Consider the following 72,089-nt stretch of genomic DNA (forward strand, 5'->3'; position numbering starts at 1 on the left):
AGAAATAGATTTGCATATGTTGCAGTCCAGGTCGGATCTCTTCCAATCACGTAAAGGAGGCAACATATGACTGACAGATAAGAAGAGAAAGAAAACAATTTTCTACAGACCTAACTCATCGGAATTTACCAGTCGCCCCATCAATACCGGAATTAAGGACAGAATCCGCACATCGAGGAAAAGTTAAACCACAGTTCTAGATACGGGTACTTTTAATGTGACTGGTGGATTCTCATGTATATCTCCCTGCTCAACCTATCCGAGCGTCGTATTGTCAGGCTAAACGGAACTATCTAGGTTAAGATTTATCAAGTCTCTAGATTCCTTAAGTTCATCTGCACCTAGTCAGGTCCATTAAATTTTTGTGCCTACCAGCGCATCGAACACAGAGCCTAGACAATTCAGCTTTGGAGCTTTACGCAGACTCAGATTGTCTATTATCACAAGCTGATATCACTTCCCAGTCACAGACAGAACAAATTTCAACAATATTTTTGATTTTTCTGAAATTTTTATGTTTTTGGATTTTTGAAAGTTTTTCTCAAAAAAATAAAACAGAAATATTTTTGGATTTTTGAGATATTTAATGTTTTTGGATTTTTGTTTATTTCTCCCCCTAAATTTGTGCATGGAAGAGAATGAAATGACAAAAATGCGCAAATTTAAACCTAAGAAAATTCAAAAATTTAATCCTCAAAACGAATCATTTTCAGAAAATGAACCAGCACATCGAATCGAGCTTTGTTGAACGGCTTGGTGAACAGATCTGCCACATTATTATCAGTGTGAACCTGTTCTAGCCGAATGAGCGAACGCTCATAACAATCTCTTATAAAATGAATTTTGATGTCGATGTGCTTGGTTTTTGAGTGCTGGACCGGGTTTTTGGCAATTTGGATCGCAGCTTCATTATCACAAAAAATAGGGGTTTCTTGAAAATTCAAACCGTAATCCAACAGCTGATGTTGGATCCATATGACTTGAGAGCAACAAGCAGACGCAGCGACGTATTCTGCTTCTGCTGTTGAGGTAGAAACGGTATGCTGCTTCTTGCATTGCCATGAGACCAGTCTATCTCCCAGAAATTGGCATCCTCCTGAAGTCGATTTTTTGTCAAGCTCGCACCCGCCATAATTGTTGTCTGCAAAAGCATAAAAGTCAAATTCGGGATTTTTCGGATACCAAAGTCCCAGTTTTGGGCAGCCTTTGAGATACCGAAAAATCCTTTTAACGGCAGTAAGATGAGAGAGTTTAGGATTGGCCTGGTAGCGTGCGCATTGACAGACCGCAAACATCACGTCTGGGCGACTAGCAGTCAGATACATGAGCGATCCGATCATTGATCGATAGTATTTCTGATCTACGGATTCGCCTTCAAGATCAGGAGCCAGTAATGGTCTCTCCGCCATGGGTGTAAGAGCAGGTTTCGCGTCTCGGAACCCAAACTTCTCCAGCATATCATCCACATATTTTGCTTGATGAATAAGGATTCCGGTTGAAGATTGTTTGACCTGAAGTCCCAAAAACGTGGTCATCTCCCCAAGCGAACTCATCTCGAACCGCTTCTTCATCACTTCTTCGAACTCTTTGCAAAGTTGATGGCTCGTCGACCCGAAAATGATGTCGTCCACATAGATTTGAACAAGAATTTGATCCGGACCGACATGTTTGATAAATAGGGTTTGATCAATGGTGCCTCGGGAATAGCCGTGATTGAGTAAATGCTGAGTTAGGGTAGCATACCAGGCTCTAGGAGCTTGATGCAGCCTATACAAAGCTTTGTCAAACTTGTAGACATGGTTGGGAAGCTTTGAATTAACGAAACCGGGAGGTTGGTCAACATAAATCTCCTCCTTGACCTTGTCGTACATGAAAGCCGTCTTGACATCCATTTGGTATACGGTGAAGTTCATGTAGGAAGCATAAGCAAGGAAGATACGAATTGCCTCCAAGCGTGCCACCGGAGCATAAACCTCCGTATAATCAAGACCCTCAATTTGCCGAAACCCGCGAACCACTAATCTCGCCTTGTTGCGCACGATGACACCTGAATCGTCCTGTTTGTTCCGAAAGACCCATCTGGTGTCAAGAGATTTCTTTCCTTTTGGCAGCTCCACCAACTTCCAAACCCCTAGTTTCTCGAATTGGTTAAGTTCGTCATGCATGACATCAACCCAGCTGGGATCATTCAGAGCCATATCGACATTCTTGGGCTCTATCTGAGAAATGAAGCAAGAGTAGAGACATGTATTGACATCTCCACTCTGACTTCTCGTTTGAACACCGTCGCCCAGCTGGCCAATGACGTTCTCTATTGGATGGTCGCGCTGAATGCGTGCAGGGATCTCGAAGCTGACATCATTGACGTTGACTGGAAGAGTATGAATGTTAACCATTCCTTCATTTGCTGAATGATCCACGTTAGAAGAACCAGGTTCGTTTGTCGAATCTGCTACATACTCATCAGCAATATTTTCTGGAAAGAGAAGTTCCATCAGATTTGTAGTTACAGCGGAAGTCTCTTGGTTCATGAACTCTCTTTCCACTGGAGATAGAGGAGTAGCGTCAGCATCAGGAAAAAGTTGAAGAGGAGAGGACTTAGAAGAATCGGTTTGAACAGATGACACCGCCGGAGAATCAGAAGAAACCGATGGAGGTCTGTAAATAACTTCTTCATCTTCGTCTTCAGAGATAGTTTTTGAACTAGACGTAGACCCTGCTTGATTATCCAATGACACATTGAATGATTTGAAAAGAGATGTGTAATCAAATAGCCAATCTGGACCCACTCTAGCGTCTGTATCATTTTCTTCAAGCCAGCGAACATCGAAAGACTCCACAATCTGTTTTGTCTTCTTGTTGTAAACCCTGTATGCAGTACGAGCAGCGTATCCAACAAAGTAACAGTCATCAGCTTTTGCGTTGAATTTGGGGTTTGATTCCAAGTGAAGAAGGGTGCAAGGGCAGCCAAAAACTCTGAAGTGGCTGACAGATAGCTTGCGTCCGTATAGAATTTCGTACGGTGTTTTCATTTGGGCTTTGTTGATAAGCACGCGATTTTGAACATAGCACGCCGTGTTAATCGCCTCCGCCCAAAAGAACACAAGAAGTTTGGAATCACATAGCATCGTCCTTGCAGCGTCTTTAAGAGTTCGATTCCTGCGTTCGGCAACCCCGTTTTGTTGAGGTGTTCGAACAGAACTAAACTGACGCATAATCCCTTTCTCAGCGCAAAAATGGTCAAGAACAGCGTTCTTGAACTCTGCACCATTATCAGAACGCAGCGCTTTCACTCAGTGGTTGGTCTGATTTTCGATCATCATAATGAATCTTTTGATGAGGTCAGCGATTCCAGCTTTGTTGGACAGAAAGAAAACCCAAGTGAACCGAGAGTAATCGTCTATCACAACGAGACAGTATGAATTGCGATTGATGCTGAGAACGTTAACCGGACAAAATAAATCCATACGTAACAACTCGAGCACATGGCTAATGGAGTTAATCTGCTTTGGAAAGTGTGGCTTCCGATGATGTTTTCCCTGAGCACAGGAAACACATTTTTCAAAAGTAATGAAATCTCGGACAGGTAATCCTCGGACCAGTCTGTTCTTTGCAAGCTGATTCAGGTTCTTTGCATTAGCGTGACCGAGACGACGATGCCACAACATCGCATTTTGTTCAGAAGCTTTGGAGAAAAGACAAGTGACTTCGTCGGGAATATTGTTGTTCATGTCAATAATGTAGGCATTTCCATCCCGCTTAGATTTTACAAGAATCCAATCATCCGGAATGACAACGCCTGGCTTTAAGATCAGACACTCTTTATCTGTGAAGTGAGTAGAATAACCCTTGTCGCAAATCTGTGATACGCTCAGCAAGCTGTGTTTTAGTTCTGGAGCAAAGTTAACATTCTCAAAACTAAGCACCCCATTCGTCACTGTTCCCTTCTGTGTTATCTTTCCACCATCTCCGCCCGCGAAAGAGACATAGCCCCCATTAAAAGTTTGAATGTCATGCAGTTGGGAGATGTCTCCAGTCATGTGCCGGGAGCAGCCGCTGTCGACGTACCAAGGACGAGCGACATTCCTCCGCAACTGTCCCTGCACAATGAGCGGAATCATTTAGATTTAGGAACCCAGGTCATCACTGTCCTGGGTTTCCTTTTGACCTTTTCTGATTTAATTTTCAAGCTTTTTACATTAGGATCTTCATTCCTAATCACTTCAGAGGGTGGTAATGATGAAATAGAAATAGATTTTGGCTTCCATTGTAGTTTAGGATTTACAACATTCTCAGGTGGTTTTACAATGGGTTTCTTTGGAGTTTGCACAAAGCTTCTGGATGTTCTACCAGAATTGGTTGAATATCGAGAATTGCTTTTTGACGAAACCGACCTTGGCGGAGCCTTGTTCGGTTTTGGCACACTATTTTGAGCATTGTTAGTAAAAACCTTTTTGTTCTTTTGAAAAACAGCCCTCTTTCTGCTTTTATCATCTTTCCAATCATTATTTCGAGAACGAGCTCTTGAGGATTTTCTAATCAAAGACCTTCCTCGAGACTCATTCTCCCCTCTTGGTGATAGATAGTTTACAAAGATCCTATGTTGACAATTCCTAGCTATATGACCACCAACACCACAACTGAAACAAATATGTTTATTATTTGAACTTGTACTGCCTTTTTCAGATTTGTTTTCTTTATGGACACTCTTACTTTTCTCAGTAGGACATGGATGAGAAATAGGCTGTGAGAAAAGTGAGGGTGTCTCAGATGTTGTAGATTCCGAAGTTGATGGTTTATCATGAGAATTAGTAGCATCAGAATTACCAAACAATTCATCAAACATATCAAGAAATTAAATTCAACAGACATAGAAGTATCACACAAAACATCATCAGTTTTAACATTTAAATCACAAATAGAAACAGAAATATTAGAATTAGAAACAGAAACGGGAACGGAAACTCCAACTCCATGCTTTGCCTTATCTAATGGTTGATCTGCAGAGGAAGTAGAAGCGTCAGTACTTTCGACATTTATAAACCCTCCAGAGACAAAACCAGATGGTTTGCCGTAAACCATAGATGGTTCTTTGGCAATCTCATCTTTAGACAAGGGTTGATACTGATAAGTGTGATTATAAGGAGGAGGCACACTATCGTATCCCAAACCCTTTTGTTGGTTTCGTTAAAATCCATGCAGTGATCGAGCATGTTGGCAACTACCTCGCTTGATCCATCAAATTTTTGAAAAGCAAAGTTTGCAGAATCAAACTTTTTCTTCAATGTATCAAGCTCGGCAGTTAGCGCATCATTTTGTCGTTTAATATAATTGTACAGTTCACATTTTTCACTGTACTCTGCCTGGATTCTTCTAAAGTCGTTTATCTTAGCTTCTAATTGGGATTTAAGGGGCTTTTGTCCTTTTCTCAGTTGGTAACCCTCATATCTAAGGTCCTCTACTTCCCTTCGTAATAATTGGATTTCATCACGAAGGATTTTAACATATTCTTTACAAGCAAAAGAACAAGATGGTAGGGTTACCTAGCTTTTCTTTGGCTCTGAAGAGGTGGACACCATGAAAGCAAATTGCAGCTCCATCATTTCTGCTTCTGGATCAGCTGCATCGGTCTTCAGGGAAGCATCATCAATCTGAGCAAGGTGAGCATTTTCTGGCCCTGAGATGTTCAAAGCCTGAATTTGATCCTCCCAGTCAAAAGACTGAGCAACCATAGCTGTCTCACCACTAGCTGCAGCACCCGTACGATTGTTTCCCACTGCAACCATCGTCCTGTTGTTGTTGACCCTGCGATCCGGCTTAGGACATTCACGAGCAAAATGACCCGGCTCATGACAGTTGAAGCATCTCAGCATTCCCTTGTTGAATCCTACCTTCTTCTCACCATTCATTCCCCAGTTGCTTTTCCCAGTCTTCTTTGCAAATTGCTTGGCCCTGAAGAAAGCCATCACGATCTGCCAAGTGATATCCATTTCCTCCACATCTTCTGGGTGAATCTGATCCAGATCAGCAAATGACAGCTGAGGTGGAAGCTCTCCAGCTACAAAGGCATTATAGCAGTTAACAAGTCCAGTAGCTAGAGCCAGATTCTCATCAGTATCCTTTGAGTTTGAAGAGGAGGCTACAGTAGGCATATTTTGGGAAGGAGCCACTTGTGAAGTGACAAATGGCTGATTCTGAGAATGAGGCTTGGATGAAGCTGCAGCGAAGGTCTGAATCTGAGGTTGTTGAGTAGCAAAGGCTTGTCCTGAGGAAGTCATTATGGATGAGAGAGCATTGTTGGAAGAGACTCCAAGATTTGCAGTAGAGTATGAGCTCACATGATTGATCTCTCTTTGTTTGTCATCAATGTCACAGGCTTTGATGACTGCCATGGTCTCAACAAGAGTAAGGCGATTCAAATCCTTGGTTTTCTTAATCACAGCAACGTTCATATCCCATGATCTAGGAAGAGCATTTAGAAGCTTCTTGTTGATTTCTGACTTAGTCAAGTAAATCCCAGATATGTTCATGTCCGTTGTGAGAGTAGTGAACCTCTGCAATTGAGCCTCGAGAGTCTCTCCTGGAATGTAGTTGAACATGTTGAACTTTTGTCTCAGCATGTCCTGGCGACTCTCTTTCATGTCCTCATTTCCTTCATAAACTTCAATCAAGGCTTCCCACAGATCTTTGGCTGAAGTGTACTCACGAAAACCTTGAGCAATATCTGGAGATAATGCCATGGTTAAGGTGGCTAGGGCCCTTTCCTGTTCCTCAATTTTTTCAAATTCTTCATCAGTATAGTTCTCAATTTCCTTGTCAATCACCTGGCCTCCCACTGTAGTGGTGATTCTAACAGGGCCTCTAAGGATGCTTCTCCATACTTTAAAATCCTTCATTTTGATGTATTTTTCTATCCTATATTTCCATTCCGGGAAACCATCTGCAGACATTAACCTTGGAATTCGAGTGGTGGTGCCCATAACAGTGTCTAAATTCATGGAAATGATTTTGATTTTGAGAATCCATTTGAAAATGTTTGAGACAGCAAATAGTTTTCAACCACACACAGCAAATTCAACCGCACACAAGGCTTCAACTACACTCAGAACCGCACACAGAGTTATAACCGTACACACTTCTGAACCGCACACACTTCTGAACCGCACACACTTCACTTCACCAAACCGTACACGTTCACACTTCTGAACCGCACACAGAGTTAACCGCACACTCTAATGAACCGCACACACTGTTTCTTTAATGAACCGCACACACTGTTTCTTAACCGTACACACTGTTTCTTAACCGTACACGATCCTTCAACCGTACACGATAAAGAATACAACCGCAAACGTTCAACCGTAGACCTTCAATAGTGTCAACCGTACTCCTTCAAATCTTCAACAGTTCCAACCGTATTCCTTCAAATATTCAACAGTGCAGCCGCACACCTTCAACAGTGTCAACCGCACACACTGAATAGTTCCAGAAAAACGACGTCTTTTACTATTTTTGCTCAAAAACTGGATTAACAACTTGTTTTTAGGAAAAATTCAAAGAAGAAACCCTCTTTAATTTGCCCCGATCTATTCAAAAACGTGAAAATCCTTTCAAAACAATACCAATTAAGTTCTAGATCTGAAAAATTGATTGATGTAAACTTTGGATTGAAACTGAATTTGCTCTGATACCAATTGTTGATCCCTAAACTAGGATCCAAATCAGTAATCAATGAAAAGCAAACAATCAATCAGAGTGTAGAAGGAGTAGAAGAAGAATCAAGCCAAGCATGCACACATCTATTAACAATAAATGTCTGGTACACCTTGGGAAAAACACACACATGCACTTGTTCAGCAGTGTTATACCTACTGACATCATCACCCCTATATATAGCCCCTCAACAGCACACACAAGTGCAACCTCACACTCATGTGCAACCTCACACGCGTGTGCGGCCGCACACACTGTGTGCGGCCGCACACACGTGTGTGGCTGCACACACTTACAATGCATAAAATGTTACACTGCTCTACATACTCAACCACCCTAACAGATTCTATACAAAATTGATGCCAAGCTCAAACCACAATATTATAGACTTTCAAATATTACCATCATGGTGGTCAAAACAGTCCGTAATTAGACCAAAGCGTTTATGTTAAGAGCAGATTTTTGAGTTTAGGTTATAGATTTTTGAACACAACACTTGTTTTTGCTATTTTGAGTGTATAAATCTCAGATCTACAAGTTTACATGTACTATATAAGACAACACATACTTTTCTCATGGTTTTTATAAATATCTAAGTGATAAACTTCATATTTTTAACATATTTTCATATTTATGGAGTAAACAACACATAATCACCAAATAAATCATGAAAAACACACATAGTCATGCATATACACATAGATCTACACAAAACAACTTGTATCCCCCCCCAAACATAACAAAAACCGAAAATAGGGGGTATGAACTCACATTGGGGTTGATGGATCGGTTTTAGAAGAATATTGGAGGAGTTTTCGGCTCTAACAAGCTTCCTTGAAGAGATTTTCGAGTTCTAAGAAGTTCCAAGAGTGATGATCTTTGATGAAGAATTCTTGATCTTACACAAGGCACACATGAAATTTACGAGATAGGATATGAGAGCTTTCTTAAGATTTATGAGTGAACTTTAGAAGTGAGAGTGAGGTTTGGAATGGATGAATGTGGCTGAGAATAAGAAAGGGAGAAGAAAATAATAGAGAAGAGAGTGATTTGATGTTGCATGGAAATATGGGAATGCATGGTTGTATGGTGTATAATATGCTTAGATATCCATTAAATAAACATGAGGTGTCAAGCCTTAATCTTATCCCATCTTTTTTTTTTAAAACCGAGAATTAGAGATGGGAGGGAAAAGAAAGAAATTGTTTGGGCTATTATGAGTATATTCGAAATTCATAAGCCCAAAGTGAAGGTTTTTGGCCCATTGGGCCCTCCTATGGGTTTACGACCCAATAATGATAACGAAAAGGGAGTTTACGGCCCATTAAGGTTCAAGAAACCATTTAGGGCCCATTAAGGCCCATGCCAACAAAGTGAGACATTTTAGGCCCAATAAGGCCCATGAAAAGTCTTATGGCCCAAAAATGCTATTATTTAATGAATATGGGTCTATTTAAGGCCCAAATAGGGTTCCTTGACCCAAAATGACCAAATTGAGAGTTTACTGGCCCATTAGGCCCAACAAGAGGATCCTCGTCCATTATGAGTTTGAACCGGGATATTAGGGTTTCAAACCCATAGTTGAGTATAGGAGATGTATTGAATTGGGTTTTGAACTTCACGAGTGGGTTTCGATTCGACTAGTTGTTTTGAAATGAACATTTATACATAAGATAGATTTAGATCACAAGTTTCACAAGCGTTGATTACATGAAGACAGAATTTCCTAGCCAAAAATGCTAGTTGTGACAATCATAGACCCTCAGATCATGACCTTTGATTCTATTCCATCCGGTGGTCCAGATTTGTGCATTCTGGCACACATTAGTTAGTAAAAACAAAATAACCTAAGCCTATATATATATATATATATATATATATATATATATATATATATATATATATATATATGTGTGTGTGTGTGTGTGTGTGTATACATATATTGTTAGGCGTGTCAAACCCAACAAATAAAGGGTACAAATGACTCCTTAAACACTACTACTATGCACTAAAAACGTAGTACAAGGTAAGTAGGGTCGATCCACAGAGACACGGGACAAGTGTTTATACCTTTTTGCGTAAGGTACAAAAATGGTCACAGAATGGGGGGAATTTATAAGCAATGATTTAAACTATAGAATAAAGCAATAAGTAAATGATTGATGAAGTGAAATAAGTTCAAGATTTGTAAGTACTCCAACTCTATGCAAGACAAATTAGCAATGTGATTCCATGGATGACAAGATATTTGTTTAATTCTATCTAAGTTGGTACTTGAAAGTGTTAACAAACTCTAACACTTCCCATTCACCACAATAATTAACCAAAACAAGCTCTTTGATCAATCCTAACCTTACCAATCTAATCTAAACAAACTCTTAGAATTAGGTTGAAAGATTGCATTAAACTTTATGTGAATGTTCCCAACAACACTCAATACTCCTCATAAGCTCGGGACCATAAGAATGTGTGAATAAGATTTACACTAAATTCATTCAATAGAAATCAGTTTAGTGCTTGTTACCTAGTCCAATTTACAAAACAATTACGGATTTTGCAATTAGATAACTTGAATGATCTAACCCTAATTCAAATGGCCAATAAGAATCACAATTAGAATCAAACATTCGATTGAAACAAAATCAAATTCACTAGATAGAAAATTGAAAGAAAACATCAAGTCATATGATTGAAATCAGAACTAGAAGTCAAGACATAAAGTTGGAGAATCTAGGGTTCTAGCCACTCATGACTAGAACAAGATCACAAATCTAGAAAATGAAATTAAGGTTCTTACAAAATGAAATCAAATGTTCCCAAGTGTTAATCAACTTCAAAATCCTCAAGAAAATCGCCTTCTCTACTCCAAAAGTCGACCCCCCAAAGTAAAAAGTCGGTTCCCCCCTTTAAAAATGGTGAAAAACTGCTTTAAAACCCGCATTTACATTTACACGGCTCGCGTAAATTAACACTGTCATTTACACGGCCCGCGTAAACGCAAAAATATACTGTGCAGAAATCTACGTTTACACGGCCCGCGTAAACGCAAGGCTTGCATTTACACGGCCGTGTAAATCTCTGTAAAGCCAAAATCTTCATTTCTTTGATATCTTGCTCCTCGGTGCACCGCAAGTCCTGAAATTTTGTCCGCAACTTTTATTTACCTCCTCCAACAATATCCTACCTCCAAAAGTCCCTGAAATATCACAAAAGTATTTGAATGAAATTGCCTCATGAAAAATCCCGAAAATATGCAAAATGCATGAGTTTAAACCTAAATGCAATGTATTTTTATGGATTAAAACTACAAAATGAATGCATGAAATGCATGTAACATATATATATATATATATATATATATATATATATATATATATATATATATATATATATATATATATATATATATATATATGAAGTTGTTCAAATGAGAACCACAAAAGATTAAGAACCCTAAGAACCCCTATTAGTTAGTAAATATTTACATGATATTCTTATTAAACATGTGAAAATCCTTTTTTTTCGCTTTTCGATACAAAAAGGGCAAAATTGTAATTTTTGTAGTATAATATTTTCATTCTTATATGTTCTCATATTTGAACACAAAACTTATATAAATTACAAGTTTATACAGTCCATTTATAGTTTAATTCACAAAATTCACAACTTAATACAAACCATTTTATAATAATTCACAAACTCAAAGAAATCAAAATTTCAAACTCTACTACTATCACCACCACACGCTGCCACCAACCACTTGTACCAGCATCGCAACCATTATTTTCATCTAAATCAGATATGTAAACAAAGTCATGCATTAATAACTTAAATACTACATTCACAGTCTAATAAAACCATTTATTTCACTTATTTTAAATTTAATGCAAAATTATTATTAAAATGTCTTCTTACATACTTATACAACACAAAAAATAAATATATTCAGAAAAAAATTAACAAAAAAATTATGCATAAATCATTCATATTTTAAATTGTGAATTTAATATATTAAACTGTGAATAAAATTTACATTATTGCAAAAACAAACAAAAAAATTATAAAATAATCACAGCTTAATGTCAATTCATTTACAGCTTAATACACTCAACTCATAATTTAATACACAAAATTCACAGCTTAATATAGTCAATTCATAGTCTAAGAAGAAAATACACAGTTTAATGCAGTCAATTCATAGTTTTAAAACACAAAAATCACAGTTTAATACACAAAATTCAAAGTTTAATAAACAAAAAGTATGCATCCACAACCATATTTTCAACTTAACACTCTTTATATAGTCAATTCAAAGTTTATACACAAAATTTATAGCTTAATACAAGTAACTTCATAGTTTCATACACATAATTCACAGCTTAATCTAGTCAATTTACAGTTCAAACAAAAAATTCACTGCTTAATGCAATCAATTCGTAGTTTAAAAATTAAATTCAAAACTTAATGCAATCAATTCACAGTCTAAAACACAAAAATCACAGCTTAGTACACTAAATTCACATTTTAATATACAAAAAGTAGTATTCACATCCATATTATCAACTTAAAACACTTATTACAATTAATACATAATTTAATATAAAAAATTTAAAAACTAGTATAATAAATTCAAAGTTTAATTAAAAAAAATGATACATTCACAACTTAATAGCAGTTAAAAATAAGATTAACAAAATTATACGACAAATGAGAGATTAAAACATCAAATTCATACTTAAACAGAAAAAAAAAACAAACAAAAAAAACTATATCATATAGATCTACAACAAATGCAAGTAAAAACATATTATCAACTTAAAACTCTTAATACAGCTAATTCACAATTTAATACACAAAATTCACAGTTTAATACAATAAATTATTAGTTTAAAGCACAAAATTTATAGGTTAATATAATCAATTCATAGTTTAAACATGAAATTCACAGCTTAATATAGTCAATTTACAGTTTAAAACACAAAAATCGCAGCCTAAAACAATAAATTCATAGTTTAAAACATAAAATTCACAGATTGATATAGTCAGTTCATACTTTAAACATAAAATTCACAGCTTAGTTTAGTTAATTTACAGTTTAAAACATAAAACTCACAGCTTAATACACAAAATTCACAACTTAATATAATAAATTTACACTTTAGTACATAAAAAGTATGCATTCACAACCATATTATCAAATTAAAACTCTTAATGTGGTCAAATCACAATTTAATACACAAAATTCATAGTTTAAAACTTATAAAAACTCATGAATTTGTAGTTTATAACTTCAATTATTATTATTATTATTATTATTATTATTATTATTATTTTGAGAAAACACTAACATAATAACACATATTCTAAACTCAATCTACAACATAAATATAATAAAATAAAAATAACAATAACAATTTTCTAAAAATATTGCAGCAACTAAGAAAATTAACATATATTCACAACTGAACAACGTTAAAACTAAAATTAACAAAAAGAAACAGAAATGAGAGATTAAAACATTAAATTCACAGTTTAATAGAAGGAAAAACTAGAAAAATCGACATACCTTATGTGTTTCACCAATGGTCAGAGAGAAAGACATAAATGGAGGAGGTTCTGGTGGATCCTCGTTGGTGACTAAAGCTTGTAAATATGGCCTCTTCACTCGTCTGAGATAATAGATTTGTCTGTTCATTCCAGTAGCTACACTAAGGTTTCATATATAAGCAAATTCGGCGTGTATTGGTCATTTTTTGTCTGTTTCTCTTCATATCTAAGACATTCTGACGATTTGTATCAATATCTAACATTTTCCGGTCATTTAGTGAGAAAAACTGAAGCTGAAGCGGTGGTTTAACGTTCACGGTCTTGTAATAGATATGATGCGTCGGAGATTGATGGTGGCGATGGTGGAAAGTCGTCGAAAGTTGGTGGTAGACTAGATCTGGACCAGATCTGAACAGATCTAAACCATATCTAAACAGATCTGGTGGCGTTTCACATAGATTAGAGAGAAATACATAGAGGCAAACCACTATGGTGGCGGCGGTCGTCGACAGGTGGTGGTGTAATGTCATCCGTAAGATGCAACAAATCTCTTTACGAAATAGCACCAAATTCTTAGATCTATATCATATCTAAACAAATCCGGTATGAGATATGGTCGTGGTGGTCATCGGTGGGGGTGGTAGTTGTGGTTTACGATAGATTTGGAGGAGGTGAGCGGTGGAGATGGTTTAGGCTTTAAATCTGATGGTGGAGAGTGGTTGCGAACTAGATCTGAGTGATTCTAACAGGTTTTTATGTGCTTGTCGAAGCAGATCTAAAACAAAGAAGGTGATCTGGTTGGTGGTGTCTGATGGTAGTTTTTTACAGGAGAAGAAGAAGAAGAAGAAATGATAGTGGAGCAAATCCACCATGGAAGAAGGAGGTCATGACAACGTCGATGGTTGCTCTATCGATGACGACGGAGGTGAAGTCGCCGGAGAAAGGACGTATCATCGCCAGAGAAGAGAAGGTATCAGAGGTGTTGGGTTTTTTTTTTGCTTTGGAAGAGAGAGAGAGAGTATGAGCTAGTTATTAATGTAAGAGAGATGAGAAATTATAAAGTTTGGAATTTTTATATCTAAACATCAGATATAATATGATTGTAAAAAATGATTCTTAACCTTTTTTGGTTCTCATTTGATCCTCTCTCTCTCTCTCTCTCTCTCTCTCTCTTTATATATATATATATATATATATATATATATATATATATATATATATATAGAGAGAGAGAGAGAGAGAGTAAATTACATGGTTTGTCCCTGGTTCAAGTGACAAATTGCAAGTTTAGTCTTTATTTTCAAAAATTAATCCATACCGTCCCTTACATCATTAAAATTTTCATGCTTCATCCCTAAAATCATTTACCAGACATAAAATGTCTATTTTGCACTTATAAATTTATATATTATTTATTTTTGGCTGTTATTATTATAATTATAATTAAAAACAATTCATTAACTAATTGGGCCTACCCTCGTCTATTTCCCCTCTTCCTCACCTTTTTCCTTTCATGAGCCCTAAATCACCCATCCACACCCTCACAAGCTTCCAAGTATTATTATCACTCTCATTTTGCTCTTATCTATCTCCGACGAGATTAAATCGTCGTCACCACCGACCAATGTCGCCATCCACCACCATGATATCACTGGTGCTCTGCCGCTGCCATCACTAACCGGACCTCCAGAAGCGGGAAGCAAAGTGGTCATTCGCCTTCTCCACCATTACCATCTGTGAACTATTCATCTCTATACCTTTAGTTTCTTGTGCTTGTGTCTAATTTTAAATGTAAGAGTTTATTTTAGTTTTGATTATCTGAACAAACTATTAGCTTTATAAAATGCCTAAATGAGTTTTTAAGGCTTGGTGATGTAAACAAGGTGTTTCTTTTTCTGCCCGCCAAGTGTTTGATAAAGTGCCTAAATGAGTTTTTCAAGTGTTGTTGCCAATTTTGACTCAAGCTGATGTAGAGATTCTATCCGGTGTGGGTTCCATTGTGCACACTCCAGCCTTTCGTTGGAGTGTCACTTTTTCTTTTGGGTTAGTGCTTCTAATTTTGGGTCTCACCTAGAGGTTTAAATAATCTTTATTTGTTGGTTCATGGCGTCCTCTCATTCCTTTGAGAGCGGGGCTTGGCCGTGCCCTTTTCGGGGGTTTCACTGTTGCCCAAATGGTATTGTTGGAAGTAAAGGGATTTCCCGTATGATATCTAATCTCAAGAGCTTACACCTCCATACAGTTGAACGCAGAGCTATGTTGCGGGAGGCTATTACTTCTGACATTGGATTGTTTATGTCTGTGGCAGCAACTTTGAAGGAGTTTGGTCAATGGATATGTGGGGATTGCATGAAGCTTCATGCCCTGAGTCGTTCATGTCACCACCCGGGTGGCTTGATTAAGTTTATTGACGGGGCTGATGACATGAGCATGCATATTGTTGGCATTCCAAAGCCGATACCCAATGAACCGGAAGCCGACCTCAATGATGGGTTGGTGATGGATGCTCAACTACTTGATCGTGTTTTTAAGCTGCCTATCACCACTGTCAAAAGCATCCCTCATAACTGTCGTATGGCTTTCTCTCAGGCTTTGAAAGCAGCCATTTCCAAGGTGGTTGCTCATCCCAGATCCGTTGAAGCGTGGGTTGCTTTGTTAATTCTTCCTAGGTGTACTCTTCAGGTGTTCAGGCCCAAGAATAGGCAAGAAAGTAGGTCTGGCAACAGGAAGTCTTTGCAACATCGTAATATCTTGAGCGCTTTAGCTACTTGGGGGACTGAAGACGGTATCGCCAAGCTAGTTAAAAACTTAGTTGACAATGCAAGACTGGAGCAACAAGATAAAAAAGAAGAGTACATTCAGGAGAAAAGAACACCGGGCAGCACCAATGTCAGACAATGTCTTCGTAAGGTTGCCGAGGGACATTTTACAGCAGCAGTGAAAGTTTTATGTTCTTCGGGGGTTGCTTCATTTGGGGGTGATACCACGAAGGCATTGGAGGATAAGCATCCACACAAGCCACCGCCTTCCATGCCCAACACCATATTTTCAGAACCTCCCCTGGTAGTGGATGTTGACAATGTCCTTGGGGGAATTAAATCCTTCCCTAAAGGTACCTCGTGTGGGAGGGACGGGTTGAGAGCTCAACACATTTTAGATGCCCTTTGTGGAGAAGGTTCGGCTATAGCCAAAGACCTCCTACGTGCTATTACTTATGTGGTTAATCTATGGCTAGGGGAAGATGCCCTTTGAGCTTGGCAGAATTTGTTACCTCTGCTCCTCTCACGCCGCTCTTAAAACCTGACAAGGGAATACGACCTATTGCAGTAGGTACTATATGGAGACGTTTGGTTTCCAAGTTGACCATGAAGGGGGTTGGTAAAGAAATGGCCAAATATCTCAATGACTTTCAGTTCGGAGTCGTGGTGTCGGGTGGCGCTGAGGTCGTTTTACATAGCGCCAAGAGGTTGTTGAGTGAGCGCCACGATGACAAATCTCTCTCCATGCTTACCGTGGACTTCTCTAATGCCTTTAACCTTGTTGACAGATCCGCATTACTTCATGAGTTCAGATTGAGGTGTCCCTCTATTTCCTTGTGGGTAGAATTCCTATATGGTCAAGCAGCAAGGTTATATCTAGGAAACACACATATTCGGTCTTCTACTAGGGTTCAGCAAGGAGACCTCTTGGGACCACTTCTCTTTGCCATTGTGTTGCACCCGCTCTTGCATAATTGTTTGACCCCCATAGTGAGCTCCTTCTTCTTCGGTCTTGTATGGGTATTGCTAAGCTTTTCTTTGGGTTGAGGACGTGCCAACCCGTTCACATGGAGGAGGCGGCAATATTCTTTGACAATGGATTGCGCGGGGCGATTGAGGACATTGTGGTTTGTGGGGGCCCTTTCTTTGGTGACATACAATGGTGAATTGCTTCCTTACCCATTAGGTTTGGGGGTTTGGGTTTATACTCGGCAGTAGAGGCTACCTCCTATGCTTTTGTTGCCTCAAGGGCCCAATCTTGGGTATTGCAAGACCACATCTTACAGGATAGCGGTATACATGGTATGGATTCTGATTATGACTGTGCCTTGGCATCCCTTCGCAAAAAGCTTCCAGATTTTGACCTTAACAATTTTACTACTAAAGACACCGCCCCCCCTAAATCCTAGAATACACTGACGAGTGCCCTTTTTCGTAAAATTGTCCAAGATATGGAAGTGCATCTCGACATGACGGCTCGGCAGAATGTGGTTTTCCAGTGCTTACGTGCACCATATGCTCAAGATTTTCTTCTGGCTATCCCTATAGATGGGCTTGGCCAACACATGTCTCCCGTGGAGTATCGTACTATTCTCAAATATCGACTCATGATTCCCATATTCCCAGCTGACGAGATATGTCATGTGTGTCGCAAGGCATGTTTGGACTCTTTTGGAGAGAATGCAGTTCACTGTAAAGAACTCTCGGGGTTCAAATACAGGCACGATATGGTTAGGGATGTTTTGTTTGACATATTTAAGCGTGTCGGGGTTTCCGCTAAGAAAGAAGCACCTGTTAATTTCTTGACTGACCCGACAGAAGGAAGGTCAACCCTCAGACCGGCTGACATTTTGGTTTTTGGATGGGGAGGAGGGAAACACGCATGTGTGGATCTTACAGGGGTATCCCCTCTCATGGGCCTGAGGGCTGGGGGTTTCACGGCGGGACATGCTGCTGTAAAAGCAGCTACAGGCAAAGTCACCAAACATGAGAAATCGTGCATGAAAAATCAACACGTGTTCATACCATTTGCATTTGATACGTTTGGTTTCCTCGCACCGGATGCGGTAGAGCTTCTTAAAAGAGTACAACGAATCATGCATAGTAATGTTATATCCTCTAGATCTTCGGATGTAGTCTTTAAAAGGATTAGCTTTACCATTCAAAAAGGCTTAGCGGCACAGCTTGTTGCCAGTTTGCCATCTCACTCATTGTACGATGACAATTAAAATATTGATGGAATGAAATTATTCAGAACCTGGTGAACATAAACGCATCTGGTAAAACCCTTGTCGGAAAATGGATCTTGTGAAACCCTTGTTGCCGGAAAAACGAATCTAGAACCCCGGTAAGTAGAAACCCTTGACACGATTGGTAGAATAACTGTTGGATATAGTGTCTAAGTCCATAACTTTATTTGGTATGTACTTGACCCGACCCGGCATGGTCCATTTGGGTTGCATGGCATTGCAATACTTGGATAGACTAAATGAGAGAATAAGGCACTTATGATTATTAATATATTATAAGTTCTAATATATTAATAATAGTATTATTTAATTAGTATTGATCAAGTATTAATCTAGTATTAATTTGGTGATCAAATTGAGACTAATTAAATATATAGGGTTGACTATGACAATCATCAATTCTTTTATGGTGGATTAATGATCCATGGTTTATGGGTTTGGTTATAACCATATGGAGCTCCATGGGAGTTACAAACCCATGGATCATGAGAAATCAAGAGTCATGACAATTAAGGGCATTCATGTGTAAACCCTAATTGTGACAACACTATAAAAGGATCCCTATGGCTAGCAAAATTGGTACCTAGTGGTTACTAGAGAGGGCATAACCGATTTTGAGGCTAAGTGATATTCTCTCAAGTTATTCCAAGTTTTGTGGTGTTGTGTGAAGCATTTGAGGCACAACATTTGGGGTGCTAGGCTCACAAAGTCTTGAAGGAATCCAAGCAACATCAAGGTATGTAATTCTATCTAGTGTTTTGTTATTTATGTACCTAGGTTTGCATGCTAGTTATGTGAAGGCTTTGGAAATCATTTTGCATGTATAATAGAGAAAACATAGTTCCAAAGCTTCTAGGGTTGTATGTGCACCTTAAGGTTGTTAGGATGCTCAAAACCCATCAGTGGTATCAGAGACTAGGCTTGTTTTCTGTTATATTGATGTTTATGTGATTTTGCAAAGCTGAAATCTGTCCAGACTGCAAAACTCGACGAGTTTTTGTAGAAAACTCGACGAGTTCATGACTTTGGGCATGAACTCGACGAGTTCTTGAAGGAACTCGACGAGTTTGTTGATCAGAATGCATGTTGTTTGAGTTTTTTGGCCAGAATTGGGTTAGGATCATTACCTATAACCATTTTGAATCATTTAAACTGTTTTTTATGATATGGTAATGATTATCCTAATCCAATTACAAGGTAGTTGTCATACTTTCAAGATTAGTGTTAATATGATTATGCTAATTGTCTTGAAACTTGATGATATGAATTATCTTGAATTATGAGTTTGAATATGATCATGTATGTTTGTTTGATTATTATGGTTAGTTAAGTCCATGATTATATGTTTTAATGGAGTTCATAATTTGTCCTCAAGTTATGGATTTCCAAAAGTCTTTTTCATTTAAAACATTTAAAGAACTCATAGGTTACATAAAATGAAGAGTCTTCATTTTATTGGCCAATAACTCATAAGTTATGAATTTGAAGAGACTTGGAATAGTTTCAAATCTTGCCCTCAAGTTTTGGAATTTGAAAAGTCTTACACTTTAATACTTTAATTCCAAATTAAACCTTAGATTTTTAAAAAGTTTAAAAATCAACACTTATACTATTATTATAATTTTATTATATAGATATGTATAAGAATATGTCATTCTTACCGTTAGTAGGCATCATTCACGAAGCCGGTCTATAAGGGGGGTATAAGGTTGTTGCCTATAAAATGGCAACTTAATGGGTGTCCACTCTCACCTACCGCTTCCTTGACTGGTGGAGGGTCGTTAGCCGAACGGGTAGGACAGACTTTAACTCTCATTAAAAGTATAATGAATTATAAAGTAACTATACATTATTAATTCCCAATCTTAGTTACTTTAGGAAAATGTGAAATTGGTGCTAGCCCATAAAATTACACTTTGTACCTTACCAAGTCGTTAGTGGAGCGTGTGTGGTTAACCGGCACACTAACATGGACTAGTAAGTGTGGCAAAGGGTAACTTGACTTTATTATAGATCGGTGGAGCGTGTGTGGTTAACCGGCACATCGATTAGGTAATATTGTTGAGGGTACCAAGTCAATTTGTATGGTTATTCACACCTTGTTTGTGATCCTCGGCATCCCAGTCACAAACTTGAGAGGGCACAATCGAGATTCAAACATGCCATTGAAAAGTTCAATGTATCTCAAAAGATCTAGGAGTTTCAAAACCAATAAAACCTAATAATACATTATTTCGTTCTTATGGTGGAAATTGGTAAATCGTCATTTACCTACCTTCAAATATTTTATAGCTTGGATTACGGCATCCCTCTTCCAACTATAAATAGTTTGTTGGATCCTAGCCTTAATATTTCATTTGGGTGACTTATTAAGGACTCTTAATCTAATGAAACTTGTCTTTCTTTTCTTTCAGATGTCTTCCAACAATGCTTCTGGCTCAAACCCAACAGGCTCCTTTTCCCTTATGAACTTGTGTGGGAAAGTCACTTTTGATGGATCCAACTTCAATGAATGGATCAAAAACATCAGAATGATTACCCGCTATGAGGACAAAGAATATGTCCTTGATAGGGAGCTTAAGGTTGTGAATGAAGCCACTGCTACTCCTGAAGAGTTTGCGGAGTTTGTGGCACATGAAAAGGATGCTACTAAAGTAGCATGCATCATGATGGCCACCATGACTCCTGAACTTCAAAAATCCTATGAAGATTTCTACCCCTATGAGATGCACTTAGATCTGATGGAAAGGTACCATCAGAGCGCGCGTCAGGAGAGGTATGAAATCATCTCCTCCATGATAACAACCAGAATGAAAGATGGTGAACCCATCACCGGTCATATGCAGAAGATGCAAAGGTTTGTTGACCAGTTATTGAAGCTTAATGTGGACTTTCCTGAAGAAATGGCGATTGATATCATTCTCCATTCCTTACCTCCTAGTTATGATCAGTTTCGTATGACTTATCATATGAACAAGGAGGAAGTCACACTGAGTAAACTTCAAGGACTCTTAAGGACAGCTGAAAATGGCCTTAAGGGTAAAGCGGTTGTTACTTCTACTCCTTCAACAGCCCCTGTTCTGGCTATTGGGCAGGGAAAGGGTAAGAAGAGGAAAAACCCTTCAAAGGGTACCAAGGGTAAGACTCTTGATGGTTCCTCTTCAAGTGGGACAAAGAAAGGTCCCATTACTCCTTCTTCAAACCCAAAGGAAGCACAGTGCTTCTATTGCCAGGATAAGGGACACTTCAAGCGAAGCTGCCCCAAATACTTGCAAGATGTAAAGGATGGGAAGGTTAAACCCACCCATGCAGGTATTTACACAATATTGTCTAACAACTCATCTAATGCCAATTCTTGGGTGCTTGATACAGGTTGTGGTATTCACATTTGTACTGATTTGCAGGCACTAAGAAGAAGTGAGCAAGTGGAGCATGGGAAGATAAACTTAGTCATGGGCAACAGGAAAGCATCACCTGTTACCAAGATAGGAGTTTATTCTTTATTGCTTAATAATGGGTTAGTGTTAGATTTGAATAAGTGTTGTTACTCGCCCGAAATGGCAAGAAATATTATTTCCTTTCATGGCTTGTACAAACAAGGGTTTACATTTTTATTTGATAATAATAATGGTGCTATTAATGTTTATTACAATGATGTATTTTACTTTAAAGCATTACCTTGTGATGGTGTATATGAAGCTGTGAATGTTGTAGACAATCTAGGGAATAATTTGTTGTATATTGATTCTTCGAATAGCTTAGATAAAGCATCCTTGTGGCATTGTCGTCTTGGACATGTCAACAAGAAGCGCATAGGCCAACTCCAAAAGGCTAGAGTCTTGGAATCGTTTGACCTAAAGTCGGATGATAGTTGCGAGTCTTGTTTACTTGGAAAAATGACAAAATCACCCTTCACAGGTACTTGTGATAGGGGTGAAGGTTTGTTGGACCTTGTACACACGGATGTGTGTGGGCCCTTCAGAGTGGCTACAAGGGATGCTAATCGCTATTATGTGACTTTTACTGATGATTACAGTAGATATGGATATATTTACTTAATCAAGCATAAGTCAGAAACCTTTGAAAAGTTCAAAGAGTTTAAGCAGGAAGTTGAGAATCAATTGGGCAGGAACATCAAGATGCTCCGATCCGATCGGGGAGGAGAGTATCTTAGCATAGAGTTCCTTGACTATCTTAAGGAATGTGGGATTGTCTCACAATTGACACCTCCCAGAACACCACAGTTGAATGGTGTTGCTGAGAGGCGCAATCGAACCTTGTTGGATATGGTTCGTTCCATGATGAGTCGAGCTTCGTTACCAATCTCTTTCTGGGGGTATGCCTTAGAGACTGCCGCCCATATCCTTAATCTAGTCCCTACTAAAAAGGTTGCCAAAACACCTCACGAGATGTGGACTGGGAAAGTTCCCAATTTAGACCACATCAAGATTTGGGGTTGTGAAGCTTTCGTGAGGCGTGAGACTCATGATAAGCTTGAACCTCGAAGTGAGAGGTGTATTTTCATCGGCTACCCACAGAGATCCTTTGGTTACCTCTTCTACAGACCCAGTGATAATGTGGTCTTTGTAGCAAGAAGAGGAGTCTTTCGTGAGAGAGAATTCATAAGCCAAGGGGACAGTGGGAGGCAAATTGACCTTGAAGAGCTTCAAGAGTCAAGTGGTGAAGGAACCTCAAATGCTATCGACCAACCTGAGGAGGAAACTCCTGTTGATCTGATAGATGAGTCTGTACCTCCAAGACGTTCCACTAGGGTGAGGAACACACCTGATTTTTATTATGGTTATCACATCACCACTGAAGGCGATACATTTATTAGTGATAGTACACTAATAGATTTGGATGAACCTAATAAATACAGGGAAGCCATGGCAGGCCCTGAGTCTGCTAAATGGAAGGAGGCTATGGACAGCGAGATTCAGTCCATGTATGACAATCAAGTTTGGAACTTGGTTGACAATGTACCAGGTCGTAAGACAGTTGGGTGCAAATGGATCTTCAAGAAGAAGACCGACATGGATGGGAAGGTACACACTTACAAAGTGCGACTGGTTATGAAGGGCTTTACTCAAACTCCGGGAGTTGACTATGATGAGACCTTCTCACCAGTAGCTAAGATTAAGTCTATTAGAGTATTGTTAGCCATCGCTGCAATTTATGATTATGAAATATGGCAAATGGATGTCAAAACCGCTTTCCTTAATGGGAAGTTGGCTGAGGATGTTTACATGGCTCAGCCAGAGGGTTTTGTCGATCCAAAATACCCTAATAGAGTGTGTAAGCTTGAGAAATCCATTTATGGATTGAAACAAGCATCTCGCAGATGGAATCTTTGCTTTGATGAGAAAGTCAAAGAGTTTGGCTTTTCTAGGAGTGAGGATGAGTCTTGTGTGTATATCAGGGCTAGTGGGAGCATAGTTAGCTTCTTGGTGTTGTATGTGGATGACATACTTCTCATAGGAAACGACGTCCCAACCTTGCAGGAGGTTAAGTCCTGGCTTGGGAAGTGTTTCGCTATGAAGGACCTTGGGGAAGCTGCCTATATCCTAGGGATAAGGATATTGAGAGATAGGAGTAAGAGACTAATTGGACTTAGTCAAAGTACTTATGTGGATAAGGTACTGAAGAGGTTCAGTATGCAAGATTCCAAGAAAGGAGAATTACCAATCCAGAGTAATGCCAAGCTGAGTAAGACTCAGAGTCCGAGTACAGAGGCGGAGATAGCTGAGATGAGTCATATACCATATGCTTCCGCTGTGGGCTCGATCATGTATGCTATGACTTGTACTCGCCCTGATGTGGCATTTGCTTTGAGCATGGTCAGTAGATATCAAGGGAACCCTGGCAAGGCACACTGGACAGCGGTAAAGAACATTCTCAAGTATCTGCGGAGGACTAAGGACTGGGTCCTTACCCTCGGAGGCAGTGATGACTTGAGAGTGGAAGGATATAGCGATGCTAGCTTTCAGACTGATAGGGATAATTTCCGCTCTCAGTCAGGCTGGGTCTTTATCCTAAATGGAGGGGCAATTACTTGGAAAAGTTCCAAGCAGGAGACAGTAGCTGATTCTACTTGTGAATCAGAGTATATAGCAGCGAGTGAAGCAGCTAAGGAGGCGATATGGCTAAAGAACTTCATCGGAGACCTTGGAGTTGTACCAGCTATAAAGGAGCCAATGGAAATTTTCTGTGACAGCGAAAGTGCGGTTGCTTTGGCTAAGGAACCGAGAGATCACGGGAGATCTAGGAACATTGATAGAAAATACCATTTCATCAGACATCGAATGGAAGAAGGACTCCTCGTGGCTAAGAGGGTATCATCAGATGAGAACCCGGCAGATCCCCTCACGAAGGGACTGAGCAGGGTTAAGCATTTACAGCATGCGAGGCGCATTGGGCTGAAGGATGATATTAGTTTCAATAATTAGATTCCTGAAACTTGTAAAATGTAACTGACATTTGATGATAAATAAAAGTTGTTATTTGTTTATGAGTAAGGTGTTACTATCTTGTGTTGATTGTTTACTATGTTTCAATTTTGCATGTTTTACTTCCAGAATAATTATGTTATTATTCAAACCATCCACAGTCAGTCAAACTTTGGAAGTAAGTATTGATTTAAGACTGTCATGAATTTGGCTTGTATGATTTGTCTAAAGTGCTTTAGACAATGCAATGGTTGCTACAACATTCATGAGTACTCATAAGGGCTGAGTATTGGATCCAACCCACGCTCACTTGCATCACTTCATGGAATTTATCTCGAGTGATCATGAGACGGTAATATCATATAAATCTTCAAACCTAGAGATATGAGTTGTTGACTATGAGTTGGTTATTCATTGATTGTACGAAAACGCATTGGTAACTCGATGTTATAAAACGTGCCTTTGTGAATAATTCAACAAGTAGTTAGTACAAGCATATCAGTCGAAGTTTATCTGTTCCTTCTAGAAATAGAAGCGATATCTGGGCCCCTCGATGATTTGGTTTTGACCTATGTACCGGGCCAGGTCAGAACCTAATTGATGTGTTCAATTTAGTTCTTTGTCGAAATAAATCAGAGATCGAGAAATAAATGTTGGACAATAAGTAAGACCACGTTCCATGTGTTTGTCCGGCTGATATCATGAGAACAGAGGATTATATGATCACTTATCTTAAATGGCGTATCATCATCATCTCAGTTCCGAGAGACTTTGAAAGAGCTACGATTGCTAGTCAGGTTTTGAAGTCATATTTGCAAATATAGTTATTAGACTTATCCAAGTGGGAGACTGTTGGATATAGTGTCTAAGTCCATAACTTTATTTGGTATGTACTTGACCCGACCCGGCATGGTCCATTTGGGTTGCATGGCATTGCAATACTTGGATAGACTAAATGAGAGAATAAGGCACTTATGATTATTAATATATTATAAGTTCTAATATATTAATAATAGTATTATTTAATTAGTATTGATCAAGTATTAATCTAGTATTAATTTGGTGATCAAATTGAGACTAATTAAATATATAGGGTTGATTATGACAATCATCAATTCTTTTATGGTGGATTAATGATCCATGGTTTATGGGTTTGGTTATAACCATATGGAGCTCCATGGATAGTCCATGGGAGTTACAAACCCATGGATCATGAGAAATCAAGAGTCATGACAATTAAGGGCATTCATGTGTAAACCCTAATTGTGACAACACTATAAAAGGAACCCTATGGCTAGCAAAATTGGTACCTAGTGGTTACTAGAGAGGGCATAACCGATTTTGAGGCTAAGTGATATTCTCTCAAGTTATTCCAAGTTTTGTGGTGTTGTGTGAAGCATTTGAGGCACAACATTTAGGGTGCTAGGCTCACAAAGTCTTGAAGGAATCCAAGCAACATCAAGGTATGTAATTCTATCTAGTGTTTTGTTATTTATGTACCTAGTTTTGCATGCTAGTTATGTGAAGGCTTTGGAAATCATTTTGCATGTATAATAGAGAAAGCATAGTTCCAAAGCTTCTAGGGTTGTATGTGCACCTTAAGGTTGTTAGGATGGTCAAAACCCATCAATAACATCTGAGGAAGATCATTAAACTTCAAGTTGAAGAAACCGGTTGGAGTTACAGGTTTTGAAGTGGAAGAGTCGATGACGATTCACCTGGGAATGTTTATCGGAGGTGCAGCGATGGTGATGGGCAGCTTTCGATGACAGATATGTGATGGTGGTTGGATTTGAATGGATTAGGGGTGGTCTGGTGACCTGGTGTGGTTTAGGAAGGTATAAGGAAAAGGGGAAAGGGAATGGTAACAAGAAAGTGTGGTTTAGAGTGCTTTGCACAATTGACTGAGATTTAGTAGTTGGAGGTAAGAGTAGTGGGTGGTGGTAGAAAATGAGTACAATGAAGAATGGGATGGAGGGGAACCTATGGAGGTGGTCGGTAGCTGCCGACCAGAGGTGTGCAGGTGGAGTGAAGTGATTTTCTTCTATTTCCCTCTTCCAGCAGCTCCAACAACGATTAGTGGTGGTGGTGGGCTTTATTTTTTATTTTTCTTTTTAATTGTTAATAATAAACAAATCAAAAAATATATTAAAAAGAAAAAAAGAAAAAGAAATGGAAAGAATAAAATACTCATTTCATGCCTCCCATCATTTCATGTCTCTCACGGATGGTTTGAGTGAGAAACAAATATTACAGGACGGTTCAAGTTAATTTTTAAAAGTAGAAACTAAATGTGCATTTTAACACTTGAGCGAGAGACGAGTCGTATAATATATATATATATATATATATATATATATATATATATATATATATATATATATATATATATATATATATATGACGGGTGCAATTTTCTTTTCAGAAATTAGTTTTTAGAGATGATTAGTTCTTTTGAACGTCGAATATAAGTATGTTTTTGTTTTGATGTAAATTAATATGTATCTTGCTATTTTGGTTAAAGTATTTTTATTTGGTTTAAAAGAAAAATTACATTGTGTTCTTGCGTTAAAACAAAATATATGTTGTTTTTTGATAAATAAATTTTTGTCGCTATTTTGGGTAGATGTTAAGTCAAATTGTTTTATCGGATTAAAAATATAAATTAGATTATAGTCCGCGTTAAACGCGGGAAAGACATAAAAACATATAATTGTCTACAGATATTGCATAATGATTATACAAAAATGTATGGTTATTGATATTATTGAAATGTGTAGAAAATACATTGAAAACGATAAATATTTATAATCATTGAAGGACCTTTTTGTAGACAACATTTTTTGTTTTATTAGTTGAATGATCTTCCTCGTCTCATATAGTTATGATATTGTTATATAATTATAAGCATTTTAATTAGACGCTTCTTACATAATAAGGTTACCTAATTTAAACATATATTAACAACCAATATACCGTTAAATGTTATTTGGGTTAGAATGGTAAATGTTAGATGTGTTTAATTTTTGTATATCATCAATGGAGATTCTTTTCTAAATCATAATATTTTAAATTGATTATGAATATAAGTGCTAGCTTTTATGTTTGTTCTTATTTATTTGGTGTTCGCAAGAACTTTGCATTAGTTTTGGCGCAACTTTGAATAATTTTAATATATCATCAATGTAATTTGGTATATCTTTCAATTATATGAAATATCAAATAATGACATTTCATTACTATTGTGATAATTTAGTTTATATTTTGTATTTTTACTAATCTTAACGGTCTTATTTTTTTCTAATAACCGTAATGATTTTACTAATTGTACTTTTTACAAATCTCCTTATATCTTATAACTTTTATCTTACTTTATAATTTTTCATAACTATGTTATTTTCAAGATTAACTGTCTTAGTAGTTTTTTTTTAGTCTATTCAATTTTATATTTCATTGTACAACATCATCGTTTGTATGTATTCTGAAATTTCACTTTAAAAATGTTTAATGTTTAAATTTTGATATTAATTTTTTATAATAAACCCGTGTAATAATTATGGAATATATATCTCGTTTTAATTAACATTTACTTCCTTCATTAAATCAAATTCCTCATTAAATGAATATATTTTGGAAAGTAATAATTATAATGGGGCAACCTTATCTAAGACGTAAATGTTTGATATACTTTTGGAGGAAAAAAATAAGGATCATTAAAAAATTTATATAAAGAAAATACAAATTTAAATTTGGTGAAATTATAGATGAAATTACTGGCGAAAATTATTTTGGAGGGAGTTGTATTTTATAAGGTATAATAATATTACAAAATTCGAAATATGTATATTTGTTGTGTAAATTTATAAATTTTATTGTTACTATATAAAGATAAAAAAGTAGGTTGATATGATATACAAAAACATAATAATTTCAATGATATTTTAAAATCATTCCAAAATTAACCGGATTCTTATGACATAAAAATTTTAAAAAAAATCATAATCATCTCTAATATATAAAAGTAACATTTTCGTAATTAATGTCAGTTCCCAAGATAGTTAATTTATGTTTTGTTAAAGGTACGTAATATATTTTCCTGTTTATTTGAAAAGTTTCAGAAAAGTAGTTAACTGATTTCATGTAATTTGTGACAAAGAAAATCGAAATATATGAATACATATATTTGATATAGGAACAAAAAATAATCGAAAAAAATATAAAAAGCGAAAGAAGGTACTGACCTTCTAGTGCACAAGAGTGAATGTTTGAAGCAGAGAATGATGATGGAAATTATAAGCAATAAGAATAATGTTGTAGGTGAAGGTTTGAAGAAAAGAAACGATTGAAAATAAGTGTAAGTCGTGGATTCAATGATGAATCGTATATGTATGTGATAATTTGAATATGATTTTCTGGTATTAATGATTTCCTAATAAAAATAGATTTTATATTAATGGTTTACTAATATAAACGGATTTATATTAATGGTTGATATTAATGCCTTGATTGAAATGGTTTATTAGTAAGACGCTTTTAAAATTGACCATATTAAAATCTTCATAACCGAAAATTCAAGATTTAAAATATGGAAAGCTTTTATTGGAATTAAATACATTCCATTTCAACGAATGTAAGTTATTGTTTGACGATTGGAAAACATTTATTGGAATTAAATACATTCCATATGGGGAAGATGATGTCAGCAATTTGATCTAAGGGTGGAAAAAATAAGATTGAAATACAATCAAGGGTCCAGATTATTTAAGATAATATCATAAGGTTTCTCTTTTAATAATATTTAGAGATACGATGATTTTTTGCTTAGAAGTATGAGTATGTTTCTTATTTAAGGTAAGTTGTAAACCAATATTAGAAATTTATGCAAATTTAACTTCCACAATGCAAAAGATATAAATAAATTATTGTGAATAAAATTGATTTTAATACTTAGCAATGTTGCAAACCCGGGATACTCGGTGTATTCAGAATCAATCAACCTCGGTATTACTCAGTCAAACTCGAGACAAACATGGTCTACTAACTCTACTCAGAAAAATACACTCAAACTCAGAAAAACTAAATCAAGTGGTCAAACACAGTAATCTTGACTTTAAAAAAAAAATCTATTTGCTGTTTATATCCATTTATTATGTTATAAATATTAATAAAGGTATTATTTTATAGTTTACCAAATCCGAGTACTCCTCACCTATACCGACTACATGTTAGTCGCTAGTCGACCGACCTGAAAACATCCAATGATTTTTGCAACATCGATTTGTAGTTCGAACAAAATTGAAACTTAATTATTATTTAATAATTTTTTTCAAAAAATAGTCATTATTTTTTAATCAATGAAATATCTTACAAAAAGTTCGGATGTGGATCAAAAACATTACCAAGAAGATCACTTAAACACTTATCCTCTTGCGAATCATCAAATATTTACCAAAATAAAAAATATGAAAGTGGAAGTTCTATGTTCAATTTCATTGATAGAATCATCAAATATTTATGAAAACATAAATTGGCTTTCTTGCACAAACACATAATAGCCTTAGGTACACAAACTTTGCGAAATTCAGAATTGACTTTTAATGAACAAATATAAATTAATCAATAAATGGAAAAACAGGAACATAACAAATATACAATACATCACTCGGACTAAAAAGTTGGTTTGTTAAAAACGACGGGAGTACCATAAAATACATTCTTATCAGCAACATGGAGAGGTAACTTACAATATTAACATGCATTTGCAAGAAAAAAAGATTACACTTAGATTCATTAAAAGAACATGCGAATGGGTAAAAATAATGAAAGTAGGATGCTATTAAGATTTAGTAGGTTCGGTCAAATAAATTAAAGATTTGTCAAATTATCAAGAAGTTCCATAAAAGGCAGAACTTGTAGTACCCAAAAGGGGTATATGCAATAAAAGAAGATACTATAATAATGGAAACAATGAAAGTGCAATGTCATATGCTGGTTTGTAAAAAAAAAAAAAAAAAAAAAAAAAAAACATAGTTTGCTTGATTCCTTTATTCTAGCATTTTATTTTCACAAAAATACACAACTCTACAATAAATATGCAATCAATTGAGGCAATGTTGTCTCTACTGGTCCATTTATGTGATTTTCAAAAAAACATAGGGAAATCTCCAGAAAAGTCCTAAAATTTTACCCTAATTTACGAAAAAGTCCCAAACTAAATTTTGTTTATGAAAAAACATGAATTACCGGTAAAAATGGTGATTTGACCCTTTTTTCCGGTTTACCGGTTTTATTACTTACCTGTTTCACTAAAGTCCCATTATTTTACCCTAATTTGCGAATAAGTCCCAAAATAAAATTTACTAATGATTTGGCCCTTTTCTCTATGTAACATACATTTTACCGGTTTCATTGTTGATCCGGACGCCTAGTCATTAAATGAGATTATGAGATTGATATGTTGAGTTATATAATGTTATGTTTAGCATAAAACTTGATATCCTGATGTATTGTGTATTTTTATGGAACATAAAATGCATCCAACGAAGACTACAATAATTCCATAAACTAACAACAACTGTGTTATTTTTTACGTTTATAAGAAATATCAAATTGTTTATCTAATCTTATGTAACCCAATATATCCATCTCATCAAACATCAACTCATTTTATGTCCTTTTTTCTTTGAAACACACATTTTATTGGTTTCATTGCTGACGTAGATACATAGTCATAAATGAGCCGATGAGATGGATATCAAATTTTACAGTAAATGTAGCATTATATAATTCATCGTATCCATCTTATCAACTAATTTAATGACTAGGTGGATAAGTCATCAATGAAACCGATAAAATTTATATTACATGAGGAAAAGGGCCAAATCATCAGTAAATTTTATTTTGGGACTTATTCGCAAATTAGGGTAAAATAATGAGACTTTAGTGAAACAAGTAAATAATAAAACCGGTAAACCGGAAAAAAAGGGTCAAATCGCGATTTTTACCGGTAATTCATGCTTTTTCGTAAACAAAATTTAGTTTGGGACTTTTTCGTAAATTAGGGTAAAATTTTAGGACTTTTCTGGAGATTTCCCTAAAAACATATACACCAACTTAGTGCTAAGAGAGAGAGAGAGAGAGAGAGAGAGAGAGAGAGAGAGAGAGAGAGAGAGAGAGAGAGAGAGAGAGACCCAACTTAGTGTTGGTCAATATTTCTCCATAACACCAAGCAATGTAGAAAGCTAAAGACCGGAACATCCTTCAACTGCATAATAGAAATAAATGCAACATTTCATACCTCAAACTTCTTGTTATGCCTCAAGTTCTTTCAAATTCCCTATATGTGAAAAAAAAATACAACCATCAGTTACAATCATGAAAATTAACAGAGTGTAAAAATGAGATGAAAAAAAAAAAGTGGAACCCTTGCTCTTCCGCTATGACAGAACCCCTAATTTCTCAATGGATATACAAATTTGGAAGCCCTGCTCTCTATGGGTATTAGCATTGCAATGTGCTCACCAAAATAAAATCTAAATAATAAATGTCTAACCTGAAAGGGTATACAAAATTGCAAGATATGAAAAGACGAATATTCGTTCACGAACAAATTTAATATAAATTGAATTTCGGTGATTGCACAAAAGGGGAAAAAAAGTGATATTACTGAAGGTTAAATTAAAATTTATTCCGTCCACCGTAGCATCACATACCTGATTCCGACTACCATCTGCAGCAATAACTTGTGGCGCGTCCAAACTTAAAGCAACCAATCATCCTTGATTTATAGTTTTATTTGATGGGTTATCCTGGTTAGATAATGATTTAATAATCATATTAATTTAATTTTAGGAAATTAATGGAAAAGGGGGAACTAAATCAAAACTTTAAAATTGAGTAATGATTGTCTTGTTTCTATATCCTTAGGCTAAGGGAGTGGTAACACTCTTAACACCTTGCCACATCAGATTTTGGAGTGTCACCTCATTTTTTACCTTTTAGCATCTAATCTTAGCATTTGGTAAGGAGTGGTAACACTCCTAGCACTTTATTATTATTTTTTTTTCTAATTTAATTAAATTACTTTATAAATAATCAACCAACATTCAAATAAATTACTCTTTTTTACATTTGAAAGAAATACAGTAGCTCCAAATTTCTTTCAGTTTTTTTTTTTTTTTTTTTTGGAATGAAACAAAATACCACTCATGCGAGAACATTCAAATTTGATTGTATATCTAAGAACAATGCGACACATTTCAAAACCTCTTTTGACTTTTGTTAAAGTCAAACCATCTCCCATATTTGGGATTTTGAACAACATGGAAAACTTTGCTTTTATGCCGAAAATGCCCTAGTTCATTTTGGAAACTACCCTTGATAGTTGATATTTACGTCATTTCCCTTGGAGGGTATGAATGCTTAAAACCCCAATTAATAATTGCTATATAGTATATACAACAAGCTCCTATCATATCCTTTTTAAGATACAGAGCAACTATTACTACATTATCCATATTAATTAAACTCCTCAAACAATGGATTACACATACTATATTCTTACTTAACTGTCATCATAAATGCAATTTGAAATTGTAAATACCAATCAAGATCATTACAGTTCATTAATATCACATAAAAAAAACTATGCTTACATGCATAGTTTGTGTCTTCCCACGGCTTGTTACACTATATGCAAATAAAGTTTCTGCATTTGCAGTCATATATTAGCCCCAACTAGTGTTTTGCTCAATCCCTTTTTTAATTTGCAGTCATAACAGTGCCTGAGAAGCTATTCTTGTTTCTACCCAAATACTTCGCATATACCTAAAACCAATTCAAATTCAAGATCTTGAAATTACCTCAAAGGCGTAAAACGAATTTAATAGTGTTACAATTAATGATTAATATAAGGTTAAAACTCATAACTACTAACTTGTCAAAAGTTCCAATCAGAGACTAAAATTCAGTAAATTACATCTTTTATTTTTCATTCCTATTTCAAGAAAACAAAAAGTATGCCATGAAGAATTTTAGGTGCTAATTGCATTTAACATTGCTCTTACCTTCTTGGATTTGTCATATACAAAGCAAAGAAAAATAAAAATGTATGTTCATTCATTGCAAATCACAGAGTATGCTCTGAAAAGATTGACTTCAAAGTTTTAACAATCACATAAATAATATTCGTTTACAAATTCAATAAAAACCAGATATGCATTTGATTTTATAAGTGTAAACAAGCAGAAGAGCCCAAAACTGGAGGAAGTTTTTCATTGAGGAATTTTATCGAACACTTGGTGTTCATACAAAAATAAAGAGTACTTGCAATTTTATGTTCTACACAGTTTGGGGTAAAACAACAAAATATAAGAAATCAAACTCCCAATAACAAAAAACAGAAAACCGGTTAGCATTTGTACAACATGTGTGTGCCTATCAATGTTCTGCAAGGTCGTCTATATTGATCTTGAAAGAAAAACAGAAAGAGCACCATATAAAACTATACATAATTACAAATAGATTGTGTAATGAGTCATGTGTACCTCAATTATTAGTCGACAAATTCATACTTGACATCGAGACATTCTCAATTGACACATTCTTGAGTCGTTGGTTCAGACATCCGTAGATGCCAATTTCTTGAGTCGCTGGTTCAGAATTGATTATTTTGGAGCGGGAGCATCAATGGATGTTTTTCTCTTTTTTGGAGAAGGAGCTTAGACGAAGAGTGAACCGATCAATTGGCGAGCCTCTACGATTTTGTTGGTATTGGAGAGCATCAAGCGCAAACCCAGATCAAAAGCAAAATAACACCAAAATCGATTTCCGCTTCGTCTTCTTCCAACCAATCATAATGTGTTGTTGTTTCTCTCTCTTCTCGCCAAAACAACGACGAGTGCCCGGTAGCGACCCCCCTAGCGAGTGCTAGGGGCGGTGTTTCAAGGTGGCTAGCGAGCGTAGCGAGGCCGGTGGCGACCTCCACTCCGCTTAGTCTTAGGCTTACTCAGTAACATATGAGTAACAGTCCATACATCAATCATTTATCCATGTATTCCTTGTTAAATGATTGATGCGACTCTCCCACTTTCCACTTTAAAATGATTAAGTGTTAGGAATCGAGACAGGGTACACGCAACGGAAACACTATCACACACACAAACACACGAAGGAAATAAAGCAAGAAGGAACACAAGGATTTTACGTGGTTCGGATTCGGTGTAAATCCTACGTCCACGGGCGCAACTAGATTTTATATTAACTCACTATAAGATTACAAATGGTAATATTACTCGGCACTTTTGTTGTTCTGCGCTACATCGCTCTTCTTACAATTCATATATATATATATATATATATATATATATATATATATATATATATATATATATATATATATATATATATATATATATAGAGGAGAGAGTCATAAGCCTTTTTCTTTTGTTTACACAAATTGCCGCTATATTTGACTAGAATATATATATATGCCGCAAAGTTTGAAAAAAAGAATGTGTTGATTTCTTTAGCCGTCCAAATAGAGTCGTCGTCCATTTCAATATTATTAAACAATTGATAGTGTGTCCAATTCAATATTCAATTGTTTTAATTTCCAAGTTTCATTTATGACCCTTGAACTCTTAGGAACTTGTCAATTTATTCAAGAATCCATAAATCTTAACAATCTCCCACTTGGAGGCTTGAACAACTTTAGCTTTTCTCCGCCATTCAACTCTCAATTACTCCAGTAATCTTAAAAAAATAACCAAGTCCTTTTAGGCTTCCAGTTCCAAAGAACAAGCTAAAACTTAGTCTGATTTCTCTAGTTGCAGCCGCCCCTCATCATCAATTACTAGAAGGGCCAGTTGAAGCTCCCACTAGCTCCAACTCAGCCATGGCTAATCCCGCCACCAACTCATCCTCTGTCTCAACCGGTTTGGACACTCCACCAGATCCAGAGATACACCGAGGACCACTAACACTCTCCCAACTTTGCAAACATTCAACATGAGAGAATTTTTCAGTCTTAGTCTTCAAAACCCAACGGCTCTTTGTAACTGTACCCGAAACACGTCCCGTGCTCCCACTGTCACAGAATCCCCTGAATGGTTTAGACTTTCGAACTCGTTCAGCTAACATCTCTTTGGCTCCAGAATTCATGTTTGCAAAATGAACTCTCTTAGCCGTAGATTTAGCGAACCATATTTTGTCTTGCTTAACAGGGACGGTCATACTTCCCTCAGCAGGTACCTCAACCATATACAATGACCCACACTTCATACCATGAGCAATCACAGAATTACCATTGACCACCCTCCATTTACCACCACCAAACCTTACTTCCAGTCCTTGTTTATCCAGCTGACCAACAGAAATCAATTTCTTCTTCAGCTCCGGAATCACCCTGACATTTTTCAGGTTCCATGTAGTTCCCAATGAAGTAACCAGATCAATATCTCCCATTCCCGTTACCTGAAGCATCTCGTCATTTGCCAAACATACCTTTCCAAAATCTCCTTCTTTCAAATTCACCATCGTTTCCCCGTTGTCCATGGCGTGAAACGAAGCCCCTGAATCCATGACCCAAGAGTCTACAGAACTTTCCATACTGAGTAACAATGCATCATCCTCAGACACACTCTCAGCACCGGCAATGTTCAATTCTTTCTTTGGACATTGACTCTTAACATGTCCCACCTCTTGGCAGTTCCAACACTTCACATTCTTCCAAGTTCTAGACGAACTTCTTCCCCGACTCCCACTGCTCCCACTATTCCTGCTATTCCCTCTACCTCTTCCGACATTTAATAAATTAGAATAGGAAGATCCACCTTGATTCTTGCGTCTGATATCTTCGCCTAGAACCAAATCTCTAACCCCTTCAAAAGTCATACCACTGGTCCCCACGGAACTCGTAACAGCAGTAACTGTTCCGGACCAGCTATCAGGTAGAGAAGCTAGTAGCAGCGAAGCTTGAGTCTCATTATCAAATTTAATTCCCACATATGATAATCTGGACAGAATTGAATTTAGATTGTTAATGTGAACCGTAACTGAGCCTTCCTCATTCATCCTTGTAGTGAACAGCTCCTTCATCAAGAACACCTTGTTAGCCGCCGATGGTTTCTCATACATATTTGACAGAGCCTCCATCATACCACGCGTCGTGGTTTCATTCATGATGTTGAAAGCAACGCTCTTCGTCAATGACAATGTAATAACCGCCTTGGCTTTCTTGTCCTTTGAGTTCCATGCATCTTCAGCAGCTTTTTCCATTTTTTCCGGTTTGTCTCCGAGTACCATGTCTAAGTCTTTCTGACATAGCAATGCTTCTAATTGCATTTTCCACCAGCTAAAGTCAGAGCCGTTGAACTTCTCGATTACAACCTTGTCTTCAGCCATTACGACAATTTCCTGAAAGAACAGGACCTGTCTTGCAATTTTCTGAAACTTCAGGGGTCAAATCTGAGTTTTTCAAAATTGCTACAGTGCAGCTACAGTACTGCTACAGTGTCGTCTTCTCCGGCAGAACTTCGGTGCTACAGTGTCGTCGTTTCCGGCAACTGGTTTTCCCGGTCACTATTCCGGCAAACCTTTGACCGGCGATTTGGACGTCTTCCGGTGGTCAAAAAATTCAGAAAAAAAATATTTTCGGAATCTTCGGAACGAGACCTTTCCAACGGTATACACCAAAATTGTTTTTGACAAAAAAAAATTCGACCAAAAACTGAAAATCACCCTCTGGAGCTAAAACCAAGGCTCTGATACCAATTGTTAGGAATCGAGACAGGGTACACGCAGCGGAAACACTATCACACACACAAACACACGAAGGAAATAAAGCAAGAAGGAACACAAGGATTTTACGTGGTTCGGATTCGGTGTAAATCCTACGTCCACGGGCACAACTAGATTTTATATTAACTCACTATAAGATTACAAATGGTAATATTACTCGACACTTTTGTTGTTCTGCGCTACATCGCTCTTCTTACAATTCATATATATATATATATATATATATATATATATATATATATATATATATATATATATATATATATATAGGAGAGAGCCGTAAGCCTTTTTCTTTTGTTTACACAAATTGCCGCTATATTTGACTAAAATATATATATGCCGCAAAGTTTGAAAAAAAGAATGCGTTGATTTCTTTAGCCGTCCAAATAGAGCCGCCGTCCATTTCAATATTATTAAACAATTGATAGTGCGTACAATTCAATATTCAATTGTTTTAATTTCCAAGTTTCATTTATGACCCTTAAACTCTTAGGAACTTGTCAATTTATTCAAGACTCCATAAATCTTAACATTAAGATCTATGCTAACCGGTCCAAACATGTCCACCCTCTACCAGAGGGTTCCATGGTGAATGCAGAATACATATTAAAATTAGTTATTAAAGAAAACTAAAATGAAGTAGACAAACAAAACAACACTTAGAATAAATATCAAAAATTAGTTATGACAGTCAACTACAAACCTGCAAATCTTAACTGTCCAAGTTCCTATCAAGTATGAACCTGCTGAGCTGCAACAATATCATATTCCATCATGTGTAAATAACTTAACCATCAAGAAAATCAAAGGGTATTTCAAGAAATTGAGTTTATTTTAACTATTTGTGCATGTTAACAATATAATACCTCCCATCTCCATGGATTGAACTATAGCGGATCTTTACAAAGTCAAGGTTGAATTCTAGCAGGTTATTATGGATCATGGAATGGATTTTAAAGCAACTTGTTTTCCTTTGTCCCTTGTTGCTACCATCACCATCAAAAGCAATATAAAAGCTTATGTCAATTCAAAGGTCCAAGATTGTTAGCCAAAAGTTTACCTTGCCCCCTAATGTAGTGCTTTGAACTTCTGATGCAACTATGACATGCGATAAGGAAAATGCTTCCAAGAATAATCACTCTAAAAGCTTCAAACTTTTTACTTTGAATCCATTCTTCTCAAACCCAAAATTATTTCCAGTAGTGACCCCAAGAAGGAACGTGGAAAGCAGCTCCATTTAAAGGAACAGGTAGGAATAGACTGGCCTTCAAACCATGTAGGAATGGAGAGTAGCTTGAAATCGAGCATAGGTGTGAAGACGTCAACATAAGGTGCTGATTATCACCATTTCTTCAAAAATGAAAAGGGAGTGGTAAATTGAGAAACCCAACAAAAATGAAATCAAAATCAATATCCAAAAACAAAACGAAAACCTTAAAATCAAAAGAAGAGAGATTGTTAGGGTTTGAGATGGGTGGTCGGCAAAAAAAAGGGGATATAGGAACACAGATGCACAAAAAAGTGAGAATGAAAAGGAGGAGGAAGCAGCAAAAACGGTGGTGGTTTATGGTGTGAGACGGAGGTGGATGGTTGAAGGTGGTTACAACGATGGTGAGCGACGGTGCTTAGGGCGGTGAAGGCTGATAGTGGTTAAGATGGTGGATAATGGCTGAAATATCAGATACTCCTTCTCTGAATCTATAGAATATTAACACTTTCTATCTCTAAACCTACATTCTCTTTGAATCCACCACTGCTACACCACCGGTGGAGATCTCTCATTTTCTCTCCCTTTCTCTTTCTATTACATAACCATAACTAACCCAGCGCTCCTACATATCGCAGCCTTCGTAACTTAGCAAACAGCCAAATCCATACACACAACCGTCTCCACGATCTTCCACTCTCAACCACTCATTGCCGTTATCACCGTTCCTCATCTGCTACCACATCCTTAATGTTGTGGCTACTTCACTTTGTAACCATCAGATATGATATTTTGTGTATTCATATTTGTCTAGATCTATTTTTCTATAGGCATATCTTGTAGAAGAAAAATGTAGTACACATTGTGAGAGGCAATAAAAAGTTTGTGTTCGTTCATTTTGTTTTGTTAATATTTTCGTTTCTTGTATTTAAAAAAAGTGAAATATTTATGTATGTGTTGTTCAGATTTGATTTTATTTATTTAGTTAGATATGTTTCGTGGCCTTATGTAACGGGACGAGGAAGAAGAGGTTCTTTGTGTTGGCATTAGACAAAAAAAAAAGCAAAACTGTTTATACTGTCTATGTTTGATTTGTAAATGAAAGTTTTTTTAACTCAACAAAATTGATTTCATATTCTTATTTATATATATACTAATTTTGAACAGTCTTATATATACTAATTTTGAACTACATCATGAACAGTCTTATATATACTAATTTTGAAATACATCATGAACAGTCCTTGCATCTAATTGGCTGGAATCTTTTTTTTTCTTTATTTGTTAAACTTGCTTCCTATTGGACCATTTATAAATTTTTATTTTTTTTTGTTTTTATTCTTTTTCTCCAAAAATTCCCTGTGATTTTATATGTTAATGTACACGTGTTGTGGTTAGAGTGAAGGTACTGTTCATCATTTACACGGGTCGTCTTCTCCTTTTCCTTTACCGCATCCTGTACCTTCCCACAGTCTCTGCCTTCTCCACCGCTAATCTTAACTTCTACCACTTCAGACCATCCGTTCTCTTCCAATCGCATGATGCTCTTTCGCTCTCCTTTGCCCTCAATCAACCTTCGTCCCGTCCTCCTTCTATCTCCCCAAATTCCACCGTCCTCTTCCGATCTCTGTTCATAGCGGACAACCACCAGTGCGATTCCCAGAAAACCTTTACCTCTACATCGATTGAAGGAGAATCTGTGTCAAATTTGCCCTCCGACTTCTCCACTACTGGTACATATTTTCTATCTTATCAATTTCTTTCCTTCTCCTCTATACCCCAAAATCCGATTCTTTTATTTCGTGGGCTTCATTTCAGAAGTTAGCAAATCCCAAGTAAGTTCATCATTTGCACTGTACAATGATTTCAATTTATGTGGTTTCTTAAGCTCGGATCTACATGAGTGCTCCAGTAAAGGGGAAATCTGGATAGATGATTCTGAGCCCTATTTTTCGACTTGAGGATTGTCTATTACTTTTCACTCTGAAAATTTGTTGTCCGCTACCCTCTTTGTCCAACAGTTGTTCGAACGGGATTTCTAACCTTCTGTGTCGATGAAGCACCTCAACCAGGTAGAATACTGAAAGTTCCGGTTATAAAAAAGATGTTTCTGTTATTAATTTGTATGTAGTAATTATTTGTTCATCTATTTTAGGGCTTTTTGTATAGGGGGACCACCAACACAGGAAGCAAGAATCAATGACGACTAATGATACCTTCACAGCAGAATGGAGGTGCATCCTTCTCTTTCTTTCTCTATACTCTCTCTGATATAATTTCTTATCATCACCACTAGAAATCACCAGTACGTCGAGGGTTTGAAGCGACACCTCTTGCAAGGGGTTGCTTCTCTTTGTTTCGCCATCAGCACGCCACCGACCTCCACTTGCTATTTGGTTTTGATAACCAATTGAGGTACATATCAGAATATTGCTCTAAAAACTTAGGGCTTCTGCATTTCTACCTTTTCAGCTTTTGCTTTCTTGACGGAATTCAAGTTCATTTTTAGAACCTTTTGAGGTATATCATATTTCATGTTCAGGTTTTTACAAAACTTCTGATCATTAAGTTCATCCATTGTTTATCATTTGTTAACAGCTTTTGGTGAAGGCCTAAGCTTTTTCTTGAATCATATTATTTGAAATATTTTTATTGATGGAATGCTTTCTCATTGACTAAATATGAGTTGGTAAAATTGTTAGATGTCGGTTTCACCCAAGTCATGTTGGCACTTGGCAGCATCTCTCATTGGTGACATTGCTTCTCCACCGTATCAAACTATAAGAAGCTTATTATGTTTCTCTAATCTGAAACTGTTTTCTTATGATTTCTGATTCGTCTACTATATGCTGATAACAAGATTCCAACATTCAACTGTTGTTCTTTTTCATTCCATCATGAAAGGAAAGGAAAAAGTGCAATGTAACCTATTTTTATAATGTAATTTTCAATGACACATATCCTTAGAATTTCTTTTACTATTTTAATTAAGTTACTATTTTGTTTATTAAAAATAACTTACTGATATGAGTTTTAGAGTAAATTACAAATTTGGTCCTTATGCTTAAATAAAATTTGCAAGTTCATTCCAAATTTTAATTTTAAGTGTAGTATAGGTACCAAATTTGTAGTTTACTCTAATTTCTATTATACCTTATTTTGGTTCGGTAAGCTTCTATTATCTTTAAACAGACTCTAATTCCATTTCTATTCCGTTATTTTGAATCATGGAGCATGTTCTTTTTTATCCTGACAAATCATGAGAGGCAAGATATTGTGTTCTAAATTCTAATCATTATGTACAACCCTTTTTAATTTAGGAAATTAATCAATTGGAATTTGTGTATGCAGAACAAGATGAAGGCTTAGAGAAACTGGAGGAGACAGTGATAAGAACCAAACATATTGCTTTAGCAGTCAATGAAGAACTTAACCTGCACACTAGACTCATTGTATGCCCTTCTATCTTTTTCATTCCATTTTTACTTAGTGTTTGGTATTCAGTTATTGAAAGAGGAAATGCAATGGAGCAATGCAACAGACCTTTTTTCCAATATGTTTTCTATTGAGCCTCTGAAAGTGATCTACTTATGTTACACAGGATGATCTCATCTGGATGAACATGTAGAAATTACAGAATCTCGACACAAGGTAAACTCTTTTATGTAAAACGTGTATAAAAAGCTTTCAGTTTTTTAAAATCTTTTTACAATTTATATTTGGGAAAAAAAAAACAGAGAATTAAAAGAGGTACAATTAATTCATTCTTTTGTAAAAATTGAATATTCAATCGTTCTAATTATCCAGTTAATGTTATATTTGTAATTCATTTGCTTCTATGACTTTGCCTAGGTATGTCATAACATGGCTATTTGCCTGATGATAATTATCCCGATCGTTGATTAATCATGTATTTTTTTTCCTGTTAGGTTACATTTCCTTTTGATTGTAACTCTCCCACCTCTAATTACTTTTCCGGTTTTGGTTTTGGAGTTGACTAGGACCATTGCATTGAAGTGGATGCTGATAAGGTCGATTACTTTAATTTGGTCGCTTTTTATACTTTATTTTTCTTTTTAAATGGGCAATTAGTTTTTTAAATTTTGATTAAAATATGATTATTTGCAGGGTTTAATGTTGAGAGTAATGTTTATTCATTTACTTGCTTTTTGGCGGCCGAAGATTAGCAATAGATGCGAACGTGCAAGATTGTTGTAGAATATTAACTTCAATTTATTTTTGGTTGTGATTTCCGGAAGCATTAGCCACTAATATCGGTTTGAACACATGAAAATTATATTCGAAAAGATGCTACAAATTACCAAATAAAGTGATAAACACATCAGCCCTTTTTGAAACCAAAGTAACCAATATCGTATACCGTAACCAACCCCGCAACGTGGGATTCTTCCCTAGTTTAATTATAAACATTACATTTACATTTTATGATTTGTTGATTAACTTTTGTATTTTATTGGTATTAATGTAGAAGAAGATGGACAAAAGATTCTAATCCTGTTATTTAAGCTAAAGTAGAAAGTATGATTTTTGAATCTAGATGGTGGAATATTTTGAAATGTATTTTATAAATTATTTTTTTGCATATTTTTATTTGTTACGATGTTATATCGTAATGATAGAGTTATCTAAAAATCTTAAATGTTGTATTTTAGTAATACGTTGGATAGGAAAAATTTTAAAAATATTTAAATATTAAGAAACAATTTAAAAAAATACGCGTATCAAAATTAAAGCTAATATTTATTTTTTTAGTAAGTTTATAGTTTGTATCAAGGCGACATGTGTTTGAAAAATATAATTTAAAAAGTTTAAATACTAGCAAAGTTTATTTGATTCCTAGATATCATCATAATATGATTTTTTTTCTTTGGTAATTAAAATATGGTGATTTACAATCTTCCTATGGTATTTTTTAATTAAAGAGAGAGCACCAAATATCCCCTGCAAACATTTTTTTTTTTTTACCACAAGAGTCCGCTTTTTCCGGTTCTAGAACCTAAACCGGTTCTTTTTGGTTCCAAAGCAAATTGCTCATATTTTTCGATCCTTCCCAGTTAATACCTGAACCGGAGCCGGTCTCGTATTCATATAATCGGTCTGGTTTTCGGTTCCTATTTTTTGGTCATATTTGATTTTCGGTTCAGGCCGGTTCCGGACAAGTATCCATCCCTAGTTGGCCTGGTCTAAGCATAAGCGTAAAAGTCCTGAACGGTTGCAGGAAAGAGGCACCATCCACCTGATGACATTACCGGTTGATATTAGATAATTCCATGAAAATATTAATTCTTCACATTATAAAGGGAAGAAAGCATCAATGTGTGACTTTGTTAAGAAATAATTCAAGTGAAGAGCATCATGTTTTTCATTATTAACTACTCAATATTAATTCTTATTATGAAGCATGCATTGATACAACTCGTACCACACTAACTCTTGAAGAAGAAGAAAAGATTATATTATTATTACAAATTCATCCACAAAACAACATCTATTGTTTCTGATATGAAAGTCCAAAATCTGAAAATCAGGTTATAAAAGTTCATCAGGAGCAACATTTTTCATTACACACATGATAAAAGTTATTAAAATATATGAAAAAAATTCAGAATAATATACATGAGAACTGGAAATGTGCTTACATTATTTCGCTTAATAAAGTCTTGAAACTACTCAAAGCATCTTGCATCAGCTTTAAAACTTGGATAATTTACATCTTCTTAATCATGTAGCCATTATCAGTAGAGTAGAGTATTGATTGTTAATACATTACATATTTCCAATTAATAAATTGGAATTAGTTGGCATTTATCACATGTCGTGTTGCTTTTCTACCCAAAACTTCCAACCATGGTGAAACTTGATTTTTCAAATAGATAAGGTTATCAAGAACTTAGCAGAAATTGATAAAAATTAAAAAGTAATTGTAAATTGATTCCTTCATGAAATATCTCCTAAGGAAATTGTAATTTTAGTAGAAACAAATATAGATAGCACTTACCTCAAGCATTATAACACAACATGGTTGTTGCCGTGCATCCTTTGTTCAAGAAAAAGCTATTAGTTGCATGCTTTGCATTAAACCAAAAGATTTCACAAGGTGCTATTAGTTGTTGCCCTGCATCCTTTGTTCAACAACCAATAACTTTTTACTGATGATTTTGATTCTTTCAGGAAATTTATTTAGACTAAAGAAACATGTATAAACTCAATTGAGAAATTGGCCAGTCAAACCTACATACCTTTTGCCGCGAGCTCCAAGCCCATTCTCTCAAAACCAGTCAAACCTACATACATTCAAATTATCTTTAACCTGGAAAATAACAAAAATACCATATTAATAAATCGCATAGAAATGAGTATGTTCTGTACAAAAAATTAGATCCCCTGATCAAATCATAGAAAGAAAATCAATAGGCAATAAATGTAATTCTTCATCAATTCTATAAATATACAAACCATTACATCCATTAATATATGCAAGTAATAGTGATTAAATATCATTTTAGTAAAATGGTTGATTTACTTATAGTTACCTTTTATTGTGAGGGATCTCCACTGAACTTCAATAACATCATCACAGTTCTTGGGTGCAGGTTCAAGCTAGAAATAACCATTTTTTGCAGTACCTTCACTGTTATTAATTAAGAAAAAATCTTTATATTAGACATTTTAACAAACAGGTAAAAGGCTTTCATCTTCTGCAAATTATGAGATTTTTTCCGAATTTCTCGCTCCCTGGTTACAAAAGAACTTCAAAATTATGATACTGCCTTTTTCATAGTGAGGGAAGGGAAGGGAAGGAGAGATTATCAGCCAATGTGCATACCTTTCTTCTTGGTTTACTTACTTTTGTTCTCATCTTTTCAAGTTTGTTGTTATCAAGGGGCTCTGGACTTTGAGCTTGTTCTTCCTGCATAGGTGACTCATCTGCTTCTTCATCTAAAGTAACTTCAAGAGGAAGAACATAATCTTCATCTTCAGATGCATCAGAATTATGAATTTCTTGTGTTTCAATATCAAAATATGATCCCTTCATTCCTAAAGAGATTCTTTGTCTCTCTTGATCAGCCTAATCACAAATTAAAAACAGAAATATGTCAATTGACAAGCTAATAAGTGATCATCCTCAACAATATGGACACAAGCTACTGCAGCCACTCTTGGTCCCACTGCAGGATTCCCAGCTTGGAAAGCTCTCTCCCTGGTAACACTTTGAATGATGGTGTTTATTTAGAGTTTGATTGATGGAAACACTTCAGGTGAATACGTCGTCATCACCAAATTCGGGATGCGGGCTGTGTTTATGACACTGTGGTCTTCTTCATAATCCTCATCGCCATATTCGTGGTGGTGCTGGGGTTGCGGTCTAGGTTCTGGGGACTGTTGGGTTTAATTCTGACTTAGTCAGAATATGACCGGGTCTTTGGGAAATAAATGAGGACCTTTTCTTTAGGAGTAATTAATTAGTTGTTTAGTATTTAAAATATTGATTAGGTGGCAGTAGAGTGGGTTATCTCCTCTTTTATATATATATATATATATATATATATATATATATATATATATATATATATATATATATATATATATATATATATATATATATATATATATATACTAGGTTATAGCCCGTGGAAACCACGGGTTTTTTTATAATTAATTTTTTTACTCTTAAAAAATCATAATTATTAATCAATTATTTTAAATAAATTATTAATTAAGAGATTTATGTTTTTATTTATGTAACATTATAACTGTTTATTAAAAAAAAATTTAAATTACTTTTCAAGATATATGAAACAATTTTTATTTGTGATTTAATGAACAATAAATGATATTCTACCAAAAGTTGAAGCTTTCTATCATATTATGTACCAACATACAAAACATTCACAATCGGCGAAATGATAAAAAGGACATAAAAATGGTGAAAATATCAAATTGACCACAATCGTATAAATGTTAGTTTTCAGTTAAAAACTTATATTTTTATACTTTACATACTAAAAAGTACACTAAGAATGATATTAAAATTAAAAAATAATTAAGTATTCGAAAAACTCCAATACCACAAAACCAATAACATACTTGTTTAAATCCGTAGAAACCACGGTTAAGGAAAAAAAATGATTTCTAATGAAAAACGTTACTCAAAAAAATCGATCACTAACAATTTATCATAACCACACTTTTCAAATGTGATCGTTCATTAATAATAATAATAATAATAACAATAATAATAATAATAATACAAACCAAATAATGCATAAAACTTTTACAAACTATCATTTCATAGTAAAATAAATAATTATACTCTTCGTTCTCTATCAAGTTCCATTTGATAAATGCATGTCATGCTAGTCTGGTTTTATAAAATGTAAATTCCTCATTGAAGTAGTAGTTGCACAAAATCAATTGAATTTGTTTGTTTTTTATATTGACCAGCACACATGTGCCTATTGACTATACTGATGTTGGGCATATTGAGTGTGGATATTTGCTACTGCAATGACTTTTGAAATTAACATTACTTTAGACAATATATATATATATATATATATATATATATATATATATATATATATATATATATATATATATATATATATATTATACTATAAAATACAATTTTAATTTTTAAAGATAAGTTGTAATTAAAATTCATAAATCTTTTTATCATTTTATTTATCGGATCTACCCATAAAAAATTCCAAAAAGGAAAATCCACATGCATTTAGTACAAGTCGTATAATCAGTACCATACATGATATCTACAAAATACCATTTCCAAATTCCCGGTCTCTTTTTCTACAATTCCAATACTCGATTAATTCTAAGATGCAAAAGTGGTACTCCAATTTGGAAAATCATATGATCTTTCATTAAGTCCTTAATCAACCAAGAAGAATTCTTTGCCAAATTCCATAAAAAACAATTGGCTTTAAGACTTATAATGAAGCCGAATGAAACACATCCATCATAGTATCTCACACATCTATCAACTATTACAACTAAAAGACCATGTTTCTTCTGAATTAAACAAACTCACGTTTTCTTGCATTAATCCTACTCCATGGAAAACTCCCTTACAAACCTGGATCAATTTTCTTTTGGTAAAGATTACCAAATTGCCCTTTAACAAACTTGCCTCTCCACACCTTAATATAATATCACCATTCAAACAACAAAAAAAACACCAACCTTTTCACAAATTTTATATCAATAATGCCCACCATAAAAATCTTCAAACATATCTATAAATATAACAGATAGTTATTAATAGAAATAACCAAACACCCAATTACAGAAAGACAAAATTACCCCTCATCTCAATCAATACACCATTTTTTGTATAAATATCTATCTTCTAAAAATTCAAAGAGACTCAACTACTAACTTTCTGGTTAGCATTCCATGGCCCTTGCTTTTGGTAGAGATAGTGATGGCTATTGGAGATTAGGACCTGGATATAGGAAACATGATATATATATATATATATATATATATATATATATATATATATATATATATATATATATATATATATAGTAAATCTTGGAGTCAAAAGGATCAAAAACAATGGGTACAGGCTATTGGATCTAAAGAAAAGGAATAAATCTTTTTTATGTTAAGTTTTCATTACAGGCGTTGTAATGGATTTAATAGCAAGTGATTAAGAAACAGCAAGCACATGTAAGTACCCACTTGAGTTTAAGTGCTGTGTAATGGTGGTAAGTATCAACTTGATTCATTTAGTTTATTAAAAAATTTGATCATTTGTGAAATATCATTTGGGGTAACAATCATTTTTTTAAAAAGATGCACTCCAAAATTAAAGACTAACTATATATCTTGATTCATTCCACAAAATTGACAAGCAAGCCTTGGGTTCTATCTTGATTTTTGAATAACCCCTACACCATCATTTACTCAAGGTTCATTTATAGCCCAAAAGAAATCATCAGTTCAAACTACAATAATAAATATATTTTACTTAGTATCAAGCAATTCGAAATTTGAGTAAAGTCAGTGTGATTTAAATCTTGTTGTTAAAAAAAGGTAATAGAGTAGCATGCTTACCTTTTTTCTTTTCAGCCCTGTAATCTCATTTCCCTTTCATTCTACTACTTTTTCAGAGTTGTATTTTCGTTCCCCTGTCATGTTATTATCATGTTATCAGAGGTAAAAAAAAAAAGCCATATGATTAAATAGTTGAGCGTGAATCACTTTATCATTCTTTTTGTTATGCAACATGAGAGTTATATTTTTGTAATTTGCACTAAAAGAGTTCATTATGTGATATATTAGCTAATACCATTTAAAAAATATAAATGACACAATAGTTTCCACAACTTCGTCTCTATATCTTATAAGTTAACAGTGGATAAAAACATGATCAGAAATATAATAGAAAAAGGAACACTACAATGAAGCATCATATCAAAGTATTAACAAAGCAAGGTTTACTTGGTGGATAATAACCTCGACAAAGCCTGCTTTTATCATATGCTCTCTGGTTCTTGCAATGAGAAAGATGATCATCCATAGACTTGTTAGAAGCAGGTATTGGTTTGTGTGTTGGTATGTCATCTGGACGTTCTCTTTTCAACCTTTGCTTGTTTTCTTCGCTATCTGGATTCAAGAAGGCAGATTCAATAGTTTAGTCATGGTTCTTGCACATGCATATGTGATATGATACATTATACATACACATGTAAATAGCATATAACCTTAAATAGTTGTATTTCATTTAAGCATTTTCACAAACACTTGGCATACATGTAACCTAAATAGCGAGGAGAAATAAGAAAACGATCACTCAGAATGCTGAAACACATAACCATGGAATAGAGATGAGAATAAGATGGATCATGATATTATTGAACATACCTTCAAATTGTTTTAGGGTTTGAAACATACCCTTTTCTCCTCCTCGTCCGTCTTTCGAAAAGGAGATCAAATCAACCGCTAACGCCAAGGGATTTGGAAATCAGAAAATTTTAAGAACCAAATCTGGGAATCAATAATCAAATATCAAACCTGAGAAGGGAAAGAAACCATTACATGTAGTATGTGGTGGTTTATGATCGTAAACCAGCGAGAGAGAGAGACCTACTGTGTGTGTAAGTCTTTAGTCGTCATAAATGGTGTTCTTTCGTTGAGATGCTACCATTTTCTTGAGTAGAGAAACAGGTAGCAATGGTGGTTTTGACCAAAGAGAGAGGGAGCCAGCGATTGATGAGCGACTGGATTAGGGTTTCAAATTGATAAGCTGATGTCTCCCGATGATAACGAATGAATAAGAGGCACAAGGGTAGTTTGGGAAAATCACTTAAGTAATTTAGGCGGGATAAATTGCTTGGGGCGGGCTAATACAATGCCATGTGGAAAAATTGCTCTTATTTATATGTAACATATGCAGTTAGGCAAAGATGTAGTATTCAATGAGACTTGCCAATCTTCTTTCTATCATAGTGTGTGTTGTGTGTGTTTTTAAAGGATCTGAACCAACATGCGTCCTAGTTCCTCCATATCGAAACCAAAACGTAATTCAAATTGGCCGGCGAAATTACATAACAAATTCAAATCGCCAGGCGAAATTACATAACAATCGATGATATAAAACCAGTAAAATAGTAATATAGAACGTTTTCCATTAGTAATCAAACTTCTATTCCATTCCATTCCATTGAATTACAATCAAACTTTTATTCATCATTTGGATCAAATCAGGACAACATTATTTATCATATTATACTACTTTCATATCTACTTTCATATCTATCCCTAACCTGCATCATCAAAACTCACTCTAACTCTCTTAGCTTGACGAAGAGTGTAACTCCACACCGACCGGGATACGATAATCAAAGCAGGCACGCCAAAGAAAAAAAGCACATTAGTGATGGTGAAATCTATCAAATACCTTCTAGGACCTGGAAAACAAACATCACAAAATTCCGGCCCCGCAGCTTCTCCGGCGATGTAGGGAGATTCAGAACTCTTGAAATACCAACTATGAACGATATGACTGCTTGAACCTCCTCTATTGGAGGCGGTTAAGCCGACGAAGATATAACCAGTAAAGTACGTCGACAGATCCACTGGAACTGTTAGAATAGGATGGTGAGGTTTTGTAGATGAATACGACATCCAAATCTGAATTAAGGTATCAGGCTGAGAATATGAAATCCATGCTGTTATTTGTACGCCACTGGTCAACTTCATTCCATGTGTGTTTAGATCCACAGCAGCCATGGACATTAAAGAATTTATGTTGACTCCAACGTGATTTGCGTTTAAATCTGAGAAGACTTCATCATATGATGTATCAAATTCAAAAGCCACAAACGATAAATCGTGAAGTTTATCGGCGGGGAGTCCGAAGCTCCCACTGGACTCGGAAGCGAACAATGACGAATCGGAGGTAACTACCAAAGCCAGGCCGTCACCAGGCGGACATTGCCGTGGTTGACAGTTTACAGAGAACTGAAGTTTGGAATAGAAAAAACTAAAGGGCTGAAACGAATGATCTAGGAATTTTATGGGGATTGCATGGTGAATTCTGCCGGTTTGTGTTGCTGACCGGTGAACAGCACAGTGCATCTCCGTCAGGACGAGAGCGTCATCGTATTGAAAAGCCGTTCCGTGTTGAGTGAAGTTGGATCTGGGGACTTTGAAGGAAGGGATTATGGCAGAAACCTCAACAATCAGAAAGAGGAACAGGAACATCATGATTTTCATTGTGGAAAATGGATTTTGGAAAATGAAGCGGAGTGGTGGCCCTATATATACTGTAATAAAGAACTTTCCAGAGATGCGTAACAGAAATCCAACGGAGCTACAGAACGAAGGTGGTGTGTGTGTTTGCATGAACAATCAGGCGGCACCATTATCTAAATATTGAATTTCAAAAGGGATTTTCTATTATATCCCCCTGCTAACTTTTTCTATCCCATCCTATATATTTTATTAACTTATATTAAATGAAACCTGAAGATAATAATGATGATAATAATTAAAGTGGCGAAGGATGTATTCGATTTTGACGATATAAATATAAATGTTAAATATTTATCAATTAAGTATTAACGTTTAATTATATTTTATAAATTATTTTTATAGTGACAAATATTATTTAATAGTTTTAGACAATTATTTTTATAACGACATAAATATTATTCGATACCATTAGAACTTATAAATTAAACACATATTTTGTACAATATATATGTGGTGTAATCATACAACAGATACGCTTCAATTTTCGTTTTACAAACTCATAAAATTCGGTTTTGGGCTTTTGGCCCATAGTTTATTATAGCTCTCAATAAAATTAAGAATCCGAAATGTAATTATTGGAGCTTTAAACCCGGGTACGATTTCTTGCGAAATAAATATAATGTGATGAATTATTCTAGTAGACTTAAAATTGATTTTCAAAAATTTTATTATCAATTTATTTATAAATATAAAGTATATATAAATATGTTTGCTAAAAAGTATGTTTATAAACATAATGTATATATACACGTTTTTTATTTCATTAAACATAATCATTATTAAAACTAGAAAGGTTACCTCCGCTACGCGGGGGCAATAAGCTTTCAATGTTGTTTCCGAATTGATAAATATGACAGACATAGAAAGTGCAAGGGTGAAAAGTCCGGGCTTTGCCCCAGACAAAAAATGTAAAAGTTTTGACTGCAAGGACCAGAAGTGTGAAAATGGCTAAAGAATTAAAGGGAAGGTGTATTTCAATTGTGCTAAGTTACTGATGCTTCCAAGGGTTAATGTTTTAAACTACGTGCCGACGTTTCCATCTAAGGTTGTGGGAAAGTAGGTGCACCAAAACCTCTCGTCCAATTTCAACGAGGTCATCCTACATTTATAAGTTTCGATATGGATGTCTGGATCTGTTATCGTTCATTCATAAGTAACACCATAGTGGTAAAATAGTAGGCATCGGATATGCTCTTTTATATCAACTTCACATAATGATCATCTACAATACGAGCAATAAAAAAAACTTTATGAGTTGAAATGTCTTGAGAACCAAGTCATAGTGGAAAACATGTTGACGAACCTTCTTTGCTAAGAAAATAAACCGTTACACTGTACTTGTTAGCAATAAGGAAGCTAATAACCGACACAATCAACCAATGGTCTTTTGGCATGGAACGTGGTCCATTGAAACTACACGTTCACGCCGACAACCAGTACACCACAGAAGGCACAACCAACACTCCCAACCGTAATGCCTACATTTTTCCCTAATGCCAATGCAAATACCTATACGCCATTACAAAACCCTCCATATCGCTACACCACTCACCATACTTTCACTCACACACCAATCTTTCAACCTTATTTCTCCCACAACTCAATAGGGCGTAGCGTGAGTTCTCCGTTTACAATGGACCTATTGAATTACGAGATACCAAGCACCTCCAAACTTCCGATGTTGAAAACATATAATGGGATAACAGATCCAGAAAGCCATATCGAAACTTGTGAATGGACGATGACCTCGTTGAAATTGAACGAGAGGTTTTGGTGCACCTACTTTCCCACAACCTTAGATGGAAACATCGACACGTAGTTCAAAACATTGACCCCTGGAAGCATAAGTAACTTAGCACAATTGAAATACGCCTTCCTAACCAACTTCATGCAGCTAAGGAAGTACCGGGAGACACACATGTAATCATCGGGTATAATCAAAAGAATGGAGAATCAGTGAAAGATTATTTTAATCGTTTCACCAAAGCAACTCTAGACACACGAGGACAAGACGAAAGTATGGTCACTGGCGCATTTACATGGGGATTATTGCCAGACGAATTATCCAGAAATTTTTTTGGGAAGACACCTCAGACACGACAAGAAATCAAGGAGCGGGTAGAGAAATACCTACGACAATAAATAGGAACAGTGGACACACAAGCATACCTCAAAGCAATAGTCGATGCTAAATCCCGACATGCTGATCAATACAGTAGTTACAACGTTGAGGGAAGCAATAATAATCACAGGCAATCCTTCCAGGTGGCTAGATCCTCGAAATGGTACCAACCATACTGAAGAGACGACAAAAGGTTACGCCGGACAGATATCTATGCGGTAATCGATAGGAAACAAGAGAAGAATGCCAAAGGAAAACCCATATTATGTGAGTACCATCGAAGCACATGCACAACACATGACACAACTGATTGCACCTCTCTCCGATGCGAAATAGAGGAGAATAAGCTAAAAGGAAATATCATCGAGATAACACGAAATCTACGAACTCAATGGGAAGAGCGAAGAACACCGCGTAGACAAACAAGGGGTAACGGTGAGATGACAGAGAAGGTACATGAAATATTAGCTATTCGCGCATACTGAAGAAGCTACTCGCGAGCAAAAGACATATATAACCTGGAAAAGAACATGATGAACCTCAATTTTTCTATAGATGATCCCAAACCATCAAACTGGAATGGGACTGATCCGCTAACAATTCAAGCATATGTCTGTAATATCGTGATCTACAGGGTATATATAGAAACGGGAAGTTTCGCAGACATAATCTACGAACAATGCTTCAAGAAACTTCCCAAAAAGTGGAGAGAAAGAATCCAACCCTAAGCCGACAGGTTAACCGGATTTATAGGTCACAGTCTCTGGCCGCCAGGGATGATCTACCTACCGTTGTCCCTGTGAAGCCACGATAACAAGCGACAAAAAACGGTGTTGATAGAATTCGTTGTGATACACCACCCAGCGAACACAATATTATCCTTGGGAGGACATCATTGCATAAATTCGGAGACATACCATCTACAATCCATGGAATCGTCAAATTACATACTGTCAATGACCCAGCAGTAGCCATAGCTGAAACACAAAGAAAATACAAATGCTACTAGATCATAGGAACAACGAATATCTGAAGGGGTGTCAAACATCCACGAGAAAAACATATCAATCAATGTTAAGGTCGCAAAGCTTGTGGAATCCAACTTAGTCAGAGAGGCCATCTTCCCAACGTGGATTCCAAACCTAATTATGGTGAAAAAGAGCGATAGAAGTTGGAGGATGAGCATAGATTACTCAGACCTTAACAAAGCTTTCCCTAAAGACTCTATCCACTCTTAGAGATAGACCAAAAGGTTGAACTACTACAAGGGTTTCAATGGAAATGTTTTTTAGATGCATACAAGGGCTATCACCAATTATTAATGAAGAAAGAAGACGAAGAGAGGACAACATTCTACACGGATCACATAACTTTTTGTTAAAAAAAGATGCCCTATAGTTTGATGAACGTGAGAGAAACATATCAAAGATTGATTGACAAAATCTTCAAGGATCGGATTAGCAGGAATATAGAGGTATACGTGGACGATATAGTGATTAAAAGTTTGGGTGAGACAGGACTACTCAAAGATATCGAGGAAACATTACGAACATTAGAAAAAGTCTGCATGAAACTCAATCCAGTGAAGTGCACATTTGGAGTACATGAGGGCAAATTCATGGGGTACTATGTCACGAATGAGGGAATACAGTCGAGCCCAGAAAAAGTGAATCATTTGATAGACACAACATAATCAAGGAGCTTGAAGGACATGCAAGCATTAAACGGAAAGATCATTGCCTTGGGACGGTTCCTAGCAAGATCAGCAGATAAAGCCTTACCATTGTTCTAGATCTAAAGGGATGTGTAGACAAGTGTAATTTTCAATGGACACCACAAGCAGAGCACACATTACGAGAATTAAAGAAAGCCCTCCAGATACTGCCAACCCTGGCTAGTCCCGTCCCAAGTGAAACATTTTCAATTTACTTATCTACCACAAATGACGCCATATCGACAGTCTTGAAAGTTGAAAGAGGAAAAAGGCAACTGCTGATATACTTTGTTAACAAAGCATTTCAAGGAGCGGAAATGAATTACCCCATATTAGAAAAGTTAGTACTGACATTAGTTTACTCAACAAAGAGACTAAGACGGTACTTCCAAGCCCATCGTGTCGAGGTGCTGACAACAGAACCGCTCAAACATGTCCTATTAAAACCAGAGAATTCAGGAAGGTTGGCAAAGTGAGACATAGAGTTGGGAGAACATGACATAGAGTACCATCCGAGAACAAGCACCAAGAGTCAAGTGCATAGACATCTTGACAGAGATATCGGATGACCAGTGCAATGACCATAAAGATCATAAGCGCCCTGACCACGAGGAAACGTCATGCATGTGGACTTTATATACAGACGATGCAGTACAAAAGGAGGGTTCAAGAGATGGTCTCATCATCACTAATCCTGAAGGAGACAATATAAGTTTCGCATTACGCTTTGACTTCGAAACATCTAATAATGAAGCGGAACATGAGGCCTTTCTAGCTGGTGATCGAGATGGGTGCAAAAACTGAGCGTCTTAACTGACTCATTACTCGTTACCAACCAAATCAATGGGACATATGACGTGAGAGATGCTTGGATGGAAAAATATGTAAACGCAGTAAGCAATACAACAACATTTTTTGACGTGTTCACAATTGAGCAAATAAAACAAAGTGAAAACAAAAGAATTGACACATTGAGCAGGCTGGCGGCAACCGATAGGTTTTATAGGTTAAAAAATTTCATGTGGCGGAAAATAACCAAACTCTTAAGTTCACATGCAACGTATTTGGATCTAAGTTTTCTCTATTGAATGCTATAATCTATTGAATATCAAGAACCCTAATGAACCTAGTAAATTTATCTGTATATCCGAATGTTTGTTTATCTGTTATCTGTATAACTTTGTCACTATAAACTTTAACTAGATTTCATTATCTAGAAAGCACGGTTTAGATTTCTATCTTTATCAAACATTTCAAAATACAGTTTTACTTGCAACAAAGGCAATACTTTTTGGATCATATTAAAAGTATTATTATTTCAGAAAACCTGTGACTCTCACCAACATTTGTGTTGACCCTCAAACATACATGTATTCTCAGGAGATCATTAGACAGGCTTTCAGATAGAAGATTGGTCGTGGATTGCAGACGGCCTAGTTATCTAGTTTTTGTTATCTTTGTAACGCCCCGATTCCCGAGTATCAATTTGTGGTTATTATTTCTCATGATTTCAAGGTCTACTCGACAAGTTAGTTGGCTGACTCGCCGAGTAGCAGCGGGTTGGTCCACGTGTTTAAGTGACCTACTCGCCGAGTCCAAGAAGGGACTCGACGAGTAGGAGCTAGCAGATGAAACCCTAAATTATGGGGATTTTCACCCTATTTAAGGACCACTTATTCCCCTTAGCCTCTCTTACTACCTCCCTTGAGTTCAGAAACCCTAATTCATGGTTGCTCTCTATAATTGTGTGCTCCTTAGCTTGGAAGAGGATCTTTGGAGTAAAAAGCTTGGAGTTTAAGAAGTTTGGAGCAAGGGGCTGTTGTAGATCCGGATTCTTATCTGTCTTGGCATCATTTTGGAGGTAAAAAGTTGTTACCTTGGCTCTCTCTTAGTTAGATCTCTTCATTATGGGTTGGGATTTTAGGGTTTTGTGTGGTGGTTCTCCGATTTGGGTCAAGATCTGAGGTTGCAACCTCAGATCTGGACTCCTTTAGCCCCTCTTTGTCATAAAGCGTCAGTCTTTGTTGAGCTATGACCTTTCCCTTACCTTAAGCCACTCCTTTAGCTTGCTTTGGGTCATTATCATCTTGCATACACGTAAAGTTTGCAACTTTACGTGGTAAACATGCCCTAGGAGCTTAGATCTGCAGTATGGAGCCTTTGCATAGCTTAAAAAGCATCTGTATGGATGAAGGATTGAAGGGACTCGGCGATTCATATGAAGATGGTCATGAACTCGACGAGTTGGATGAACAACTCGGCGAGTCCGATGAAGATTTGCCTTGGGCTCGGCGAGTCAGTCGATGACTTGGCGAGTCGGCTAGGGTTTTCCCAACCTTTGGACACGTATGAACGCGACAAGTTGTAAGGGGAAAACTCGTCGAGTTGGCCAAGGAGTTACGTCCACTGACACTAGGAAATCGACGAGTCACTCAAGTGACTCGGCGATTTGGTGAGTATGCAAGGAACTCGGCGAGTGGCTGGTTGTACTCGACGAGTTGAGGTCAACATGGACTGTTGACTTTGACAGTTGACTTTGACCTTGAACCAAGGGTTGACTAGTTTTACTTTTGAGAGTAATTGGTAAGCGAGTATTTATGAATTTGATCATTGGTGGTTATAGGTGTTGGAGTTTGGGACAGTGTTTCGGGAGCGAGATTTTGTGGTTCAATCCGGCATTTGCAAGGTGAGTTATCCTCACTATAATCAAGGGTCTAACGCACCAAGGCCGGCCCTTTGGATTGTTATCTGGTTATGATATGCTAGTATGATTTGTTAGATCGGTATCCTAGAGGGTAGGATAATATTACGTAGTATGTGGTATGATCTGTTAGATCGGTATCCTAGAGGGTAGGATAATATTATGTAGTATGTGGTATGATCTGTTAGATCGGTATCCTGGTAGATAGGATGGTATTATGTGTTATGTGGTATGATCTGTTAGATCAGTTGTTGTCTACAGACTGTTATGTGATTATCTGTTATATATATGTGCACATGTTTGTTGGGCGGTTGAGGCTTATCTGCTTTGTGCGGACGTCAATACACCTGAGCATTCCAACATGTTGGTTGTGGGCTGTGAGTATTCCATCCTGAGGATGATTGGACTCATAGTATGTGGGCATTCCAACCTTTTGGTTGTGGGCCTAGGGTATTCCATCCCAAGGATGATTGGACCCATAGTATGTTGGCATTCCAACCTGTTGGTTGTGGGCCTGGGGTATTCCAACCCGATGGTTGACTGGACCCGTAGTATGCTGTTTATGATTATATGTGTATTATTGTGGGTATGGGTATTTTGGGGGAACTCACTAAGCTTTCGGGCTTACAGTTTCAGTTTATTGTTTCAGGTACATCAGGGGATCGTGGCAGGGCGAAGGCATGATCGTACATGTCCTCATGATTTGTTTATGTTTCTGGGAAAACTCTGATATTAAATATTTTGAAAACAAACTTTGTAATGATAAATGGTTTTAAATTATTTGAAAAAGTTTTAATTTGGCATTAAATTTTTGGGTTTGACAATCTTCCTACCTGTTTAAGGCAACTACTGTACTATTATCTGTAAGAACCATGTATTCAAACTTAATGATGGAATATAAATGTTGTTTTGTTTTATCGTTGTACTTGTGCTATATTCAGTTTATCTGTGATCCATGAACTTAGTCGCACTCCCGGCATGTTCCGCCTTGGCTGGGGGGTGTGACATCTACTTCCTTCCTTCTACTTCAAAAGCATAAAACACACACACTCAAGCTTAGAAATATTCCACAAGGTAGATTAGGGTTACAAAAAGTTTTAAGAGGATGGAGGCTGATGAATTGAAGGGAAATGAGGCTATAATGGGGTTTAAATATGAGCCGAACCCTAAAATTAGGGTTTGCATGTCTGGCGCGTACGCCCTACGTATAGATGTACACCCAGCGAACTAGGGCGTGTCATGGTTGTTGGATTAGGTGTCTAAGCCCATAACTATAATTGGTATGTACTTGACCCGATAGTAGCATGGTCATTTCGGGTTGCCTTCACCATATCAATTTGATAGCATGAATAATAAAGAAAGAGGTTAATTGTGATTTATTAATATATTATAAGAATAATATATTAATTGAGAAATCATATTATTTAATTAGTATTGATCAAGAATTAATTTGGAATTAATTTGGAATTAATTTGGAATTAATTTGGAATTAATTTGGAATTAATTTGGAATTAAAAGAGACTGATTAAATTAACGGGGAATGATTATGTAAATTAGTAATAGTTGTAGTTTGGGCTCATGGACCCTATTGGTATAGGGTGGACGAAATCTTCATGGGGATCCATATAGATTTCTTCCAAGGCTTGCCTTATGGTAATCCATATGTTGCTTAGGGCCTAAGCAAGGGAATTAGGGTTTCCATGTTGAAAACCTTAGGAGCCTCAACTATAAAAGGAACCCCCTGGACTCCCAATTTTGGCCTATTCTTATAAGAAAGAAACACTATTCGATTTTGAGCCTCTCTAACCTCTCTCATATTCTTCCAATTGTTACTTGGTGTTTGTGACTCATTAGAGGTGCAACAATTGAGGCACTAAGCTCTTGAAGGTCAAGATCTACAAGCTGATGGGTTTTGAGCATTCTAACACTCCTATGGTGTGCATGCAACCCTAGAAACCTTGGATCTATGTTTTCACTATTATACATGCAAATTTGATTTCCAAGGTTTCACATCCTAACTAGCATATCATGAGGTACTTGCAATACAAAATTCTAGTAGAGTGACATACCTTTTACTTGTGATTGATTGCTTGGAGTTTGAAAGCCTAGCACCAATAATGTGGATGCCTCAAGTGGAATCAAAAATCACCAAAACAACTTGGAAACTTTGAGAGAATAAGATGCATTTGTAGAAATCGTCCCACCCTTTTAATCTCACACACTTGTGCCAATTTCAAGTGCCAAGGACCTCTTTATATAGTATGGTGGATTAGGGATACATCCATGTAAACCCTAATACCATGACCATTCATGACATAGGATCCATGGGTTAAAAGGCTCCATGGACTATCCATGGAATTCCATGTAAGCTTAGCCCATCCTAAATAAACCTTGGCCCAATTCTATATATAAGAGTCCATATTTAATTAGTCTCTTTTGATCATTAAATTAATTCCAAATTAATTATTGACCAATACTAATTAAATAATATGATTTCATATTAATATATTATAACTTATAATATATTAATAAATCATAAATGTACTATTCTCAAAAGACTATCCATACAAATTGTTATGGTGAAGTGCAACCCAAATGGACCATGCCTGGTCGGGTCAAGTACATACCAAATATAGTTATGGACTTAGACACCTTATCCAATAGTCTCCCACTTGGATAAGTCTGATAACTATAGTTGCAAGTATGATTTCAGGAACCGGACAGCAATCGTAGCTCTAAAGACTCTGTTGAACTATGAAGTGCCATTTTAGATGAGTGATCATATAATCCTCTGTTCTCAAGATATCAGCTGGACAAACACATGGAACGCTGTCGTACTTATTGTCCAGCAGTTTGTTTCCCGATTTCCGATTTGTTTGACATAGAAATTAATTGAACACATCAATATAGTTTTGACCGGGCCCGGTACACAGGTCAAAACAAAATCATCGAGGGGTCCAGATATCGCTTCTAATCCTAGAAGGAACGGATAAACTTTGACTCATATGCTTATACTAACTACTTGTTGAATCATACACAAAGGCACGTTTTATAACATCAAGTTACTGATGCGTTTTCGTACAATCAATGTACAACCAACTCATAGTCAACAACTCATATCTCTAGGTTTGAAGACTTATATGATATTTCCGTCTCACGATCACTCGAGATAAATTCCATGAAGTGATACAAGTGAGCGTAAGTTTAATCCAATACTCAGCACTTATGAGCACTCATGAATGTTGTAGCAACTTTTGCTATGTCTAACCACCTTAGACATCCACAATCCCAATTCATGACAGTCTTGATTCATACCTACTTCCAAAGTATGATCAACTGTGGAATGTTTGAATAATATAATTATTCTGGAAGTCAAAACATGCAAAGTTGAAACAATAGTAAACGATTAACATAAGATAGTAACACTTTACTCATAAATAAACAACAACTTTTATTTAAGCATCAAATGTCAATTAAGTTTTACAAGTTTCAGAAATAGCTATCTAATCAGTAAAACTAATATCGTCCTTCAGCCCGATGCGCCTCGCATGCTGCAAATGCTTAACCCTGGTCAGTCCCTTCGTGAGGGGATCTGTTGGGTTCTCTTCTGACGATATCCTCTTTGCCACGAGGAGTCCTTCTTCTATCTTGTTTCTTATGAAGTGATATTTTCTGTCAATATGCCTGGATCTGCCATGATCTCTTGGTTCCTTAGCTAAGGCAACCGCACTATTGTTGTCACAGAAAATCTCCATAGGCTCTTTTATAGTTGGTACAACTCCAAGGTCTCCAATGAAGTTCTTCTGCCATATCGCCTCCTTCGCCGCTTCACTCACTGCTATGTACTCTGATTCACATGTCGAATCAGCTACCGTTTCCTGCTTGGAACTTTTCCAAGTACCTACACCTCCATTCAGGGTAAAGACCTAGCCCGACTGAGAGCGGAAATTATCCCTATCAGTTTGAAAGCTAGCATCACTGTACCCCACCACTCTCAAGTCATCACTCCCACTGAGGGTAAGGATCCAATCCTTGGTCCTCCGCAGATACTTAAGAATGTTCTTTACCGCAGTCCAGTGAGCCTTGCCAGGGTTCCCCTGATATCTGCTGACCATACTCAAAGCAAAGGCCACATCAGGGCGAGTACAAGTCATAGCATACATGATCGATCCAACAGCGGAAGCATATGGTAATCGACTCATCTCAGCTATCTCAGCCTCTGTACTCGGACTCTGAGCCTTACTCAGTTTGGCATTGCTCTGGATCGGTAATTCTCCTTTCTTGGAATTCTGCATGTTGAACCTCTTTAACACCTTATCCAAGTAGGTACTTTGACTAAGTCCAATTAGTCTCCTACTCCTATCTCTCAATATCCTTATCCCTAGGATATAGGCAGCCTCTCCAAGGTCCTTCATAGCGAAACACTTCCCAAGCCAGGACTTAACTTCCTGCAAGGTTGGGATGTCATTTCCTATGAGTAGTATGTCATCCACATATAGTACAAAAAGGCTAACTATACTCCCACTAGCTCTGACATATACACATGATTCATCCTCGCTTCTCAAAAAACCAAACTCTTTGACTTTCTCATCAAAAAAAAGATTCCAACTGTGAGATGCTTGTTTTAATCCATAAATGGATTTCTCAAGCTTACACACTCTATCAGGGTACTTTGCAGTGACAAAAACCTCTGGCTGACTCATGTAAACATCTTCAGCCAACTTTCCATTAAGGAAAGCAGTTTTGACATCCATTTGCCATATTTCATAATCATGAAATGCAGCAATGGCTAGCATAACCCTAATAGATTTAATCTTTGCTACTGGTGAGAAGGTTTCATCATAGTCAACTCCCAGAGTTTGAGTGAAGCCCTTCGCAACCAGTCGCGCCTTGTAAGTGTGTACCTTCCCATCCATGTCGGTCTTCTTCTTGAAGATCCATTTGCACCCGACTGTCTTACGGCCCGGTACATTGTCAACCAAGTTCCAAACTTGATTGTCAACCAACTCCAGCCTTTTGGAGTTGGCCTATGCGCTTCTTGTTAACATGTCCAAGACGACAATGCCACAAGGATGCTTTGTCCAAGCTAATGGAAGAATCAATATGCAATACATTATTTCCTAAGTTATCTACAACAGACACAATTTCATATACACCATCACAAGGTAATGCTTTAAAATAAAAAAGCATTATTATAAAAAGCATTAATACCACCACATTCATTATCAAATGAAAAAGTAAATCCTTGTTTGTAAAAACCGTGAAAAGAAATAATATTTTTTTCCATTTCAGACGAGTAACAGATTTATTCAAATCTAACATTAACCCGTTATTAAGCAACAAAGTATAAACTCCAATCTCGGTGACAGGTGAAGCTTTCCTATTCCCTATGATTAAGTTTATCTTCCAGTGCTCCACATTCTCACTTCTTTTTAGGCCCTGCAAATCAGAACATATGTGAATACCACAACCAGTATCAAGGACCCAAGAATTAGTATGTGGTGAGTTATTAGACAATATAGTGTAAATACCTGCATGGGTGGGTTTTACTCTCCCATCCCTGACATCTTGCAGGTACTTTGGGCAGTCTATTTTCCAGTGCCCCTTATCATGGCAATAGAAGCATTCAGCCTCTTTAGGGTTGGAAGAGGGAGTAGTAGGACCACCTTTGGTCCCACTAGAAGAGGAGCCTTCAAGGGACTTTCCCTTGGTACCCTTCGTAGGGGTCTTCCTCTTCTTCCCCTTACCTTGCCCGATTGCCAAAACTGGGGCAGTGGTAGGAGTAGAAACAACATTTTTCCCTTTGAGGTTGCTTTCAGCAGTCCTCAAAAGTCCCTGAAGCTTACTCAAGGTAACCTCCTCCTTATTCATATGGTAGGTCATGCGGAACTGATCATAGCATGGAGGTAAGGAGTGTAGAATGATATTTATTGCCAGCTCCTCATCAAAGTTCACATTCAGCTTGAGAACACGGTCCACAAACCTTTTCATTTTCTGTAGGTAGCCCGTGATGGACTCTCCATTCTTCATCTTAGTTGTAATCATGGAGGTGATTATTTCATACTGCTCATGACGAGCACTCTGATGGTACCTTTCCATCAGGTCCTGTGCATCTCAAAAGGGTAGAAGTCCTCATAGGACTTTTGGAGTTCAGGTGGCATAGTGACAAGCATGATACAAGCTACCTTGGTAGTATCCTTCTCATGTGCCCTAAAATCTGCAATTTCCTGAGGAGTAGCAGCAGTCTCATCGATTTCCTTAAGCTCCTTGTCAAGGACATATTCCTTGTCCTCGTAGCGTGTGACCATTCTGATGTTCCTGATCCATTCATTGAAATTGGACCCATCAAAAATGACCCTCCCACAAAGGTTCATGAGAGAGAAGGAGCCTGTAGAGTTTGAGCTTGAAGCAACGTTGTTGGAAGACATCTAAAAAGGAAGAAAGACAAGTTTAGATTAGATAAAGAGTCCTTAATAAGACACCCAAATGTAATATTAAGGCTAGGATCCAACACAATATTTTATAACTTAGAAGAAGGATGCCGTAATCTTAGCTATAGAATATTTGAAGGTAGGTGAATGACAATTCACCAATTTCCACCACGAAAAACGAAATAGATTATTAAGTGTTAATTGGTTTGAAAACTCCTAGATCTTTTGAGAGTCATTGAACTTTTCAATGGCATGTTTAAATATCGATTGTGCCCTCTCAAGTTTGTGACTGGGATGCCGAGGATCACAAACAAGGTGTGAATAACCATGCAAATTAACTTGGTACCCGTAACTTTACCACCTAAATGATGTGCCAGTTAACCACATGCACTCCACCAATCTATGATAATCATTAAGTTACCATTTGCCACTCTTACTAGTCTATGTTAGTGTGCCGGTTAACCACACACGCTCCACTAACGACTTGGTAAGGTACAAAGTGTAATTTCATGGGTTAGCACCAAATTCACATTTTCCTAAAGTAACTAAGAATGGGAATTTATAAAAGGTTTAGTTACTTTATAATAATAATCATTATACTTTTAATGAGAATTAATGTCCTATCCTACCCGTTCGGCTAACGACCCTCCACCAGTCAAGGAAGCGGTGGGTGAGAGTGGACACCCATTAAACTGTCATTTTATAGGCAGTAACCTGATACCCCCTTATAGACCAGCTTCATGAATGAGACCTATTAACGGTAAGACCGACTTTTCTTATATATATATATATATATATATATAATAATTAAACTTTTAATATTATAATAGTATAAGGGTTGAATTTTAAACTTTTAAAATTGTAAGGTTTAATTTGGAATTAAAGTATTAATGTGTGAGACTTTACAAATTCCAAAACTTGAGGGCAAGTTTTGAAACTCTTCAAAACTTTTCAACTCCATAACTTATGAGTTAATGGCCAATTAAAATGAAGACTCTTCATTTTCTGTAACTTATGAGTTCTTTAATGGATTTTTAAAAGAAATGACTTTTGTTAATCCATAACTTGAGGACAAATTATGGACTCCATTAAAACACATAGATCATGGATTCAACTAATGTCACACCCCCAAAACCTATGAACGGCGGAAACGTTCTGGGGTGGAGGACGTCATGTACAGTATCATAACAATGCAAGTAGTAAACAAGCAACAACATCATCCATTGCATTAAATAATATAATTACATACAAGTGTGTTCTGTAAAGTTTTAAAGACACCAAAAACAATATACATCAAAAATATAAGATGGGTCTTGAACGAGCTCCATCTTCTCAAAACTTGGCTCCGGTACCTGTCTAGTGGTGACCTGAGAATACAAGTTATTTTGAAAGAGTTTATCAACTTTAAAGCTGGTGAGATCATAAGTATATTAGTGTCTGTGTTTGTATGAAAGCATTTGTAAGATGTTTTGTAAAATGTACTGTATATGTTTGTAAAAGTTTTGTATTTGTTTGAACTCTCCTAGAAAACCCTATGTTTCCTACTAAAAGTAGCATTCTACCAAGGCATCTAGTATCTGTGTGTGTATCACTTGTAAAAGTGTGTATTTTCCCAAATCCGACTATCATTAACCAAAAATATAGTTTTTTTACATTATTGTTTATTGTGTGAATATCGCAAGCAAAATGTAAAGGGAAAATGTTATAGCATTATCATGTAGTATTAGGTAAACCACTGCTATACTATCTACCTTAAATCCATTGTATATTTTAAGGTTACATGTGATCGGCCTGTATCTTGCTACCGACTCAATAGTAAAGTGACAATGTAAGATGCCACAAAAATGACGTTTGGCACCCGTAGACTTGCAAGTCCCACTGTAGCGAGCAGCAAGGTGTAGGATAGTCAATCCAATATAGATCTATACGCAAACTCATACGCTCCCCAATTAAGGAGATTCTGATACAAAAATAGTCATGACAGGTAGTGTCATGCCCTGTTTAATGGCTCACATAAATGTATAAATGTTTATGTTTTGTGAATTGAGTGCTAGCTGTATTGTATGTTCTTTCTCTGTCTAGCCTGTATGTTTGTTTCTCCTCACTCTGTTCTATGTTTGTTTCTCCTCACTCTGTTTTATGTTTGTTTCTCCTCACTCTGTTTTATGTTTGTTTCTCATCATAGTATGTATTGACTCATGTATGAACTGACTCCTTGTATGTTTCATTGTTCTAGTAATAGTACCTTCCTAAACTACCCCTATGGTAGCTTACTAGTAATATATGAACATGTTTGTATAACCTTGCTACCCAAGGGCATGGAGTTGAATGGAAGAAATAACATTTTATATCTATATACATATACATAATATATAACTAGGATTCAAACGACCTTCGGACAACTAACCTTGATACCCTAAGTCCACAACCAAACAAGGAATAGGAAGCAAGGTAGGCTAGCAGTCCTAAGTCCTTTCAATCCTACTTATATAACTATATCTATATAGATACACAGAAATTTTAGTTAAAAGAGTTTAATAAAAGTATTTGACAAGTAAACGAGTTTGTAAAGTAGTTTGAGGTAAAACAGTTTGATAAATAGTTTGAAAAGTAAGAAAACCATTTGATCTGTAGTTATTAATCACATGTGATTGATATAATAACTATAGTTGTTCAACTTCCCCCCCCCCCCCATAAAAGCATTTAAAACATTTAAAAGGTTAATTAAGGGGTATGAACTCACCTGTAGTTGGTGGTTTGGATGAACTGAAGAGATAGGATTGCTAGGTGTTAAGTGAAGACTTGAGCACAAACGAATCCTATTTAACATATAAATACACATATATGAATACATTCAATGTATATAATCACTCAAAGTGATAGGGACACGCCTTTGGGACCTAAAAACACTTTAGAATATAGTGTTACAACCATACATGATTGTATATAAGGGTTATAAGGCAATACAAAGGGGTGTGTGGCCAAAATACACACTATAAGTGTGTGTACGGCCAGGGTGTGCGGCCAGGACACGTGTGCGGCCAGTGTGTGCGGCCAGCAGGTGTGTGCGGCCGTACACATAGTGTTCTTGGTGTTCTTGGTGAAAGATGATACCTTTTATGAAGATCCACAAGAAGACTTGGATGATACTTGAGAGGATTTCGGGTTCTATCTTTGAAGAAGTGCAAATAATGTTCAAAATGACTAAGGGTAGCATATATATAGGAGAGAGTGTGAGGCTGGGAGGGGTGTGCGGCTGGGTGTGCGGCTGGCTGGCCGCACACTCTGGTGTGCGGCCGCACACACCTCTCTTGGTGTGTTTGGCCCGATTTTTAGATGCTTCACCCTTTCTAACCCATCCTGCTACTCATATCTCGATTATACTAAGCCTTAAGCACTCATATAGACCCAAAACTTCATTATAAAATAGCAAAACGAGGCTAACTTTGATAAAAATGAAGAATGTAAGCTAGAAATTTCGGGTTGTCACATCATCCCCCTGTTAAAGGGAATTTCGTCCCGAAATTATAGTTTAAGCAAATAAGTAGTTACAAACAACTAAGTAAAAAGACGAGGATATTTTAGTTTCATCTGATCCTCTCGCTCCCAAGTGAACTCTGGTCCTCGCTTGGCGTTCCTGCGAACCTTCACTATCGGGATACGGCTTTGTTTCGTTTGCTTGACCTCCCGGTCCATGATCTCTACTGGTTCTTCCACGAAGTTGAGGCTCTCGTTGATCTCGATCTCGTCGAGTGGGATTACAAGAGTCTCGTCGGACAGACACTTTTTCAAGTTCGATACGTGGAAGGTAGAATGTACGTTACTGAGCTCACGTGGTAAGTTAAGTTTGTAAGCTACAGGGCCGATTCTTGCGAGAATCTCGAAAGGCCCAATGTACCTTGGATTTAGCTTTCCACGCTTTCCAAAGCGTATCAAGCCCTTCCAGGGTGAGACCTTCAATAGAACCCGGTCACCCACCTGGAATTCCAACGGTTTTCTGCGTTTATCCGCGTAGCTTTTCTGTCGGTCTCTGGAGGCTTTTAGTCGTTCACGGATTTGAACGATCTTCTCCGACGTTTCCCGTATGATCTCCGGACCTGTGAGAGTGCTTTCAGGGACTCGCCCTTTAGCTAACTGGGTATCACCCACCTCAGCCCAGCACAGAGGGGATCTGCACTTGCGGCCGTAGAGGGCCTCGAATGGAGCAGCCTTTATGCTTGTGTGATAACTGTTGTTGTAGGAAAATTCTACAAGGGGTAAATGAGTATCCCATGCTTTCCCAAAGTCGATCACACAGGCTCGCAACATATCTTCCAAGGTTTGGATAGTTCTCTCACTTTGCCCGTCTGTCTGCGGATGGTAGGTTGTACTCATGTCCAGCCTAGTTCCTAGGGAACTTTGTAACGACTGCCAGAACCTCGAAGTGAATCTACTATCTTTGTCTGAGATAATGGATATGGGAACACCATGCAGTCGTACAATCTCCCTAATGTAAGTTCTTGTAAGCTTCTCCATCTTGTCTGTCTCTTTGATAGGTAGGAAGTGCGCAGACTTGGTCAATCTGTCGACGATGACCCATATGGTATCAAGTCCACCCGTTGTCTTGGGCAACTTGGTTATGAAGTCCATAGTTATCCGCTCCCACTTCCATTCTGGGATCTCAGGTTGTTGTAGAAGACCTGAGGGTTTCTGGTATTCGACCTTGACCTTGGCGCAAGTAAGGCATTTACTTACAAAGGTAGCAATCTCTGCTTTCATGTTAGGCCACCAGTATAACTTTTTAAGATCCAGATACATCTTATCTGAACATGGGTGGACGGAATAATGAGTGTTGTGTGCCTCGTTCATGACCAAGTCTCTGAAACCACCAAGTCTCGGGGTCCAGATCTGGTCCATGAGATAATAAGCTCCGCCACCTTTGACCTCCAAGTTCTTATCCATCCCTCGAAGGGATTCACTGGTCACATTTTCAGGTTTTAAAGCATCGAGCTAAGCTACCTGGATTTGTGTGGATAAGTGTGAATGGATAGTCATAGTCAAAGATTTGACTCTACGACCAGAATATTCTTTCCGACTTAGGGCGTCAGCTACTACATTGGCCTTGCCGGGATGATAACGAATTTCGCATTCGTAGTCACTGAGTAGCTCGACCCACCGTCGTTGTCTCATGTTGAGCTCCTTCTGGTCGAATATATGTTGCAGGCTCTTGTGGTCTGTAAAGATTGTGCTTTTTGTTCCGTACAAGTAGTGTCTCCCGATCTTCAAAGCAAACACCACTGCTCCTAGTTCGAGATCGTGGGTGGTGTAGTTAACATCATGTGTCTTCAGCTATCTCGAGGCATAGGCGATGACCCTACCTCGCTGCATCAGAACACATCCGAGACCTTGATTCGATGCATCGCAATAGACAACTAAGTCTTCTATCCCTTCGGGGAGGGATAGTATTGGTGCAGTACACAAGGCTCGTTTGAGCGTTTGTAATGCTCTCTCCTGCTTCTCTTTCCAGTCAAAGGATACGCCCTTCTGGGTAAGCGTTGTAAGAGGCTTCGCAATGCGGGAGAAGTTCTGAATGAACCTGCGATAGTAGCCAGCGAGGCCTAGAAATTGACGAATTTTTGTAGGCGTCTTCAGTGCTGACCAGCTCTCAATGGCTTTGATTTTGGAAGGGTCCACATGTATTCCCTCTTTGCTAACCACGTGCCCTAAGAATTCGATTCGACGGATCCAAAATTCACATTTTGAGAACTTCGCATAAAGCTTCTCCGCACGTAGAGTTTCTAAGACTAAGCGCAGATGTTGACTATGTTCCTCCTTACTACGAGAGTAGATAAGTATGTCATCGATGAAGACGATGACGAACTGATCCAAGTAAGGACGACACACCCTATTCATTAAATCCATGAATACAGCGGGCGCGTTTGTTAATCCGAATGGCATCACTACGAATTCGTAGTGCCCATAACGAGTTCGGAAGGCTGTCTTCGGAACATCCTCCCCTAGTACTCGTAGCTGGTGATATCCGAACCTTAAGTCGATTTTGGAAAAGAAATTCGCCCCTTGAAGTTGATAGAATAAGTCGTCTATCCGAGGCAAAGGATAACGATTTTTGACGGTCAGTTTGTTGAGCTCCCTGTAGTCGATGCACATTCGAAACGATCCGTCTTTCTTCTTGACGAACAAGACTGGAGCTCCCCAGGGTGAGAAACTCGGTCTTATAAAGCCCTTGCTGAGCAACTCGTTAAGTTGACAGGATAGTTCTTGCATCTCTGCAGGTGCTAGACGATAAGGCGATTTGGCTACTGGGGTAGCCCCTGGAACTAAGTCGATTCTGAACTCGACTTGTCGTTGCGGAGGTAATCCTGGTAGCTCTTCTGGAAAGACGTCAGGAAAGTCGCGTACTACTGGAATGTTCTGAATAGGTTTCGTTTCTTGGCTCACATCGACAACATGAGCAAGGAATGCGCGACATTCCTTTCGCAAGAATTTATGAGCTTGAATGCTCGAGATGATACGAAGGTTTGTGTCGGGTTTGTCGCCATAAACTACTAGAGTTTCGTCAGACGATAGATTTAGGCGGACAGCCTTTTCGTAACACATGATGTCGGCACGTTGAAGACTCAACCAATCCATGCCAATGATGACGTCGAAACTTTTAATTGAGACTGGCATGAGATCGATCGAGAATGAATGGCTATCTAACGTTAATGTACACCCTATGTATATGCAGCTAGTGCTCTCTGTCTTCCCATTAGCCATTTCTACTGTGAACGGTTCTTTGAGTGCTCGTGATTTTTGCTTAAGTAAATGAGCAAACTTTTGGTTCACGAAGCTCCTCTCCGCTCCACTATCAAATAGTATACAAGCATAAGAGTTGTCGAGGAGAAACGTACCAGTGACCACTGTGGGGTCGGCAACCGCTTCCTCATGGCCTATAGCCAGAACTCTTCTTACTCCTTCGGCATTCCCTGCCTTAGGGCAGTTCCTTTTGTAGTGGCCCACCTCGCCACAGCTGTAGCAAGCTTGGCCCACTCCAGCGCCGGGGACTTGGGTGATTGGCCTCGCCGGAGCTTTGCAGAAACGGGCTGTGTGCCCCTTCCTGTTGCAGTTTACACACTGCATCTCCCGACAGGCTCCCACATGGTGGTAGTTTCACTTGTTGCAGAGCGGAAAACTTCCAGAATACTGCTTAAATGGAACAGCAGCAGTGGCAGGCGCTGTCGCACTATGAACTGCCACGGTCTGCTGTTTCTTGGCAGCCTTCTTCTTTTTCTTGTCATCCCAGAATTTCCGCTTGGACTCAGCGGTTCTGACGGGCTCTGAGATGGCCAGGGTGGTTGTTGCAGTCGGGGTACGGACCCCGTGGTCAACTAGCTGTTGTGCCAATCGCTTGGCACTGTCAAAGGTAGTGGGGCGTGATGACATTACATTTCCTTGGTATGGTGGCACCAACCCCCATATATACCTCTCGATCTTCTTTCCCTCTGTATGAATCATGTTGGGACAGAGGGCCACCAGTTCACAGAACCTGGCGGTATATGCTACGATGTCGGAGCCTTTCATGGTTAGGCGCCAAAGTTCTTCCTCCAGCTTCTGGATCT

General features: G+C 37.0%; 1 protein-coding gene and 3 long non-coding RNA genes across 14 annotated transcripts; 1 reads left to right on the top strand and 3 right to left on the bottom strand.

The window, feature by feature from the left end:
- The first annotated feature begins 40,186 nt into the window (after positions 1-40,186).
- On the top strand, positions 40,187-43,180 carry LOC145120702 (uncharacterized). Of its 3 annotated transcripts, XR_013714316.1 has the most exons (7): positions 40,187-40,452; positions 40,608-40,791; positions 40,875-41,134; positions 42,071-42,171; positions 42,321-42,370; positions 42,649-42,750; positions 42,848-43,180. It is a non-coding gene; the product is annotated as an uncharacterized LOC145120702 (long non-coding RNA). The 3 variants fall into 3 exon arrangements; XR_013714315.1 differs by having other exon boundaries at positions 40,187-40,791; positions 40,889-41,134; positions 42,848-43,179; XR_013714314.1 differs by having other exon boundaries at positions 40,187-40,791; positions 42,848-43,178.
- Positions 43,181-43,583: 403 nt separating this feature from the next.
- On the bottom strand, positions 43,584-46,133 carry LOC145119089 (uncharacterized). Of its 4 annotated transcripts, XR_013713668.1 has the most exons (5): positions 45,567-46,133; positions 45,274-45,371; positions 44,980-45,050; positions 44,380-44,862; positions 43,584-43,976 (listed from the first exon to the last, which is right to left on the bottom strand). It is a non-coding gene; the product is annotated as an uncharacterized LOC145119089 (long non-coding RNA). The 4 variants fall into 4 exon arrangements; XR_013713666.1 differs by having other exon boundaries at positions 44,380-45,050; positions 45,588-46,133; XR_013713667.1 differs by having other exon boundaries at positions 44,739-45,050.
- Positions 46,134-47,916: 1,783 nt separating this feature from the next.
- LOC145119114 (uncharacterized) lies at positions 47,917-50,047 on the bottom strand. 6 transcript variants are annotated; one of them, XR_013713681.1, is made up of 6 exons: positions 49,857-50,047; positions 49,631-49,753; positions 49,471-49,526; positions 49,223-49,372; positions 48,821-48,894; positions 47,917-48,203 (listed from the first exon to the last, which is right to left on the bottom strand). It is a non-coding gene; the product is annotated as an uncharacterized LOC145119114 (long non-coding RNA). The 6 variants fall into 6 exon arrangements; XR_013713679.1 differs by having other exon boundaries at positions 49,631-49,780; XR_013713683.1 differs by having other exon boundaries at positions 49,853-50,047.
- Positions 50,048-50,478: 431 nt separating this feature from the next.
- LOC145122651 (L-type lectin-domain containing receptor kinase S.6-like) lies at positions 50,479-51,571 on the bottom strand. Its single transcript, XM_079058212.1, has one exon. It carries the CDS (start codon positions 51,482-51,484, stop codon positions 50,528-50,530), a length of 957 nt encoding a protein of 318 aa, XP_078914338.1. The 5' UTR covers positions 51,485-51,571; the 3' UTR covers positions 50,479-50,527.
- Between the last annotated feature and the right edge of the window lie 20,518 nt (positions 51,572-72,089).

The sequence above is a fragment of the Lactuca virosa genome, chromosome 6, assembly GCF_052849685.1.
Source record: "Lactuca virosa cultivar CGN04683 chromosome 6, Lactuca_virosa_CGN04683_v6, whole genome shotgun sequence".
Taxonomy (NCBI): Eukaryota; Viridiplantae; Streptophyta; class Magnoliopsida; order Asterales; family Asteraceae; genus Lactuca; species Lactuca virosa.

Excerpts from the sequence above, each read along its gene's own strand:
- LOC145122651 (XM_079058212.1), bottom strand. The coding sequence starts at position 51,484 with ATGAAAATCATGATGTTCCTGTTCCTCTTTCTGATTGTTGAGGTTTCT.